Source organism: Euphorbia lathyris, chromosome 1 (assembly GCF_963576675.1).
Source record: "Euphorbia lathyris chromosome 1, ddEupLath1.1, whole genome shotgun sequence".
NCBI lineage: Eukaryota > Viridiplantae > Streptophyta > Magnoliopsida > Malpighiales > Euphorbiaceae > Euphorbia > Euphorbia lathyris.
This window is the reverse complement of record NC_088910.1, coordinates 82973497-83045585: the sequence shown is the minus strand read 5'-3', so window position 1 is coordinate 83045585 and position 72089 is coordinate 82973497. Positions and strand designations below refer to the sequence as shown.

General features: G+C 36.8%; 4 protein-coding genes and 1 non-coding gene across 7 annotated transcripts in view; 1 reads left to right on the top strand and 4 right to left on the bottom strand.

The window, feature by feature from the left end:
• Window positions 1-35167: 35167 nt before the first annotated feature.
• On the bottom strand, window positions 35168-36225 carry LOC136203831 (late embryogenesis abundant protein 19-like). Its single transcript, XM_065995067.1, has 2 exons — window positions 36070-36225; window positions 35168-35990 (listed from the first exon to the last, which is right to left on the bottom strand). Exons 1-2 carry the CDS (start codon window positions 36193-36195, stop codon window positions 35430-35432), a joined length of 687 nt encoding a protein of 228 aa, XP_065851139.1. The 5' UTR covers window positions 36196-36225; the 3' UTR covers window positions 35168-35429.
• Window positions 36226-37383: 1158 nt separating this feature from the next.
• LOC136216273 (small nucleolar RNA Z101) lies at window positions 37384-37468 on the bottom strand. Its single transcript, XR_010683267.1, has one exon. It is a non-coding gene; the product is annotated as a small nucleolar RNA Z101 (small nucleolar RNA).
• Window positions 37469-37489: 21 nt separating this feature from the next.
• LOC136203823 (double-stranded RNA-binding protein 1-like) lies at window positions 37490-41139 on the bottom strand. Its single transcript, XM_065995064.1, has 6 exons — window positions 40849-41139; window positions 40494-40703; window positions 40028-40263; window positions 39706-39922; window positions 38595-38816; window positions 37490-38139 (listed from the first exon to the last, which is right to left on the bottom strand). Exons 1-6 carry the CDS (start codon window positions 41069-41071, stop codon window positions 37808-37810), a joined length of 1440 nt encoding a protein of 479 aa, XP_065851136.1. The 5' UTR covers window positions 41072-41139; the 3' UTR covers window positions 37490-37807.
• A 9129-nt stretch (window positions 41140-50268) lies between these two features.
• LOC136203813 (uncharacterized) lies at window positions 50269-62826 on the top strand. Its single transcript, XM_065995056.1, has 10 exons — window positions 50269-50395; window positions 50484-50588; window positions 50985-51046; window positions 51137-51220; window positions 51323-51354; window positions 51488-51569; window positions 53393-53621; window positions 60373-60600; window positions 61031-61323; window positions 62260-62826. The coding sequence occupies exons 1-10, from the start codon at window positions 50369-50371 to the stop codon at window positions 62594-62596; spliced, it is 1479 nt and encodes a 492-aa protein (XP_065851128.1). The 5' UTR covers window positions 50269-50368; the 3' UTR covers window positions 62597-62826.
• A 6841-nt stretch (window positions 62827-69667) lies between these two features.
• Window positions 69668-72089, bottom strand: part of LOC136203796 (protein NPG1) — a 6839-nt gene continuing 4417 nt past the window's right edge. For 2 of the 3 annotated variants that reach the window (XM_065995034.1, XM_065995040.1), the window contains exons 4-6: window positions 71637-72089; window positions 71219-71366; window positions 69668-70290 (exon numbers count right to left, since the gene is read on the bottom strand). The exon at window positions 71637-72089 is cut by the window's right edge and continues 758 nt beyond it. In XM_065995034.1, the coding sequence (XP_065851106.1) occupies window positions 69968-70290; window positions 71219-71366; window positions 71637-72089 (924 nt within the window). In that variant the 3' untranslated portion in view covers window positions 69668-69967. The remainder of the gene's footprint in view (window positions 70291-71218; window positions 71367-71636) is intronic. The other variant, XR_010674988.1, reaches the window with a different exon arrangement.

Below are 72089 nucleotides of genomic sequence, written 5' to 3'. Positions count from 1 at the left end.
TAAGAGAGGGGCGCCTGTGATTTCACATTTGCTCTTTGCGGCTGATGCATTCTTATTTGTCAGGCTACCATATTTGAAAGTAGAGTCTTAAAAAATTACTTAGATCATATGAATTAGCTTCGGGGCAAGCTATAAATTTTCAAAAATCTGGAATCATGTTCAGTAGAAATGTGGAAAATGACCTAGCTATGGGAATTTCTAGCATTTTGGGTATTACTAGTCCGTTGAATACGAGAAGATATCTGGGTCTTCCATCGTTGGTGGGTAGAACGAAATGAGCAATCTTTGCACACTTCAGAGACAGGTTATGGCAGCGGCTACAACGCTGGAGAGGAAAAGGAATATCAAAAGCTGGTAAGGCTACACTTATTCGAGCAGCAGGGCAAGCCATCCCAATCTATTTCATGAGTGTATTCATGCTCCCTATATCGACGGCGGAGGAATTACAGAGAATGCTGAATTCGTTTTGGTGGGGTAATAAAAAGTCAGGTGAGAGAGGAATGAATTGGATGGCATGGGACAAATTGTGTGCTCCAAAATTGTTGGGAGGACTGAGTTTCCAAAATTTCACGGCCTTTAATCTTGCTATGTTGGGAAAATAGGGATGGCGGTTATTTACCAATCCATCTTCGCTTGTTAGTAGAGTTTTCAAAGCTAAATATTATCCAAGAGGGGATTTTATGTGGGCCTCATTGGGGCATTCACCAAGCTTTATATGGCGAAGTATCTGGAGTTCCCAACTAATCATTAAAGAAGAATCAGATGGAAAATTTGAAACGGTCAATCAATAAATGTATGGACTGAGAGATGGTTGAGGATGGCTATATACGAACCCCTATGGTGGAAGGGTTGGAGTATTTAAAAGTCAATGATTTGTTTATCCATAATTCCAGGGATTGGGATGAAGAGCTATTGGAGGAAATTTTCGAGCATAGAGATATTACAGAAATTCATAAACTGTCTGTTGGTACTTTGACTAGTGAGGATCAGTTAATATGGAAATCCCATTCTTTAGGACGTTACACAGTGAAAAGTGCTTACCAACTGGCTACAACGCTGGAAGTAGGAGAGAGATTTCATGTTCAGGGTGCTTGGAAAAAATTGTGGTATGCTGAAATTCCACACAAGGTCCGGCATTTTGGCTGGCAACTAGCACACAATTGTCTCCCAACACGTGTGAATCTCCAAATACGCGGGTTACAGGTATGTAGTACTTGTGAGTGTTGGAGTTTAGTGTCCTAAAGACAATTGTTTTAGGATATAAATACTAATGAATAAATTGTTTATTTAATCATTTGTTTAATCAGATATATAGCATTAAAATGTAACTATATATAAAGGCACAAATCTTTCATAAAGAAAGTAATCCTAAGTTTGTTTAAGCAGTTATAGAGTGTTCATAAAAGCATGAAGTGAGACTATACTTTATAACAAGATCAATAAACTTAAAGCTAACCCAAGTCAAGTAATATGTTATAGGGGTTGGCATATTACTGTTGAAACTTGCATGTAACAATGTTTTCTGTCGAGACAGAGAGCTGATCTCACAAGCTTTAGATATTTAGATATCTAGACAGTTACATGGATCCGGTGAAGGAGTTCATTAGGATTGGGACCCGACTTGAGATAACAGTATGGATTGATTTATCTAATGTGTCAATTGTTCACCTCATTGGTATTAGTAGGTATAACTAATCCTCAGACTCAAACATTCGTTAATTAGTGATTCTAGATTATGGAGTCTAATACTTTGATTTTGTGCGAGCACGATCCAACAGGTGAGAGCCTGGGGTGTGTGAGAGCAGGGTTGGGTATCACACAAAGTAGTTGCAGAATAGTTAATGTCAGATTGAGCATTCGTCACTCCCGATAAGTGGGAGATATATCCAAATGGCCGCTTGTGGTGAATTAACTGAAATCCTTGCAATGTGATAGAGTTAAGAGTAGAAATGAATATTTCACTTAACTTATCTTTCAGAGTGAATTCAACATGTACAAGTAAAACCGGACTCTTCGTTATATGTAACCTTGACACGTTCCATGGTTATAAGGAATTGACCGACAGGATATAGTTGATGAAGGATCGTATTATATTGTACCTAATGTAGAAAGGTTAACGTCAGTTATCAACCTGACTTCTTAATTGCTCTGGGGGAATATCATAAGTTCTGCTAGTAACAGCTCGCGACGGTATTCCGTTATATATATGTTGAAATAATCGTGATGAATTAATTTCAAAGGATATATACGGCTAGTGGCAATAAAGAACCTAATGGGTCGCATATGGGACTTGGAACCAAAGGACGAAAGAGTAATTAGTGAGACACTAACATAGGCGCCAAAATTAGTAATTAATATTAGGGATAATTAATTTGATTTAATAATTGTAATTAAATTATGATTATAAATTAAATTAAAGGATTATCTGATAATATTAATTAGATGTTTTATGTGATTGAAATTCTAATTAATTATCCCTAATAATAATTAAATTATTAATTTGATTAATAATAATTATCTAGATATAATTAGTTATTATTTAGATAATAATAAAGTGTTTATTTAATTATTTAATTAGCAATCCTATTCCGAATGAGATTCTAATTATTTAATTACCTAACACAACTGGGATTAGGGTTTGGAGAAGTCTATAAATAGACACCCTAACCCCTAAAATTTGACCAACACAAAATAAGAAAGGAGGGGGAACCGTTCCGTCTTCGTCCCGGCTAATTTACATTATTTCTTACTCTCTCTTTGATCTCGTATCGATTTCTGTTAGAGGCAATCATTGCGATTGTTATTATTAAGGTTGATTACTGATCAGTTATTCTTTTCTGTGTTGTTTCTTTTGTTGTTCGTGATACATGGTTTAAGAGTTGTGGGCACTTCGTTTGCAACTGTAGATAGTTCTTCAGAAAATGTATTTCATTCTATACCTCTTTATATGATATAAAAATTAACAGATCTTGGAAAAGGGAAATAGATAAAATAGATAAAATTTTATTATTCCGCTGCGTCTGGGCTTGTCTATTTTCCTTCATTGGTATCAGAGCCTATGTTATTCTGTTATTTCATATATGTAAATAAAAGGGTTTTTCAATCAGATTGAATAGATTTATTGTTAGGTTAATTAATAAATTTGATTTGGTTAATTAATCTAAAGATAAATGGAGTTTTCAATTATTTGATAATTAAAATTATGATTCTGGAATTAATTTTAATTTGATTGAAAATATTAAACGGTAAGATGAGATTAAGATGTTTTATGATTCGGTTAATTAACAAATGAGTTTGTAGAATTAAACGGTTGATTAAAACGATGTTTGTATATGTGATATAGGTGTTTTGTGGATTAAGAGTTTTAACTATTTGAATCGTTAAAATAATTAATTAGATTAATATTTGAAAATTTGATTCCGTTAAACGATTTAAACGAAACGGTTAAAATTGATTAATTATTGATATATGTTTTGAAAGAGTTGTATATAAATATAAATATAAATCAGTTTATATGTATGAATATATATATAAAAGTTAAAAGATTTTGATTCATATAAAATTAAAAGTTTTGATTTTATATACATGTTTTAATTTGATTTTAAAAAAAATTTATTAGAATTGTGTTATGCGAAAGTGGCAGCACTTTCGTATAACACAATTCTGCAAAAGGTTTGCGGCAGCATTGCTGTCTCCTTTTGGCAGCAATGCTGCCATCGTCGCGGATGAGATCTGTGACGGGGACGAGTCCAGTTTTCGTCCCCATCACGTGTAATTTCGATTTTCTGATTTTTTATCAAAATTCTTTTGTTTTTCAGAAAATTAAAATTTATATATAGAATTAATTAATCCACATAGTTTAATCGTTGTTTATTTTAAGTTGTATATATTGAATTGAGTTGTCTAATTAAAGATATTTTGATACGGTTAATTAGACGAACTATTTCATTGATACAAAATTAAAATTTAGGAACAACGAATCATCCCATATAAGTTTATTAATTTATAATTGATATAATTAATAAAAGGACATGTTAATTATGTGTATTTTAATTTGATTTTGCAAATCGTTTTGTGCTTAATGAATATACTTGATATATTAGTTAATCACGTTAAACAGTTTCGGTAAAATAGTTAAACACAATAATTTAATAATCTCTCGTCTTAAAAGTTTTGTGTTTTGGAATTGATTTTTTCAAAGTTATTTGATGTTTAATTATTTGTATGGGATACGGTTGAATTAAACATGCTAAATAATTTTGGCAAAATAATTGAACACAAATAATTAATGTTTTGTATAGTTATATTTTGAATGTCTAATTAAGTTTATATTTGATATATTTTAATTAGAATAAAATATAAATGATACAAAATTTAATTAAAGGTTAATTTGATAGTAAAGTCAATTAAAGGACTAAATTGAAAGTAAAATTAACTTAAAGGGTTAATTTGATTAAACTAAAATATTACATAAATAGTTTATGTAATCAACCAATTAAATTTATTTAATTGAGTCTTTGCATGTTTGGTGTTATGGACATATTTAGACCCCTCTATAATTGTTATTTACTCTTTTGGTATTTTGGAAAATAGGGCATGCGTGTCCTGCCTTATCTACTCTCTATTGTATTTCTCTTCTCACCTAAATCCCTTCAAATTAGTTGAAGTATTCTAAAGTAGTATAAAAATTAAATATTGTTGTAAATCAAGGCGCCAAGGAAAAGACGGAGGACCTGAAGGATAAATATGTAATAGTTAGTATTTATCCTAGAGACCTTTTATTCTGTTTCTGGCTCGACGGAATAATTTAGATAATATGTCCATAACTACCAATGTAAATTGTATGTGTCTGATGTATGCTAAAGCAAATCAAGACTAGGTTAGATTATGAGACTTTAAAATAAAATCTCTCACTAATTAAAAGTTAAGTCAATAAGCAAGTTATAAAATAGTTGCCTCCCTAATATTATAATTCAGCCGGCAGTATTGGGAGCCTTTGGGTTGTTGAGTCACTCAAGCTCGGGGTCTTATGGTAACACCTGAATTATCGAAAATCGTTTTCATGAATATAAGGTTACGACTTAAACTAGCCGAGAATAATTGGATGAGTCACTCATGTTGTTCAAAGCTAGTAGGCAATATGGTTGGGATTAATAATCAAAGATATATTAGTTACTAATGTGGTTAGTAACCCAATAACCTAAGAGTCATATTGTTGATATGATTGATTACACGAATCTACCTATCGAATGGGGCTAGCTTGTTGAGTCACTCAAGGTGAAACTCCGCTAGATAGGGTCCTAGCCCATTAAAGAATTTGAGTAATTCTTCGGATTAATATTGAGGGTTATTAATTTGGTAAAATAGTGGGAGCAATTTAAAAACATAAAAGACCAACGTATTTGTTAGACGAGGTGCCGCGGCCTAATCTCCCGGGCGGACCGGGGGGTGGACAACCTCATGGCGACATAAGCGGTGATTGGCGCCGAAAGCAACCAATCGCGGAATCAAGCTGCTCGGCAGGACCGGAGCTCGGAGATATGGAAGAGTCGCCACCCACGAATGGGAAAATGAACACCGATCCCTTGCGGGAGACCGGTGTGGGTTCAGGAAACTTAGGTACGAGCCGAGAAGGCTAGCTCCTTTCCGGAGAAAGGCTACTAGGCACCCCGACATCGCCCGGTTATGAACCACCGGCCTCCTACTCAGCATGTTAGGCGATAACGGACTAATCGTATACTTCTTTAAGTTTAAAATTCATTTGAAACCTTTTTCTTTCTCTTTTTGGAAACCATTTTGAGCATATGATATTGAAAAGCCACATCAGTAAAGAATCACCCATTTATGTTTATACATACACAGAGAGGGGGGAGAAAGAAGTGATTTATTTACAACCGTATTTAAATGTTATGTTGTGTGTCTATTCTACATTAACTTATTTCCCCAAAACGATGTTTATTACATGGTTCGCACCTTAATCGCCGTTGGAACGATTTAGGTGCGTTTTAAAACCCCGTTTGATGAAGCTTACCCGAATCGCCGTTGGAACGACTCGAGTAATTGAAAACGTTAAAGTAAAAGCCTTTTAATAAGAAAACGTGGTTAAACATACAAGTCAATTTTATTTTGTACAAATTCATTAAGAAAGCGATTCAAAATCTCCATTATTAACAAAGAAAACGATTTTGATTACAATGTTCGCTTAATCCGTCGTTGGAACGGACTAAGGTTTTAAAACGTGGTGTTTTGAAGACGATTTGAAATATCAACCAAAATGACTCTATTTATCTACGTTAGAGATCTAAGAAAGCTCATTAGCTTAAATAATTTAATTGAAAACTCTCTTTTTGTGACTTATTTTCCCCACTTATTTAATGAACTCTCTAACTATTATAATTACATCAATAAACACATTTAGGCCCAAAAATTAATTTTTCCAAGTGAAGCCCATTTGAAACATGGACTTATAAATGACCAAAAGAAATAAAGAAAATAATATAGATATATATTTACACATTTTAGCCCAAAAGACATAAAATAAGAGTAAAAGAAAATATACTATCTAATACATATATAAGAAAGAATAATGAAAATAATATATTTATACTTTAAATATAAGAAAATAGTGAATGAAATTCATAAATAAGAAAATAGCATTTATCACTCAAAATAATTTTATTTAACAATAATTAAGATAACCCAAATATACCCCAAAACTATATATATACATAATTAATATAATCCTAATGTCAAAAAGACTATATGTTCCTCCCCCAATATCTACTAATTATCTCCCAAAATGCCCAAATAAATAACATTTAAAATAGAATTTAATGTAATTTAAATGAATAATAATAAAAAAGAAAGTAATATGTACATATACAAAAAATTAGAATAAAAATGGAATACCAATCTCCTAAAATAATTATATATGTTAAAGTTTTAAAACAATTTGAAAAGAATATATTACATAATTATATATATATATACTAAGGATTAAAAGTCCAAAAGTTAAGAAAAAGGGACCGAAATGACATTTTTTACATTTTGGCAGATTTACCGACGGAAAATCCGTCGGTAAACAGCATTTAGTGACAGAATTGGTAAATTACAGCAGCACTCCAATATTTTCCAGATTTATTCAAAAGCTTTAAATTAAATCTAATTCAATCGTTTTGGACTTCCGAACTACCAAAAATGGATCATAGTCGAACACGGAAGTTCCTAAAACGATGTTTTTATTTTAAAACGTTATTTGGAAACCTCTTTTAAATAAAAAACTTATAATTACAATATTTTCGATACCCGAACTACCTTTTTATCGGATCACGGTTCGTATTGGGATATCCAAAACGAGGTTTTTATTTTCAAACAAAACCGAATTTTATTTAACACGAAACGAAAATTAAATAAATACGTTAATTAAATAAAACGTGACAAAATAAATAAATAACTAAAGGAATAAAAACTATAGCATAAAAAAAATAAATAGAAGGAGAGAATAAATTAAATAAAATAAAGAGTCTAGTCCTCGGATAATACCTTTAATTCGGTATCTGACAGTCGAAGCCGATTGATTCCACGAACCGCGAGCTCCCGTTTTTTATGAAAAATTTAGTAAAAATTGAACTTAGGAAATTTAGAGATTTTCAATTTTAGGAAAAAAAAATGTTTTTTTCCCAAAAAATCCACTTCCTCTCTCTAGAAAAATATCTAGTGTGAGAAAGCTCTCCCCTCCAAAAATCCTCTTTTTCACCTTGGGATCCGTGCCCTTATATAGGGAAACAGATCCCGGAACAATGGGCGACGCCCAAAAAAAATTGGGCGTCGCCCATTGTGGTTGGGCGGCCGCCCAACCTAGTGTTGGGCTACCGCCCAACTTTGTTGGGCGGCCGCCCAACTTTCATTGGGCGATCGCCCAACGGCGTTGGGCGAGCGCCCAACGCGAGGTTGGGCGCCCGCGCCCAACCCTCGTCGGGCGTCCGCCCGACGCATTGGGCGTTCGCCCGACGTGGTTGGGTGCCCGTCCGGCGACCCTCGGGGCGTGCCCCGCACCGTCGGACGTGTGCACTCCGTGGCCACCGAGTGCGCGTTCCGTGCAGCTAGACGCTCGCACGTCGCGGCCGCCGAACGCGCGCCTCTCGCTGCCAGGCACGTGTGCTCAACGGCCCACGAGGGCGCGCACCGCCAGCGGTACCAGGCATTGCTCGGGCGTCGAGAGCGTGCCACTCGCGGTGCGTCCGACGGACGCCGTGCTCACGTCTCGAGCCATCAAGCGGGCGTTCGACCATCGTCGTCCGCGTGCGGGATGCCGTTGTGTGCCCATGCCATGCCGTTAATTTTCCTCAGCTTATTATTCTCTATATATTTTTCAAAACTTCCGGAATCAATCGCTTCGACCGTCTTCTTTCAGGTTTTCGTCACAGGTCCTCCGACTCGGTGTCTACAGTTGCCCCTACTTTTCTATTTTGACAGTGATGTGTGTGGTTCGAAAACGTTTTTGCTAACGTAACACATGCAATGTAAAACATATAAAAGTAAAAGACACGTAACGAGTAGGAGGAAACATACCTGACCTTTGCGCTGCGCGCTCCGGCGTTGCTCTCTGACTGCATCAGACTCTGCTTCGGGCTGCACCCTAGTTCACGACCGCGGGGATAATGGCTAAACAGCTACCCTATTTCAAGATTGCGGGGATAATGGCTAAATAGCTACCCTGATTTACGACTGCGGGGATGATGGCTAAACAGCTACCCTGGTTTACGACTGCGGGGATAATGGCTAAACCGCTACCCCATTTCAAGATTGCGGGGATAATGGCTAAACAGCTACCCTATTTCAAGATTGCGGGGATAGTGGCTAAACAGCTACCCTATTTCAAGATTGCGGGGATAATGGCTAAACAGCTACCCTATTTCAAGATCACGGGGATAATGGCTAAACAGCTACCCTATTTCAAGATCGCGGGGATAATGGCTAAACAGCTACCCCATTTCAAGATTGCGGGGATAATGGCTAAACAGCTACCCTATTTCAAGATCACGGGGATAATGGCTAAACAGCTACCCTGATTTACGACTGTGGGGATAATGGCTAAACAGCTACCCTATTTCAAGATTGCGGGGATAATGGCTAAACAGCTACCCTATTTCAAGATCACGGGGATAATGGCTAAACAGCTACCCTATTTCAAGATCGCGGGGATAATGGCTAAACAGCTACCCTGATTTACGACTGTGGGGATAATGGCTAAACAGCTACCCTATTTCAAGATCACGGGGATAATGGCTAAACAGCTACCCTGATTTACGACTGTGGGGATAATGGCTAAACAGCTACCCTATTTCAAGATTGCGGGGATGATGGCTAAAAAGCAACTCCGGTCAACGACCGTGAGTCAGATGGCTCAAAAGCAACTTCGGTCCACGACCGAGAGTCAAATGGCTCAAAAGCAACTTCGGTCCGCGATCGAGAGTCAAATGGCTAAAAAGCAACTCCGGTCTGCGACTGTGAGTCAAATGGCTAAAAAGCAACTTCGGTCTGCGACTGAGAGTCAAATGGCTCAAAAGCAACTCCGGTCTGCGACCGTGAGTCAAATGGCTAAAAAGCAACTTCGGTCTGCGACCGAGAGTCAAATGGCTCAAAAGCAACTCCGGTCTGCGACCGTGAGTCAAATGGCTAAAAAGCGGGTTCTGTTTCTGGATTTTCTTACCACACCGTTGTCTGTATTTTCTCACTGGAGCTATCATCTCGACGATTCAATGGGCACACGTCTTAGTCCGAAATGACATAGACTACTGATTGTTTTTCAGTTGACTGTCGTCTGTATTTTGACTGGTGTCACTATTCTGTAAAAATTAGCTTTTGTCTAGAATTGATGTTTTGACAATGTTAGTCACTGTCTGGGAGAAATGCAGGCTGAAACGGACTGCAAATCGGAGGTCTGTGCACCTGGTAATTAATTATTTACTTTTTACCTTTATGTCAAATCGTACTTTTTTCACTATTTACGGGAATGTCATTCCCTTTTTCTATATAAGGTGGTGGGGTTTCATTTCAACCCCACACCTTCTCTCTCCTCTTTCTCTCACTAGACTTCAATTTGGATTATTCTCGGGATGGATTTAGACGAATGGGATGGCACCAGAGGCATGGACGAGGTTTACGTAAACCTGGATAGAGTGGATACCTTCCACGACCCTACGACACACTTGAGCAGGACACGCTGCAACGAGGTAAGTGGTTTCTCACTTTTATTTGATTTGAACTCTAGGCTTTAGCACTCCTATACGAACATGATTTGCATGCTAACTCTTAGACTGCCTTAGAGGACTTTAGCTAGAAAACGTGAATTCCTTTATTTACATGTAACACCTGTTTGTTTTTGTAAGAATGCGCGCTATATGCATGTGAATAGTACACTACGAATTTTATGCATGTTAACAGTAAAAACGATGTGAATAGTAAAAACGTGAATAGTAAAAACTTAGCTAATGCACGTGACTAGTAAAAAACATGAATAGTACACGTGAATAGTGACAACGTGAATAGTAAAAACTTAGCTAATCCACGTGAATAGTGTACGTGAATAGTGACAACATGAATAGTAAAACTTAGCTAATGCACGTGAATAGTAAAAACGTGAATAGTGCACGTGAATAGTAAAAACTTAGCTAATGCACATGAATAGTGCACGTGAATAGTAAAAACATGAATAGTAAAAACTTAGCTAATGCACGTGAATAGTGAAAACGACGTGAATAGTAAAAACTTACCTAATGCCCGTTAACGTATGTGAATAGTAAAACCTAATCTACGCTCCTCGTCGCCGCAGACGAGAGTGGATCAAAGAATTGACTCAACCTTACGTGAAGGACCCTACATGAGAGATTTTTGCAGAAAATTGGTCCTAATTGACCGGATGTCTCTAGGTTAGAAAATGAAAGAATACCTAGTCTTAACGCGTTCTTTTCAATTGCATGCTTTAGGAGCTGTATTTAAATTTTCTTATCTTGTTCCTTTTTAGTTCATTGAGATTTCGGGGACCACCGCCGGGGTTCTCTCATGGTATGATAGGCTAGGTACCGCGGCGAGAGCCCGCGTGTAGGAGTTGGGCTTCGGATCCTTTATTGCAGCGCTGCCCCGCACCAACGGGGTGTGTGATCCTTTTGGCCTACGGGCCCTGTGTGAGCGGTGGGTTGACTCGACCCACACCTTCCACCTTTCCTTTGGGGAGATGACCATCTCGCCTCGAGATTTTTCGCTATTGACCGGATTGCGAGGGAGCAACACTCCCGTCCCTTTTCATTTTGGTATGATACGACCGCGGGTCGACCCTGCTAGGCTTGCTGCCTTGATTGGACCGGGAGTTCCTCTATGCGCCAAGTCTACTCCGGTGAAATTTATTTCCACTGCTAGCCTTTTGAGTAGACGGGATTTCTGCGAGACTGACGCTACCGACTTGGCGGTTCGTAGCTTCTTGGTATACGCTCTGAGTGAGACGATTTTCCGCACGAAGGGCGGGAAGGTTCATGCGGGCCTCATTCAGGCGCTCAGTGATTTGGATGCAGCGGCTTCCTACGATTGGGCGGGGGCAGGCTTAGCCTTTCTTTACAAGTTTTTAGATCTGACTTGCCGGAAGCGCAAGGACTTCGGTGGTTATACCTTTGCTCTGCTGGTACGTGACGCCTTCTTGACTTATCCGTCTTATCTTTTTCGCATTTTTCACACTCCTAGTCCTTGTTTTTACCGCAGGTGTGGGCATACGAGAGACACATCCTTCCTAGCCGGTCTCGACCTCGACCGAGAGTGCCGAGGCCGCCATTTATGACTCGATGGAGGGACTTCGACTTGAGCACTGAGAGGAGTCGGACAGTGTCGCGGCTTCTGGATCGGATCGACTCGCTGACCCTGAGTCAGGTAGATTTTGCCCCATCGTGCCAGATTTTGGTTTGAGCCTTTCTGACTTTCTCTTTGTGTATTTTGCTTTAGATTCAGTTCAGGTGGGATGACCTCGACTTCGGCCCTGAGTATGCATACGTGTCGATGATCCAGGAGCAGCAGTGTGTGCTCACCGGCCCCTGCGTGCGGGCGTGGTATCTAGGGGATCGAGGCATTACCGGGGTTAGAGACGTTTATTGGACGCCGGGTGAGATCCCCATCTCTATGTTCGCGGTACGGACCCTGCCTTTATCGGTCATTCGTCGGGACTTGACCGGTAGGTATGTTGGTAGAGCGGTGTGGATTCACGCCAGGGGCCGCGAGCCTTACTTGTCTACTTTACTGAGCGCGAGGGATGCCCCGGCGACAGCGATGGAGGTAGATCCGGTGACGGACGTGTTTTCGAGAGAGGCTGTCGCGGCAGTCTTTGGTCAGGAGGAGGTTCCGGTAAGTGATTCCGTTCCCCCTTCATTTTATTCACGATATGCTCGGAGGTTTTATTGTGTGTTTTTTTTGCAGGAGGGATCTTGGAGGAGTGCCCACTTATCTGATATTTTTGATGGCACTCAGACTCAGACACCAGCGCGCGAGCAGCCCTACTTCATCGGCGAGTCCTCCAGCGCAGCCCGATCGGAGAGATCGTCCATAGGCGTGCCTATACCAGACTACGGGAGGGATTATGCTACGATCCGCTATGACGAGTCTGGGACACCTTATGCGGGATTTGAGGAGGCCCCTCCTATCTTCTCCTCAAGGGTCCCGTTTGATCCCTCGGACGCTTCACTGACCACTAGGGAGACCTGTACAGACTACGTTGATCTATCCGGCTTCCTACGAGATTGCCTCAGCTTGCGCTGCACCGACCACCTGGTATGTATCATTATCGTACTTTAGTGTAGTGAAATGTATGCATGTATGTATGATTTATGTTTTTGCCTATGCTGCCTCTTATCTGTTTTTTTTTCTTTTTTTTTGTAGAGTGATCTTCATGCCCATGAGCAGAGACAGAGTGAGCTAGTGCGGGAAGCTGATGCCCGAGTTGGTCATGTGTATCAAGAGAGGAACGACCACTGGTCGGGGGTGATGCGACGGGAGACTGAGGGTCGCCTTGCCGTCGAGGAGAGGGCGCGTGATGAGTCGATCAGACGCCTTGCTGCAGAGGAGAGAGCACGAGCTGCTGATGAGAAAGCACGGGTTTCTGATGAGAGAGCGCGAGTTTCTGATGAGAGAGCGCGTGCTGCCGAGGAGACACTATCTGCGGAGCGGGCATCTCACCTGAGAGATTTTGAGAACTATTGGGACTTCCCTCCGTATTAGGCTCGTTATGTATTGCTTTGTAGCTTTCATTGTTGCTTTGTAGCTTTTATTAGAGTTTCCCCGATGTATAGCTGATGTATAGGGAGTGGGGTGGATAGTAGGTAGGCTTTTGTGGAAAGTAGGATAGGAAATGTATAACCCGTGATTCATATTACCATGCATTCGGTAGATTATAATGATTCCAATCATTCTCGTCAAATATATTCATGCCTTTATTTATTTACAAACAACAGAAATACTTAGTCTCTTATATATTGTTTTTGTAATTGCTCAAGTTATAACTATTGTTACCAGGACCCGTCTTTCGGTTTTCGGATCCCGACGATTTTTCTCCTCTCCTTTTACTATCCCGGAATTTTTAAATGAGTGCCCTTTCGGGTTTTCACCCATTGGGATTTCCCTTATTGTTGCATAGGTCGCCCTTTGCGGGTTTTCAACCTATCGGGAATTTTCTTTATTTATTTTTTTTTTTTTTTTTACGAAAAGTATTTCTTAAGCCTATCCAGATTGGTAGGTGCGGAGAATTCCATGCCGTCCATTGTGGTTAACTTCATCGCTCCTTTGCTTAGTATCTTCTTTACGACGAATGGTCCTTCCCAGTTAGGCCTGAACTTCCCCCTCGGGTCGGTGTGCGTCACACGGATCTGTTTCAGCACCAAATCTCCTTCTTTGATGGGGCTGGTCTTGACTTTTTTATTGAAAGCCCGAGCCATCCTTCTTTGATATAACTGTACATGGTAAAGGGCTTCCATCCTTTTCTCATCAACTAAAGCCAACTGCTCACATCGCCTTTTTACCCATTCCGCCTCGGGAATTTCTGCTTCCACTGCGATTCTCAACGATCGCTTTTCAATCTCAATCGGCAAAACTGCTTCTGTGCCATACACCAAAGAGAATGGTGTTGCCCCAGTCGAGGTTCTGACTGTCGTGCGATAAGCCCACAACGCGAGTGGGAGGTGCTCATGCCAGTTCCGATGTGATTCCGCCGTCTTTACGAGGATTCTTTTAAGGTTCTTGTTAGCTGCTTCTACTGCCCCATTAGCCTGTGGACGGTACGGAGAAGACTTGTGATGTTCAATGCCATATTCTTGGAAAAGATTCCTTACTTCCCCCTGAAACTGGACTCCGTTATCCGTGATCATATGATGAGGTACTCCGAACCTGGTGATCAAGTGTTTTTCAATGAACTTTCTCATCTGCTTGGATCCCAGTTTGCTAAACGACTCTGCTTCTACCCATTTGGTGAAATAATCGATGGCGACTGCAATAAACTTATGTCCATTTGAAGCGTTAGGCCTTACTTCGCCGATGATGTCAATGCCCCAGGCAGTGAATGGCCAAATAGGTGCTAGCACATGTAGTTCCATGGCCGGAAGATGACTGCAATCGCCGTGGATTTGACAATCGTGACATTTCTTCGCATACTCGTTACAATCTCTTTCCATGGTGAGCCAATAGAAGCCTTGCCTAATAATTTTCTTAGCTAGTACTGCTCCTCCCATATGGGCTCCACAAATTCCCGAATGTACCGATTCCATCACCTCGCGGGCTTCTCCCGCATCCAAGAATCTTAGTTGTAATCCGTCAATGTGCCTTTTGTAAAGCAAGTCGTTGTGGATGACGAACTGACGAGCTAGCCTTCTAATCACAGCTTGATCCCTAGGTTCTGACTCTGCCGGATATGTTCCATTTTTCATGAAGTTCACGATATCGAAATACCACGGTTTTTCATCTGCCCCTAATAGCATTACGTCTTCGTAGCACGGTTTGTGAGATCTTCTCAATACCAATGGTTTCGAAGCAAGGTTCCGGGGGTTGTCCCAAACTGACACCAAAGTGGCCAAGGCATCCGCGGCCTGATTCTGAGCTCGAGGAATGTGATAGAAGCGACATTCTTGGAATCTCAATGCCAACCCTTCTAGCTGATCTAGATACGGACGTAGCCTTTCTTCTCTCACTTCCCAGTTTCCTTGTGCCTGTTCGATGATCAACTTGGAGTCACCCCAAATTTCGACATATGACGCTCCCAGTGCTGCTAATGACTCCAAACGATAGATGCATGCTTCGTATTCGGCCATATTGTTGGTAAGGGGGAAGGATAACTTCTTCGCCATCGGGATTCTTTCTCCTTCCGGGGAGATAAGTAGTACTCCTACTCCGGCTCCATTCGAATTAACTGCTCCGTCGGAGAACATTTCCACGGTATAACTTCGATTGCATTCAAATGTTCATCGGGGAAATCATAGCTTATCTCTTCTTCTTCTGTATTCAGGGGTTGATTAGCCAAAAATTCTGCCACGGCTCTTCCTTTGATAACCTTCTTCGTCACATATTCAATGTCAAACTCGGACAAAAGCAACAACCATCTGGCTAACTTCCCCGTCAAGGATGGAGTTCGGTATAGATACTTCACGGGGTCCATCCGAGAAATAATGATCACTTTATACGATTGGAAATAGTGCCGCAGTTTCTTCGTCAACCACACCACTGCCACATATGTCTTTTCGATCATGTTGTATTTGAGCTCATACTCTAGGAACTTCTTACTCAAATAATACACCACGTGTTCCACACCGGTGTCTCCCTCTTGAGCTAACATTGCTCCGATAGATCGCTCCTCAATTGCTACATAGAGGAGAAGTGGCTTTCCCAGTTTAGGCGGTCTCAACACTGGCGGATTAGACAAGTAACTTCGGACACTCTCCAACGCCTGTTGACACTTATCATTCCAAACGACGGGTTGGTCTTTCCTTAACAACTTAAAGATTGGCTCGCAGATTGTGGTGAGTCTTGCTATGAACCGACTGATATACTGAACTTGCCCCAGAAACCCCCTCACTTCCTTCTCATTTCTCGGCGCTGGCATTTCCTTTATAGCCTTCACTTTATCGGGATTCACCTCAATTCCCTTATTTCCGATTACATAGCCTAAGATTTTCCCCGATGAAACGCCGAAAAAACACTTCTTCGGGTTTAACCTTAGCTTGAATTCTGCAATTCGGGCCAAAAACTTCTCGAGTGCGGCAAAATGCCATTCTCTTGTCTCTGATTTGACCATCATATCGTCCACGTAGACTTCTACCTCCTTGTGTATCATATCATGGAACAGTGCTGTAGCCATTCGCTGGTAAGTTGCCCCGGCATTCTTCAAACCAAATGGCATTACCCTGTAGCAGTATGTTCCCCACTCAGTTGTGAACGAGGTTTTCGCTTTGTGCTTTTCGGCCATCTGAACTTGCATGTAGCCCATGAAACCATCCACATTTGTGTGTAAGACGCTTGATGCTGCACTGTCGATCAATACATCGATATGAGGCAAGGCGAACTCATCCTTGGGGCATGCCTTGTTAAGATCTCTGTAATCCACGCACATCCTCACTTTGCCATCCTTTTTCGCGATGGGCACTACATTTGCGACCCAAGGGGGATAGTCGATCACTTCGATGAATCCTGCTTCTAACTGCTTCTTCACCTCCTCTCTGATCTTATCTGCCCATTCGGGTCTCATACGTCAGAGCTTCTGCTTTACGGGCCTCGCCTCGGGATATGTTGGAATACGGTGAGTTACGATTGATTGATCGATTCCAGGCATGTCTTCGTATGTCCAAGCGAATACAATTTCATATTTTTTAATTATTCTCTCAAATTCTTTTCTCTCTTCAATAGTTAGTTCTTAAGCAATTTGTATAAGTTTAGGATTTTCATCCGTACCAAGATTGAAAGTTGACATTTCTATCGTATTGATTTCAAATGTAGGCATGTTATATGAATGAGAATGCATGGAATGATCATGATCAACATCAAGCAAGTAAGCAAAATCGGAATTCATTTCATTGATAGCGTGGGTGATTACATCATCAGACTCAAACAAAGCAGTAATACAATTTTCATCCTCAATATCTTCGGACTTCTCATATACTCTCGAGGTACTAGGCTCAATTTCAGCTCCTGTAGTCGCTTCAATGGTAATGACCTGCTCCTCGATATTTGAATCCAGCATCATGATCTCCTCGACAAAGCAGCTTGCCTTTCCTTTGCCCCAGTCGGCGACATCATTGAAGATTTCAAACCCTGGCAGAATCTTTCCTTCCGTGCTAGTCCACGACTCGGAGGTTCCCGAATATGGCTTTCCATGCCCCTCGCTTACAAAATTCTTCCTCAAGCCTATTTTCCCTTCCGCATTCATGTTGGATGGACTCCCCTGCTCATATCCCAAACCCCTCCGGGTTTTCTGACTTTTAAAATCCGAAAACTCCGACAACCCTTGATGGTGTGCTCCTAATCCCATTCCCGGGATGAAACCTCCTTTCATCATCTTCACCACATCGGTGGTCATGCTCGACTCGTAAATCCCAGAGACTTGGAATCCGGAGAAGAGTTGAGGCTCAATTCCCAATGCTGCCACCGAGCTCAGTTTCTCAGCTCTAATTGTTACTATCTCCTCCCCGAAAGGGAACTTGATCATTTGGTGGAGCGTGGAGGGTACACCTCCCAGCTTGTGGAACCAAGGGCGTCCCAACAACACCGCAAAAGTTACCGGGATGTCCAATACTGTGAACTCAGTCTCTTCCTCATGCGGCCCTACTTTCAATTTGGCCTTGAAGACTCCTTCAATATGCCTACGGCTGTCATCGTATGCTCTGATCACTGTTTCAGAAGCTGTCAAGTCTCCTCTCTCCACTCCCAACTTCGACAAGAGTTTCAACGGACAAACATTAATGGCCGATCCATCATCGACCATCACACAGCTAGTCTTCTTCCCGTTAATTTCCGCTCGGATATACAATGGCTTGTTGTGAGCCTTCCCCTCTTTTGGGAGATCCTCGTCGGTAAACGTGATCTCAGTCTTCTTTCGGGCCATTATTGCCCCTACTAGCGCTGCCGGCTCAGTGTCGGTGGAGATCACCAAATTCTGCAACTCCTTCATCAGGTTCTCACGATGGTACTTAGAGTGGCATAAAACTTCCCAGACCGTAGACTTAGCTTGCATCTTCTTTAACTGTTCAAGAACTTGGTCGTCGGGCTTAGGAGCCGAACCTTCTCCAATCTCAATCTCTACCATTAGTGCCTTTCCCTTGGCCACACGACCTGATCTCGTCATCACCGCAACTTCCGGCTCGTCCTCCGACTCGTCCCAAATGTTAATAGGAACCCTTCGATTGGCATCCTCCTCGTCCGAGGAACTCGCCCAAATGTCTACGACCATTAAATCCATGACGTGAGGAACACTCGAATTCAGGAAAAAGGGATCCGCTGATCCGTACAAAGCCCAACCTATCAACTCATCATAGTCACGGAGGGACACTCTACTCATTCTTCTTGCGGCCAACGGAATAGCGCCTCGTTGTATGCACATAAGCTGCACCTTATCGCTCATTGTCTCATTACACTGCTCATAACGGTGCCTCCACCTTCTAGCATAATCCACAAAATGTTCCTCGGGGAATTGCCTAATCCTGTCCAGATCATCCAGGGATCCCGTCCATGGAATGTACATTTCATATCTCGCCACAAAGGCATTTCGGAGCGGTATCCAATGGCACATCTCTTCCTCTGACAAACCCTGATGCCACAATAAGGCTTCTCCCATCAAGGTTTCCGGAAAATGTTCATGCAACTCACACTGTGGGAATCCAGCGTTATACATATGATCGCGGAATATCCTCGCATGCTCTACAGGATCCTGGTATCCACCATACCTAGGCATCGCTAACACCGCATCAGGTGTTTGGTAAGATGGGGAATCAGGAGTTTGCTCTGCTAGCATCCATACCGTATATTCCTTGATAAATCTCTTCGTCATAGCTGCCCAATCGGTCTTAACATACATCGGCAGCGACATGTACCACATCAGCGGTTCACCCATCAATGAATTACAAAACAAGCTAGTGATCTCTTCCTCTTTGAAACCCAAGGCTGTTATAGCCGACAAATAGAAGTGAAGGTGCTCCATAGGGTCCTTATTGCCGTTATACTTGCTCACCCTTGGCAATGGACGCTTGATGGGTCCCATCTGCATTGCAAAGTGCTCCGCGGTTCTATCCTCAGCTCTCTGATATTTTTCAAGAAACAAATCCGACAACCGATCCCAATCGTTCTTGCAAGAGTCGGGCAATGAATGGAACCATCGCAAAGGCTCGCCTACCAGTGAATGGTGGAACCACTGAGCAATTTCATCTACCCCGAAGGATTCAATAAACATGTCGTGGATATACTCACGCAAGTGCACTTCGGGATCCCTTCCTCCACTGAACAAACCCAAATTTGGCACGATAGTCCGAGACGCCCCTTCACCGGTCTCTTCGGCACTATCCTCGTCATATGGTGCTCCATCATCTGATCCCTCCTCCATTGGTTCTTCCTCTTGTTCCTCACCCAAGAAGGACACATACAAACCATTTCCCATATTGCTTCTTTCGACGGAGTCCAACAACTCCTCTACATCTTCCTCAAAAGATTCCATCACTACAGTTTTCGTCAAACCAACTCCGATCACGCTCACCCTATGATTAGGCAATGGATTGCGCCTAACGGAAGGGTTTGCTGACGAAGGATCAGCTATCTTCTTCTCCTCAATCAAGTTTTGGATTTCGTGTTTCAGCCTCTCGCAATTCTCAATCGTATGTCCATAACTGCTGTGGAATTCACAATACCCTCTAGCCTGAATCTGCGGAGTAGGTTGAGCTTTGTTATACGGGGTAAGGGCTTTCAACAACCCCTTCTTCTGCAGACGTTCAAAAACTTTCGCATAGGTCTGATCGAACTTGGCGAACCGCCTCTTTTCGATAGCATTAAGATCAACCACTTTCACTGTCGCAGATTTCGTACTCGCGCTAGGCCCTCCGGCACTATATCCAGACTTCATCCACTTGGTATAAGCTTTCTTCGGCTCCCCATCGCCTTCGACAGTCAAGGCACAACTATACATCTGATTGAAATCTGTGAACGACATATATCTCAAGTCATTCTTAATGTACGGCAACGTATTGCCAATCACCATTCGGATCTGATCTTGCTCAAGCGGCTTCTGTTTCATGACCGTGGCCTTAGCCCTCCATCTCTTCATGAAGTCTGAAAGGGATTCCCCAGTCTGCTGCTTAGTGCTCTCTAACTCTTTCAAAGTGACTTCCAACATGGTGTTAAAACTATACTGAGCGATGAATGACTTTGCTAACTCCTTCCAATCCTTCTTTGTCACCATTGGCAGCGCATGGAACCATGTGAGGGCAGCCCCCTCCAGGTAAGTGTTAAACAGCCCCAAGACTTGATCCTCGGTCAGGATCGTGTGCTTCATTACCGCAACGTACTGATTCATGTGAGCGGTGGGATCTCCAGTTCCATCGAACTTTTTCATGTCAGGGAGCCGGAATTTCAGAGGCAAAGCTATTGCTGTCAAACAATTCTTCAAGTTATAGAAATCTTGACTCCCGGAGCTTCCTCCGCGCAAGTCCTGCACTTCTTGTGTGATGTGTTGCCTCCACTCCTCTTCCTTAGCTTTCTCCTTCTCTAACTGTTTTCGGACATAATCCTGATAATCCTCCTCATTCCCAAAGCGAGGGCCATCGTTCACCTCATTCTCAGCACGTTTACTACCACTCTTGTTGTCCTTTAGTGCTAACTCAGCTAGCTGGGCCAAGATTGCGGCCAGCTGATCATTGATATTGTTCACAGAATTCTCCAATTCAGCCACTTTCTCGTCGGTTGCAGACATACTGACGGAAGACTGAGTATACTCGGATGAAGATGATTCAGAAGCCACAACTATTGATTCGGGACTGTCTATTCGCAACTGATCAAACTGTCTGACAAGTCGATTACTCTCGCGAAACCACAACCGCTTAATGATGACGTCTGCGCGAACGGTATCCATTAGTATGTATGTATGATTTCATATGCATGATTCGTGGTGTGTGCGTTTATTTATTTGCGATTATAAGATAAGAAGAAAAAACATTAGTTCTAATTACACGTATCACAACATCTCTCTTCCACCCTTATTCCTCCACACACTCGTTGGTCCAGGTCTCTTTCCTAGGATTTTGGTTTTTTTTGGCTCACATTGCGGTCCAGGGGACGCGTGACGCCGTCGATTATTGCGGAAAAATAAATCATTCATCAGACAATACAGTTCGTTTTGACGTATCAACGTTCAGTGACTAAGAAATCGACCAAGTTGGATTGTTCTTTCAGAATAACTCGTTTTTTGTCCTTTCGCGAGATGCGTTAATTCGGGTTTTGACTCCCTTTGAGCGCATCTCGGTTTTTAGACATGGTTCGAGTTATTCTTCTAGTCCAATCGTTCGTTATTGTCAATGACTCGTTCCCTTTTATTCGCGTGGGTTCATGTCTCGATTTTTGGGTTACAATGGGGATTTTATCGAGAACATAACCATGCGTTTGTTTAGTGATGGAATCACTTTTGGATTTATTTTAGGGAACGGATTCATTGCGTAACGTGTTTGTTTTTAGCGTTGAGATTCCGTTTGCTCATTTTGCTACATGAAAAGACGGCGAGTCTTATTTGAGCGCACGATAATCTTTCGGCTAATTACAACTCTTTGTTCCTCCCAATCCACGGGATATATCATCTCAGTGTGGTTATAGAAAATCAACGTTTCGTTGAATCGCATGTTTATTCGAAGCGAGGATATCACCGTTTTCCTTCCTTTAGGCGCGAATTTAAGCAAACACGTATATCGGGCCATATTTCTTGCAGTTTTGGTAACGGTCGAAATGATCGAGTCGTTAGTCAAAACCCGCAGTCTCGTCCATATGGCGCAATTATATGGTTTGGCTTAATTCGGCTTCGAGATTTTAAACGGGGTGTACTCTCGTCCGAGGCACGTATTCAACGATATTGGTTTATTTTCTTTAACTACTCGCGGGATTAACATATATCGTAGATTCGGAATGATTTTGGTCGTTTAGTTCATTTTTTTCTTCTTTATTTTCTTAGTCATCTGTATGGACACATCCATTTCTCTTAAGAACGACACGAGGCATAACGTAAAAGCTCGTCTTTCATTCGGAAGGGACGGGCTACTTGTGCGAAACTTTTCACGTTACAACAAGGTCGTTCGAAACAGAAATGTTCTTCGTTTTCGTTTCGTCATGATCTCGTTTTATCCTAATTTATTTAAAGAATGTGAATAACGGCCACCGTTAATATAGTCTTTTGTATCGAAATGTAATTATCCTTAACACCGAACCGATTCATACTAATACGTGCTTACGTCATAACGTATTTCCTGAACACGTGCCTTCGTCGGGACACCGAAAGGGACAAGGCGGGTCGCACATGTTCATTCATATGAGATGACTAAGTCGTCTTTAGTTCAAATCGTTTCGATGTTTTAGGGTAATTAGTATGTCGATTCATCAGTATATATTAACGCATCGTCTCATTTCCTTTACATAGTTTAGGATTAGACACGTATCATGGCGGTTTGAAAACACGAACTGATTCATTTATCACATCAAAAATAGTAACGGGTAATCCTATGGAAACTTCTAAGGCTACTATATGCTGACACGGCTGACCGCGGGACCTCACAGGACCGCACAGATTCGCCCCTAACGAATGGATGGGGACCCTCTGGCGCCTTACTGTAAGGGGGAACTTACGCTATCCTCTTTCGAGCGACGAATGGACTCTCGCTAGAGGTTTCGCGGAAATTACCCAAAGGGTTTGCAATAATGCTCGTGAATGCATACGAAAAGAAGTAAAACGATCCGTCCCCGTTAAGGGCTTAGTGCATGCCTTCCGGAATCAAATTTCTCGCTTCCCCAGCAGAGTCGCCACTTGTTAGACGAGGTGCCGCGGCCTAATCTCCCGGGCGGACTGGGGGGTGGACAACCTCATGGCGACATAAGCGGTGATTGGCGCCGAAAGCAACCAATCGCGGAATCAAGCTGCTCGGCAGGACCGGAGCTCGGAGATATGGAAGAGTCGCCACCCACGAATGGGAAAATGAACACCGATCCCTTGCGGGAGACCGGTGTGGGTTCGGGAAACTTAGGTACGAGCCGAGAAGGCTAGCTCCTTTCCGGAGAAAGGCTACTAGGCACCCCGACATCGCCCGGTTATGAACCACCGGCCTCCTACTCAGCATGTTAGGCGATAACGGACTAATCGTATACTTCTTTAAGTTTAAAATTCATTTGAAACCCTTTTCTTTCTCTTTTTGGAAACCATTTTGAGCATATGATATTGAAAAGCCACATCAGTAAAGAATCACCCATTTATGTTTATACATACACAGAGAGGGGGAAGAAAGAAGTGATTTATTTACAACCGTATTTAAATGTTATGTTGTGTGTCTATTCTACATTAACTTATTTCCCCAAAACGATGTTTATTACATGGTTCGCACCTTAATCGCCGTTGGAACGATTTAGGTGCGTTTTAAAACCCCGTTTGATGAAGCTTACCCGAATCGCCGTTGGAACGACTCGAGTAATTGAAAACGTTAAAGTAAAAGCCTTTTAATAAGAAAACGTGGTTAAACATACAAGTCAATTTTATTTTGTACAAATTCATTAAGAAAGCGATTCAAAATCTCCATTATTAACAAAGAAAACGATTTTGATTACAATGTTCGCTTAATCCGTCGTTGGAACGGACTAAGGTTTTAAAACGTGGTGTTTTGAAGACGATTTGAAATATCAACCAAAATGACTCTATTTATCTACGTTAGAGATCTAAGAAAGCTCATTAGCTTAAATAATTTAATTGAAAACTCTCTTTTTGTGACTTATTTTCCCCACTTATTTAATGAACTCTCTAACTATTATAATTACATCAATAAACACATTAAGGCCCAAAAATTAATTTTTCCAAGTGAAGCCCATTTGAAACATGGACTTATAAATGACCAAAAGAAATAAAGAAAATAATATAGATATATATTTACACATTTTAGCCCAAAAGACATAAAATAAGAGTAAAAGAAAATATACCATCTAATACATATATAAGAAAGAATAATGAAAATAATATATTTATACTTTAAACATAAAAAAATAGTGAATGAAATTCATAAATAAGAAAATAGCATTTATCACTCAAAATAATTTTATTTAACAATAATTAAGATAACCCAAATATACCCCAAAACTCTATATATACATAATTAATATAATCCTAATGTCAAAAAGACTATATGTTCCTCCCCCAATATCTACTAATTATCTCCCAAAATGCCCAAGTAAATAATATTTAAAATAGAATTTAATGTAATTTAAATGAATAATAATAAAAAAGAAAGTAATATGTACATATACAAAAAATTAGAATAAAAATGGAATACCAATCTCCTAAAATAATTATATATGTTAAAGTTTTAAAACAATTTGAAAAGAATATATTACATAATTATATATATATATATACTAAGGATTAAAAGTCCAAAAGTTAAGAAAAAGGGACCGAAATGGCATTTTTTACATTTTGGCAGATTTACCGACGGAAAATCCGTCGGTAAACAGCATTTAGTGACAAAATTGGTAAATTACAGCAGCACTCCAATATTTTCCAGATTTATTCAAAAGCTTTAAATTAAATCTAATTCAATCGTTTTGGACTTCCGAACTACCAAAAATGGATCATAGTCGAACACGGAAGTTCCTAAAACGATGTTTTTATTTTAAAACGTTATTTGAAAACCTCTTTTAAATAAAAAACTTATAATTACAACATTTTCGATACCCGAACTACCTTTTTATCGGATCACGGTTCGTATTGGGATATCCAAAACGAGGTTTTTATTTTAAAACAAAACCGAATTTTATTTAACACGAAACGAAAATTAAATAAATACGTTAATTAAATAAAACGTGACAAAATAAATAAATAACTAAAGGAATAAAAACTATAGCATAAAAAAAATAGGAGAGAATAAATTAAATAAAATAAAGAGTCTAGTCCTCGGATAATACCTTTAATTCGGTATCTGACAGTCGAAGCCGATTGATTCCACGAAACGCGAGCTCCCGTTTTTTATGAAAAATTTAGTAAAAATTGAACTTAGGAAATTTAGAGATTTTCAATTTTAGGAAAAAAAAAATGTTTTTCCCAAAAAATCCACTTCCTCTCTCTAGAAAAATATATAGTGTAAGAAAGCTCTCCCCTCCAAAAATCCTCTTTTTCACCTTGGGATCCGTGCCCTTATATAGGGAAACGGATCCCGGAACAATGGGCGACGCCCAAAAAAAATTGAGCGTCGCCCATTGTGGTTGGGCGGCCGCCCAACAATGTTGGGCGCCCGCGCCCAACCCTCGTCGGAAGTCCGCCCGACGCGTTGGGCGTTCGCCCGACGTGGTTGGGTGCCCGCCCGGCGACCCTCGGGGCGTGCCCCGCACCGTCGGACGCGTGCACTCCGTGGCCATCGAGCGCGCGTGCCGCGCAGCTAGACGCTCGCACGTCGCGGCCGCCGAACGCGCGCCTCGCGCTGCCAGGCACGTGTGCTCAACGGCCCACGAGGGCGCGCACCGCCAGCGGTACCAGGCATTGCTCGGGCGTCGAGAGCGTGCCACTCGCGGTGCGTCCGACGGACGCCGCGCGCACGTCTCGAGCCGTCAAGCGGGCGTTTGACCATCGTCGTCCGCGTGCGGGATGCCGTTGTGTGCCCGCGCCGTGCCGTTAATTTTTCTCAGCTTATTATTCTTTATATATTTTTCAAAACTTCCGGAATCAATCGCTTCGACCGTCTTGTTTCAGGTTTTCGTCACAGGTCCTCCGACTCGGTGTCTACAGTATTTAAATTGTAAATGAATTAAACAAATGAATAACATCCGTCACTCTATCTCACTCTCAAGTTAAAATAAATACTCTGAGTCATCATATCTAAAATGGATCTATATAATATTTTAACCGATAACAAATTGAATAGTTCAAAATTCACTTACTGTTTTGGAAAACTCAAAATTGTTTTGAAGTTTCGAAATGATTGGGTATGTATTAAGATACATTGATACCCATCGTCAAAATTGTTTTAAAGTTCAAAAAGATTGGGTATGTTTTAAGATACGTCGATACCCAATGTCCTTGTTAATGATGCTCCTGTCAAGAAGATTGATGTTTACCGGAAGCACCAATCAGATGACGAACGTACATGATGTATCATACTTGCAGTTATGGCACTAGAGTTACAAAGGCAATATAAGAACGTGGATGCGTATTCCATGGTTATGCACTTGGAGGAGGTGTTTTGAGAAACAGACTCAAATGCGAAAGCTATGAGATAGCGATGATTGTTTCGGCCCAAGATGCAAAAAGGTTCTTTTGTTGTGACACTTTATGTCAAGATAATTGACTACATCACCAAAGCTTTCTAGTATTGGATTTGTGATGGATAATGAATTAAGTGTCGACTTAGTTCTACAATCCCTCCCAGAGATTTATTCATAAGTTCATCTCGAACTGTCAGATGAATAAACTCAGAGACCTCTCTAGAAGAGCTCTTGAATATGCTCAAGTCAGTTGAGCCCAAATCTTAAGAAAGTGATGTCAGCACTTGTTATTGAGGGATCTCATGAGAGAAAGGGAAGTTTTCCAATTCTAAAGATTCCAAGAAGAATAAATGCATTAAACCCAAGTCAATAAAAGCAAGAAGGGAATGCCACCAATACGGTAAAGAAGGGAATTGGAAGAGGAACTGTAAAAAGTACTTAGACTATCTCTAGAAGAAGGGTCATGATGGTGCTTTTACTTTTAGAACTAAAGGATAGATAATTCAACTTACTTGTGATAGTCACCTAGGCCATGTAAGCAAGAAACACATGTCTAAGCTGCATCAAGATGGGCTTATAGACTCGGTTGATTTTAAATCAATGGGCACATGTAAGTCTTGTTTAAAGAAAAGATGACAAAGACACCCTTTAGCAATAAAGGAGAACGTGTATCAGACACTCTAAGACTAGTGCATTCAGATGTATGTAGTCATACGTCAACACAAGCAAGAGAAAGGTTCGGTCACTTCATTAGCTTCATAAGATGATCATACCAGATATTGATTCGTCTGCTTGATGAAGCATAAGTTAGAATCTTTTGAGAAAGTTCAAATGATTCAAGAATGAAGTAGTAGATTAAACAAGAAAGAATATCATAGTGCTTCGATTAGATCGTCGTGGAGAATATCTTTCTGATGATTTTCTGAATTATCTAAATTGATTATAGGATTCGCTCATAATGGACTCCTCTGTATACACCGCGATGTATCTGAAAGGAGAAATTGTACTCTATTAGATATAGTACGATCCATGATGAGCACAACCTCTCTTCCAAAGATGTTCTAAGGCCACGCCCTAGTAACTACCCTATTTACCTTGAACCGAGTATCCACAAAACCGCCAAGTTCTCTTCCATTTGAATTGTTCATTGGAAAAGAAACCCAGTTTCTCTTTCATGAGAATTTAGGGGTGTTCAGTACATGTTAAATACATAGCATCAGATTAAGTTAGACCCTAAATCTGATAAATATTTCTTCATTGGAATTCTGGAAGGAACAGTAGGATATTACTTCTATCATTCGAATGATCGAAAGTAATAGTATCCAAACTCTCTGTATTTCTAGAGAAAGAGTTTCTTCTAGAAACACAAGTAGAAAGCGTGATTGAACTTGAAGAAGTTCAAGAAGAAGGATTGGCTGAAATAGCGGAAGCGATATGTGGAACCTGAATCTGTCTCACAGGATGAGACGCTGGTGACATTACTAACTCATATGTCTGGTCGAGTTTATCAAATCCCAAAGAGATTTGGATTTCTAGTGGGAGACGACTAAGAGGTTCACGTGTTAGACGATGAACCTATGACTTATGGGAAGGCTCTTGTAAACTTATACATGTAAGCTAGTGGGAGCTCGTATGAGCCCTTACATGTAAACTAGTGGGAGCTTGGTCGTTTACTTAGTATTATATGTCGACGATATTCTACTAATGGAAACGACGTAGCTATACTGCAATCAGTGAAAATTTTGGTTATCGGATAAAATTCTCCATAATAGACTTAGGAGAAGCAGCTTACATCTTAAGGATTAAGATCTATGGAGATAGATTGAGAAGACTGCTTGACCCCTCCCAGTCTAAATACGTTGACAAAGTGCTCAAAGCATTTTGCACTAAGATCTAACATCACTTTTGCTTCAAGCATGACAAAGTCGATTATAGGTCAATCCGAGTGATAGTCACTGGATTGTTGTCAAGAACATTCTTAAGTATTTAAAATGACTTAAGATATGTTCCGGCTATATGGAGATGAAATTTGAAAGTTGGACACTTTCATATACAAGTCATCAAACAGATAAAGATGATATTACATAATACAAGTTTATTCTGAAAGAGGTACGATTAGCTGGAATAGTTCCGAGCAAGAAATCGTGACCGAGCTAGTAAATTAAATCAGTATATATATATATATGTGTGTGTGTGTGTGTGTGTGTGTGGCAGCTTCGGAAGCAGCTAAAAAAAAGTTTGGAATGCAAGTTCATTAATGAACTAAGCGTGGTAGGTGTCATTGTTAATGAGATTAACAATAGGGCTTTTGCTCTTGCTAAGGGCTCGCAGTCTCATAATACGTCCAAACACTACCTCAGTCGTAACTATCTCTTCTGAGAGATAACAAAAGAAGTAGATGTGAGAATTAAAAGAGTGCCCACTAAGGCACAATCTTATAGATCCATTTAAAGAATGACTTACCCCAAAAGTTTCATGATCGTCATGCAAACGCTTATGGGAATGTTTTCAGAAACAATTGGCTTTAGTCCAAGTGGGAGAATGTTGGAGTTTAGTGTCCTAAAGACAATTACTTTAGGATATAAATATTAATGAATAAATTGTTTATTTAATCATTTGTTTAATCAGATATATAGCATTAAGATGTAACTATATATAAAGGCACAAATCTTTCATAAAGAAAGTAATCCTAAGTTTGTTTTAGCAGTTATAGAGTGTTCATACAAGCATGAAGTGAGACTATACTTTATAACAAGATCAATAAACTTAAAGTTAACCCAAGTCAAGTAATATGTTATAGGGGTTGGCATATTACTGTTGAGACTTGCATGTAACAATGTTTTCTGTCGAGACAGAGAGCTGATCTCACAAGCTTTAGATATTTAGATATCTAGACAGTTACATGGATCCGGTGAAGGAGTTCATTAGGATTGGGACCCGACTTGAGATAACAGTATGGATTGATTTATCTAATATGTCAACTGTTCATCTCATTGGTATTAGTAGGTATAACTAATCCTCAGACTCAAACATTCGTTAATTAGTGATTCTGGATTATGGAGTCTGATGCTTTGATTCTGTGCGAGCATGATCCAACATGTGAGAGTCTGGGGTGTGTGAGAGCAGGGTTGGGTATCACAAAAAGTAGTTGCAGAATAGTTAATGTCAGATTGAGCATTCGTCACTCCCGATAAGTGGGAGATATATCCAAATGGCCGCTTATGGTGAATTAACTGAAATCCTTGCAAGGTGATAGAGTTAAGAGTAGAAATGAACATTTCACTTAACTTATCTTTTAGAGTGAATTCAACCTGTACAAGTAAAACCGGACTCTTCGTTATATGTAACCTTGACACGTTCCATGGTTATAAGGAATTGACCGACAGTTTATAGTTGATGAAGGATCGTATTATACTGTACCTAATGCAGAAAGGTTAACGTTAGTTATCAACCTGACTTCTTAATTGCTTAGGGGAATATCATAGGTTCGACTAGTAACAGCTCGCGACGGTATTCCGTTATATATATGTTGAAATAATCGTGATGAATTAATTTCAAAGGATATATACGGCTAGTGGCAGTAAAGAACCTAATGGATCGCATATGGGACTTGGAACCAGAGGACGAAAGAGTAATTAGTGAGACACTAACATAGGGGGCCGAAATTAGTAATTAATATTAGGGATAATTAATTTGATTTAATAATTGTAATTAGATTATGATTATAAATTAAATTAAAGGATTATCTGATAATATTAATTAGATGTTTTTATGTGATTGAAACTCTAATTAATTATCCCTAATAATAATTAAATTATTAATTTGATTAATAATAAATATCTAGATATAATTAGTTATTATTTAGATAATAATAAAGTGTTTATTTAATTATTTAAATAATTATTTAATTATTTCGATTGATTCGCGAGCCCTTTGTCTTTTCTAAAGGTTTTTGCTCTTCGCGGAGAGATGCTGCTATCTTATCCAATCTTCTAGCTTCTCCTAGGCCGCCTCCTGCTCCCAACATTATTCCGGTCCACTGGCTTAAACCTCCTCCGGGTTGGGTTAAAGTCAATGTAGACGGCTCTGCTTTTGGCACTCCTGGCGAGGCTGGAGCGGGTGGTATTTTTCGCAACTATCGAGGTTTTCCCAAAGGTTGTTTTACATTTTCTACCCCTCCTTCTTTTGCTTACATGGCTGAACTAAGAGCCGCTATTTTCGCAATCGAACTCGCTTGGGAGAAAAATTGGCATCAGCTTTGGGTTGAGTCAGACTCAATGTACGTTATTAATCTGCTTAGACATCGTTCCTTGGATGTTCCTTGGGGTATTCGACAAGAATGGTTGCACTGTCTCAGTATTTGCTCTAGGATGAACATTCTCTTTTCTCACATCTTCAGGGAAGGAAATAGAGTTGCTGACGCTTTAACAAAATTTGGAGTCTCTTCTTCAATGATCAATTGGTGGCCTTCCGCTCCTGATTTTTGCCACAGGTTTATCGATGATGACATTTGTAGTATTTCACATTTGCGTTTCTCTTAATTTTTTCTAAATTTTCTCCTTCCCTCTTCTTGTTGTTTGTTCTCCTTCTCTCCTTTTGTTCAAACATTCACTTTTTCCTTTTTTAATATATTGCGGGTTTGACAGTTCTTGGACCATGGGTGCTCACCCCGCCCTAGTTCTGTCTCGTCCCAATTTCTATCAAAAAAAAAAAGCAATCCTATTCCGAATGAGATTCTAATTATTTAATTATCTAACACAACTGGGATTAGGGTTTTGAGAAGTCTATAAATAGACACCCTAACCCCTAAAATTCGACTAACACAAAATAAGAAAGGAGGGGGAACCGTTCCGTCTTCGTCTCGGCTAATTTACATTATTTCTTACTCTCTCTTTGATCTCGTATCGATTTCTCTCTCTCTTTGATCTCGTATCGATTTCTGTTAGAGGCAATCATTGCGATTGCTATTATTAAGGTTGATTACTGATTAGTTATTTTTTTTTCTGTGTTGTCTCTTTTGTTGTTCGTGATACACGGTTTAAGAGTTGTGGGCACTTCATTTGCAACTGTAGATAGTTCTTCAGAAAAGGTATTTCATTCTATCTCTCTTTATATGAAATAACAATTAACAGAACTTGAAAAAGGGAAATAGATAAAATAGATAAAATTTTATTATTCCGCTGCGTTTGGGCTTGTCTATTTTCCTTCACTGTGATATGTAACAAACCTTGGGAGGATGAATGGCATCTTTTTATTGAATGTACAGGAGCAATAAGAGTGTGGCAGAAGGCGGGACTTCTGGATCGAATTAATGCGGAGGCGGCAGTGGCTGAAAACTTGATAGCATGGTTTCATAATATGATTAGAGCAGCACCGGAACAAATTGTGAAAACATTTTTGATGCACCTCTGGAGTTTATAGCAGGCTAGAAATACCCGTCTTTGGCATTATGAGATTCGTACAACAGATCAAATAGTGGCTCAAGCTTGCATAGTACTTAATGATTGGTCAGAAGCAAATGCCTTGAGAAATGAGAAATCGGACTGGTACGAGAGAACAGCAGATCGGAAGTACAGTAGCAGGAAATATTTCATCTGTTGGTTGCACGGCTTGGCACCCACCATCAGAAGGATTTCTCTCGTGTTGTGTTGATGCTGCATGTTTTAACACTGATGGTCCTGCAGGGATGGGAGCAACAGTACGAGATGAACATGGACAGTTTGTAATAGGGAGATGTGCGGGTCTGTTATGTTGTCCGACAACACGAGAATGTGAGGCCGAAGCTTTATTACAAGCTATGCAATGGCTACAAGTTGATGGAATAAGAAATGTGGTTTTCGAATCTGATGCTAAACAAGTAATTGATGCAATAAATTCTACTTCTGTTGATGATTCTGAATTTGAGGATAGAATTATTCAAATACGATCGATTCTAATATCAAATGACTCTTACTCAGTCAAATGGATACGGCGACAAGCGAATGAGATATCACATGTGTTAGCACAATCTTCTCGTTTATCCATTTGCCCTTCTGTTTTTAATTTATTACCGAGTTCTGTTTCTGTTTCATTATTACAATTTTATTATGATCTGACTCATTAATGCATTGTTTTTTTGTTTAGAAAAAAAGAACTTTATAAAATCTAACTTTGTATTTAAAAATAATTTTTAATACGTTTCAACTATCTTAATATATTCTTAATATATTGTAAGAATGACTATAACTACACCAATATAAATTAAAATTAACTACACCAATATAAATTAAAATTAATAAAAGACTGTCAACTACCGAATACTGTGTGAATCCTATCTGTTGATAGGATTGTATTTTTAAGGTGACTCGCATTTTGAGATGCTTGTAGGGGTAAATAAAATAACCAGTAACCAATTACCAAACCAATAACGAAACTGAAATCTTAATTTGATTCGGTTTTAATATTTTAGTTTGGTTCGATTTTAATTTTAACAGTTTGATTCAATTTTAATTTTAACTTAATTTGATTCAGTTATTTATTTAATTGATAACTGAACCAAATTTATTATATAAATATAAAAAATATAATTTTATTTTTATATATATATATAAATATAACATCCAACCTCTAAAAAATATACTTTATATATATATATATATATATATATATATATATATATATATATATATATATATTGGTAGAAACAGGAAAAGAAAACAACAACGAAACAAAAACTAGCCAGGGATCAGCCTAGGGAAGCTAACCCCAACACAGTCCTCTAAAAGGAGAGAAGAAAGATAGATAGGAGGATCAGAAAGGATGGTAACACCTAACATCCTCTCGTGCCCAGCCGCCGCCAAGCGATCCGCTATTCGATTTTGTTCTGTGTAGATGTGGCAGAACTCTAAGGACTCAAAGGAGGAGCCCAGCCTTCTAATAGCTTTGATGAGGTTCTGGCTACTAAGACAAATAACATGATTATTAGAGATCATACTAATAGCCTCCTTATTGTCAGACTCCACCGTAAGCCTCTTAATACCCAGATTTCTGGCAAGCATGACTCCCGAAAGAATGCCCCAAAGCTCCGCTGAAAAGGAAGAGCCTAAACCCAGGTTATGAGTGAACCCAGACAACCAGGCACCTCCCGCGTCTCTGAGCACGTCACCAGCCGCGATTCTTCCATTGCTGAGGCAGGAACCATCCGTGTTCAACTTTACCAACCCATTCTTCGGCCTACTCCAACCAACGAGGTGAACCTCTTTAATCTGGGTAGAAATGGCAGGGGAATCCCCTTTGAAGCTCCCCGAAATGGTAAGGAGCTTTTTGGAGAAGAACTCGGGTAAGTTCTGAGTAAAAACAGTCTTCTCACCAAAGATCTCCTCATTCCTCCATTTCCACAGGTGATGGCAGATAATAGCAAATAAAATGTCTCCCTGCTCGATGCTAGCCAGTAACCTACCTTTAACCCCATTAGAGAACCAGTCATTCTCCGAATGGGCAAAGAAGGAGGGGAGAATATGGCGCGGAAGAACTTTCTGCCAAACCTCCTTACTCTTAGGACAGTCTCTAAGGGCGTGGCACAAAGATTCAACATGGCCTCTGCATCTACTGCAAGCATCAGACTCCGCCAAGTGCCGTCTATGCCTATCTGAATTAGTCAGCAATCTGTCCTTGACTCCAAGCCAAAGAAAGCTCCTCATTCGATAAGGGATTTTTAGAGCCCAAATGGACTTCCAAATATCCGAGAGAGGATCGGATCTGTCAAGAGTAAAGACTTCAAATGCAGACTTACAAGAGTAGGCTCCATTATTCGTCAGGGCCCAACAATGCCTATCCTTGTCCTCCTCAAGGTTACTAATCTTAATTCCCCTGATTCTGAGGAGAGTCTCAATGCTCAAGAAAGAATCAAACAAAAACCAAATACAGTCCCCTTCAGAGTCCACCACATCAGCAATCCTCCAGTTGCGGACATTGCTAGGCGGGAGAGAGCAACAAACCTCAATAAGAGGTTTATCTCTGATCCAGGTGTCATACCAGAAACTTATGGACTTACCATTATCCACCTCCAAGTCAACCCCTGTGCAGAATTCAGCAAACACAGCACTGAGCTCTTTCCAGAGAAAAGAACAATTTGCCAATTCTCTCTTTAAGACCTATATATATATATATATTGCCAATTCTCTCTTTAAGACCCATATATATATATATATTGCCAATTCTCTCTTTAAGGATATATATATATATAAATTTTGATTTTATATATATATATATATAAATTTTGATTTTTTATTTATATATATAAAAAATTCTCTTTAGGACCCATATATATATATATATATATATATATATATATATATATATAAATTTTGATTTTTTATTTATATATATAAAAAATTTGATTAATTAGTTTTTAATTTCTCCGAAGGTTATTTATCTAAATTGGTTCATTAAAATGAAATATGATGTTACTGAAATTTTTTAAATTCAGTTATGAAAATAACTGAAACTTCGGTTCGGTTTGCTCACACCCCCGAAGTCTTTTGTTCCAAAATGAGAGAATGGAACAGCTGATGTTGGTTACTAGAAGTTTCCTGCTTTCTGTTTTCCTTAACAAAGTTGCTCTTTGCTAAAAAAGAGAAGACTGCGAAAAAAGTTGCTTTCTTGCTTAAAAAAAAAAAAAAAAAAAAAGACTATGAGAAAGTGCATAATAAGATGACTAGTATGCAGTAGTATTTATATTGTAGCTTAATGAAAAGACATTTGAATCGTCGCTTCAAAAAAAAAAAAAAAAAGAAGACATTTGAATCGCCAATTATTTGTTAAATTGAAAGTTGCAACTTTGAAGTGCATTGCTTCAAGAAGTTACAGGACTGCACAAAACCAAAGATTTAAGTATATAATTTAAATAAGCAACATTTATTTAACTATTTTGTGGCTTCCTCTCAAAACTATAACAAAAGAAATCAATGCTGCCCTTTCCTCTTTTTGGTAATATCATCATCCCGATCATCATCGTCATCTTTACCTACAACCGTCTCCTTAATCTTCTGAGTAGTTCCTTTAGCCGCATCCCAAGCACCCTTGACAGTCTGCTTGGCCTTCTCACCTACACTTCCCACCGTCTCCACAACCTTAATCGTCCCATCTATAGCCTTATCGCCGACCACCTCCGTGTATTCCTTGGTCTTCTCCTTGACCTCGTGTGTAGTCTCCGCCACTCTATCCGTCCCTTCTTTGGTCTTCTCTTTTGCTTTCTCTTTGGTTCTCTCTGCCGTCTCTGATGCTTTATGAGAGGCTTCCTTGGCTTTATCCGCCATGTCTTTTGCACTCTCCTTGGTCTCCTCCGCATATCCTTTGGCCTTGTCTTTCATTTCCTCTGCACTTTCCTTCGCCTTCCCTTTCATTCTTTCAGAGCCTTCTCTTGCTTGCTTGGCCCGTTCTCTGGCTCTCTCCACTCCTTCCTTTGTTGTTTCTTTGGCCATATCGGTGAAATCTGATCTCTTATCCTCTTCTGCATTTTGTCCCTGAAATCCAAGAACTTGAATCAAGAAATCCACAAAAATAAATAAAGAAAGAAAAGTGTTTAATGGTATATATAAGTACCTGATTGTGTTTGGAGGCTGAAGTAAAACACACCCGAGAGATTTTAGTAGAGAAAAGAGAAGGGGAGGGAGGGGAAGCTTTGGAGAGGTTGAAGACGAGGCTTTTGGTAATGGAAATGGAAGCCATCTTTGTTGAATGAAATGAAATAAAATGGTGTAAGGGTTATTTCATATTTGTAAGATTAAGAGCAAAATGTGGCAGCTTGTTTTGAGTAGCACGTAGGGTGGGTGCTGCCACGCGTAGCTTAAGCCTCGTCGGTTTGGCGGTGTGGTGACTCCTGTCTTAAATAAAACTTGCTCCCTTTGAATTTGAATCTCTATTATATTTTAAATGAATTAAGAAGAATTCAACAATTCAATGCCAAAACTCACCAAAAACAATTCAATGCCAAATGGACTGAAGCATGCATGCTATGTTTTGTTTGTGCTGTAAGAGTAAGGCTGCAATTTCATTTGGGCTTTTTCATTGGACCAACACTTCAAAACTGATGCTACTCTCTGATACCTAAAGCCTCAGATATTGGATTGGTGACAATGCATATTCCTTTTAGGAAACCAAAAAAAAAAAAAAATCTACTACATTTATAAGATATTATAGTAGTAGCTGCTCTTAAAAATAATTATATAATGCTAAAAGTTTGTTTTCTTAGAATTTTTTTATAGGAACTCTCTCGAGTTGAATTTCAATTTTACAGATCATGTTATAATTTCAACTATTAATTAAGAAATTAATGATTGGGATTTTTTTTCATAGAAACGATTGAGATTGAATTAATATTAAATATAAATTGAGAAGATATAAATCTGTTTGACATGCATAATCCTAATCTCACCAATTTGTTGAAAAAATCTAGATTTGTATGCACTCTGTTTTGAGCAGCTCAAGGAGTTTCTTCATCCTACTTGTTTTAGTGTGGACTTGCAATCCACATTCTATCTGAATTCACCGTTCAGCCCTTCTATCCACCATATTTGGAATGAACGCCCAGCCCAGCCCACCCCTTGCTACGCCACACACAAGAAAATAAAATGCTCAACTATTTTGCCCTTTTTTTTAGAATTTTAGAGGGTATAAAAAACTTTCTTCATTTATAACTTTTATTATTTGTCAAAATCAAGCTTTTAAACCTGAATATTATTTCTTTCAAAATAAAACTGAATATTGTTACTTTTTTTTTTTTTTTTTTTTTGCGGGGGGGCATGGAAGCTTGCGAAGCAAGCTTTGAATCCTTTAGTGATTTCTTGATTTGTTTAGATTAAAACCTCCCAATTCTACTTTCAGCGCCTCTTTTTATCATTTAAACATTAACTTGAATATGGGCATCATGTCTCCAAGGTGATATATAGCATTAATGAAAATTATGACACACAAATTACCCAGATTCATCCAACTGCTCTATAAAATACGATGCACAGCTCAATTTGAGAAAATTAACCTTATTTCACAGAATATCTTATTCTTAGCAATACAGTGCCAAAAACAGAATCCGCAGTCTCAAGGTTGTAATGAGCATAACAAAATATATCTTCTTTTTTTACAGATTTCTTTACCAAACCCTGTCATTTGCTCATCTTAGCTGCAGTCATGGTGCTTTGAACTCGAGACAACAGAGCATACTTTCAGTCCCCTACCAATCTATTGAACACCTTGCTTGGACACCAGATCAGTCAATGATTTGGCTTGTTAGACGTCCAAAAGTGCATAAAATGATAACATAGACAACAGATATAAAATCATCTCATAAAGCTTTATCTCCTGACCCACTAGAGATACCTACGGCAACCCAGTTGTCGTCACTCATGGACAATACAGTGCTTCCCGGAGGATACGACATGTTTATAGACCGTGGGTGAACAATTACCTTATTCTGGGACGAAACATTTGTTACCTTTTCATGTTCACCACTCAAAATTACAACTGAGTTGGTGGAAGAATCAGAAGGTGAGGAAGATGAAAGCAGACCAACTTTGGGCAACGAAAGCATTCCTGAACCAGATGATGGGCAGCTAGCTTGTTGTGGGGTCACAACGGGAGGAACAACTCTGACAACTTCTGCAATTTCTACAATGCCTGCTAACTCCCAAAGAGATTGATTGTTATGAATATATGTTAACTTAAAATTACAAGATCAATGGATTGTTCATCCCCAATAAACTACTGAAAGAACGGTTGTGCATATGCTGAAAGAATGGATCAAAAGATAAATACTCAATACACTAGCACTTCAGTGTCTGAAATATCATAGAGCATATCTGCCTTTCGGCATGTTAGCAAAATCATAAAATTAAGGAACAGGTTCTGAGCAGTACTTTCATCTAAGAATTTCAACACTAGATGGTAGATCTCAACCTTTTCCAATTTTTTCAAGGCCTTTCTCAAACAATTGAACCGTAATAAGACAGTATGCATTAGAATGTCATAGAAAACTCACATCAAATATAAGTTTTGTTACCAATATAAATGTACAGTTATTAATAGAACTATCAGAGAAATGCATAGTTCCACTAGCTTTTAGAAAGATTCACCTTTCTCCTCCAGAGGTTCCTCATCACACCCAGACAGTTCAGGTTGGATAGGGGCATTCTTGTGAAGATAAGCAGTGAGATCACGTGAACTTGAAGTGCACTGAGCAATCTGATTTGAGTTGTCCAAGCTCATGCTCTGTCTCAAGTTGGATGAAGAGGAATCAATTGGATGTGCACTTGAAATACCAGAATTAGAAGGCAGAGGGTTCTGCTTTGAGTTGCCTGAAATAGAAGCCATGACAATATGACATGTTATCAAGCACTACAGCATATATTCCCTAATAACCTACCTGAGTTTTAGCAAATCTCTTCATGTAACATATTGTGAGTGTTCTGTTTAATCTTTTCAGTAAATAACCATGAATGCATCTGGAAGGTAGTATTTTTTATTATTATTATTTAAAAAAAAAGAAATCCTATGCAATATATCTTACTAGGTGCTCCTCCTTAAGACCAAAACCTCCACAGTGATTTATAATTGCATTTCTCACAACAGTTTCTCCTATGTCCCTCTTTTTTGTGAATTTTTTGTAATCTGCTTAAACGGAGGATAGATAGTTGGGAGGTATTGAAACCCTCATCCATTGGATGAGGGATAAAAAAGGACAAAAGTTGATTGCAAATCTTTCTTGTAAAACTTTTTAGGTAAGGAAAAACAAAGATAAATCCCATTAATTTCAATATTGCAAATGACAAATATGAAAGACAAAAAGAATTGTCTCTAATGAAATTGTTGGTACAAGAGATGTAACAAGTACCCCTACTTTTGATTTCTTCCACCATCTTTCCTATCATTTTGCCTCCACTACTATATGACTCCAGACAGGAATAATAAAAAAAAAAGTTTGCTTTCTATGTTCTCGAAGAGGAATCGAATCACAAAGGGTTTCAGCGTGAAGCAAAAGCATACAACTAATACTTTGTTTTAAGCATTGAATGGAATTAGAGTATGAATCCTGGCAGCTAATTGATTATAATAAAGAAAGGATCCCTGCAGATGCCTTAAATGGAGTCAGTCCTATACAAATAACTAGGTATGTCGTGTAAAAGAATTTAAATTGATCAATATGTATATAACTAAAAGTATATATTTATACACGTAGTTACATACATCGTTTTAACGCTGTGCAAGCAACCTTTGCCGCAGTGAACTCTGCCTGCTTCTTGGTTTTAGCTTCTAGTCCACTAAACATTTGTCCTCCTACTTCCACAGTTGAAATAAAAGTCCGTTTATGAGATTCACCAGAACTACTTGTGCTATAAGTAGGCAACTGATAACATTCCTTTTGAGCTAGCTCTTGAAGAAGGCTCTTATAAGCAGATGCATCCTGAAAAAAGAAGACAGAAAAATCATAATTGTTTCATCTTCACAAAGAAGTTGACAGAAGACAACAACAAAAATATCAAGGGCAATGAGCTCAAAGAGAACGAGCCTCTTCAATTCCTTCTGGTTGTACTGACATCAATGCAACTCTAGCAGCAGCCTGTTCAGCCTTGCTTAATGTCGTAAACAACTCCTGACACTCATATGTTTGTCCACCAACTGTTACCTTGCACTTGAAATGCATTGCATGAGGAGGACCAATGCGCTCACAAGAATAAAATGGAAGGGCGAGACTTTTCTTCTGCGCATAGCTTTGCAACCGATTTTTGCATAAATTTTCTGCAACTGTAGTCCATTGAAACTAATAATATCATACGAAAAATATATATATATATATATATATATACAACATTTATATTTTGAATCTAAATTCCATTAGTTAGTTCTGATGAATTTGTTCAAAGGAAGAGATTATCCCTGAGTACTAGGGCTGTATGGGTTGCTTATTTAAGCTGCAAAAACAAAAAGCTGATTTTTGTCATCAATTGTATTCGTTGAGATCATAGGGTTCTCACCTGGAAAATTATGGTCGATTTTGGCCACTGTAGTTGGCCCATTCACTTGAGGCATTCCGTTTGTATCTTGTGCTTGTGTTGCACTTGTTCCTCCAGAATTAGATTTAGCATTCACTTGAGGCATTCCATTCTTGTCTTGTGCTTGTGTTGTTCCTCCCGTAGTGACTTTATCATCCAAATCAATGTTGGTATTGCTTGCAGAAATTGCAACTATCATGATCAAACAAGTAGAAGGCACAAAAGTAATAAGTGGTTTTACAAATATCAATTTTTTCTAGGGTTTATTTCTCGGCAACCAAACAGACATGATAAAATAGAAATTTAGATTGGAGGGTTAGTAGACAAGTAAAATTACCAGGCACGGAAGAAGAAGAGAAGTAATCAAAGGCAGCCTTAGCTGCGTCATTTTGGGCCTTCTTAGAAGATGTGGCAGGAGATGGAGCATTAAAGGAGCGGCCATTGACAGCGACAGTGGCATGAAAGCGAGTACAATGATCAGGGCCATCCCTGATTATGGAATATTCAGGCAAATTCCACACTTTCTGATGGCACAACTCTTGCAGCCTTGTTTTGTACATTTTCGACCTCTATCCTATTTGGAGAACAGTTGAAAAGAAATCGAGTCTTAGGCCTGGGTAATTAAAGCAAGTATACTGAAGGGTATGAAATAATTTGGTAAAGTAATGATTTAATAATATAATTGTATTTAGTTTGATGGTAAAGTAAAATAAGATAAAGTTATATGTATAATTATTTTTATAATTTCTATTTATAAGTAATTCTTGTATTGTATTTGTTGGTGATTTTTTTAAAATATTTCAATTTTTAATTTTGATACGCGTTTGCGGGGATTAAAAATGGTAAAATTAATGCAGGCGTGTCAGAGAAGCTATTTCTCAAATGATAAAATGGTAATTGAATAAAATAAATAAATATAGTGCGCCTAAATTACTTACATTCTAAACGAAAAGCGATTGACGACCGTCACAAGGACTGAAAATAAAACCAACGGTCTTGGGTCCCGACGTTACTTGACAGGTCAGTCGGAAAAACAATTTTTAAGATAAGTACCAAAAATAAAAACAATAAAACAACACAAAGATATAAAATTTTTAATTTTCTTTTATATTTTTATTGATTTTGTAAATATTTTTCAATGTTTTTTTTGTATTACAAATAATAATAAAGCAAGAAAATTACAACTTAAAAAAACATACACTTTAAAGCTAGAAATGTAAATAAGTCATAAAAACAAATATGTACGGGATGAAATAAAATTAATCCGATCTCTTTGATGTCGTTGGGATGTGCGAAATTAAGGGCTGGAACTCCGAAAAATCGGCTCGGGGGCTGTTGCGTTGTCCGGGTAATTCTGGGTGAATTTGGAGCAGTTCGGAGAGTTCAGGGACTTAGACAGAAATTTACCATCAAGCTAATAAATCAGTAACAATTTGTGGAACAAAAACAGTGATTTCTTAGAACTTTCTGGTTCAATTTCGGGAGCTGTAAAGGTTGGATTATAGCGAAACGAAGGCTAGTATTTAAAGTTAGTTTGCGAATGAAGGGTTTAGAACTGGAATTTCAGAAAAAGGTCGAGTAAACGAGTCGGAATAAATTATTGAAAATGGGGTGACAGAATAATTGTTTGATGGTTGAAAAACCAAAAGCTTGATTCTGTTTCGTGGAGGGTACTCTAAGGACGATTAAGAAGGCTTATAGGGGTCGGTTTTTACGAAATAAAAATTGAGAATTCGAGAATTGATGCCAATAAAGAGATTAAAATTAATTTTGGCTAAAATGATCAGCTAACGAACTCAAAATAAAATTTGGAAAATGGCTCACCAGAAAAGTAGTTTGATGAATTCTTCAATCATGAAAAACTCAAAAGCTTGTTTCTGAGTCTTTTTAATTGATTGAGATCAATAAAAAGTTTCTAAACATGATTTAGAATAGGTGTGTAAACTGAGAATTGCTCGAACATGTGGTTTCAGTGATATCGGTTTCACGAAAAAATGCTTAAAGCTCGGAGGAAAATGACAATGGTGAAATTTGATTTAGGCTAAGAGAGCTTGAATCGAGATTTGGATAATGATCTAAATGACTTAACTAAGAGTTTGCAAAAAACGATTTGAGAATTGATTGAGTAAATTAAGAGAATTTTGGATTTGAAGTTTCTGAAATTTGAAAGCTTTTTTTGAAGAAATGGAGATTGAAGAACTAATTCCGGAAATTGAAAGTTTGTTTAAACTAATTAGATGCTAAAGAACGATTTCTACGAACCTAAGGATTGATAAAATGACCGATTTTGGCAAGGAATTTGAGAGACAAATTGAATTGTTCCGTGTTTGATTGATTTTTGAGTGGGGATTGGAATGAAAGCGTTGAGCTCTATTTATAGGATTTTGAGTAACAAATTCCATGTTAGTGGCCCTTAAACTTCTCACTCATGATCCGATTACCTTCCCATAAGTTGAAGAAAGAAAATGGCTAAGTTGGGAGTTGAAAAAATGGAGGTAATGCCGTGAAATACGTTCCTCAAATAGGTAGACATATTCAAACCCGTTTTTCAGCATGGCTTCTCTTTGAAAAATTCTACCGGCTTTGTTTTAGCTCCGTTTTGCTCCGTTTTTGACATTCCGGAAAGCTAACATCCCGAACTTTCTGAAAATAATAATAACTGTATGATATCTTGCTGTTTTGGGGTCCGTTTTCATTGTCGAAGTTACTGGACGGGTTACTGAAAAATTGTGCAAATTTACCCCTGATTTTTATTATTTCTTTTTCTTTTTTTCTGATTATAATCTTTAATATTATTTTCTATTTTTTTTATTACATTTTTATTTTGTTGAGAGATGAATTTAATTAAAAAAACTATAGAGTAAAATTATAACCTATATTAAGAATATAAAAATTAAATTATCCCCAACAGTACCAAATATTTTTTTGGCCATCATAGTGTATCGGTTGAATTTTAACATTCAATTTTTCATTGTTGTACATCATACTATCATTAAAAAATACATAAAATAAGATCCACAAATAATATTTACTTGTGTCACAATAAAAATTCAATGATATCAAGATCTAAATAATCTATTTTATTTTATAGATCAATGCAACTTTGATTGACTCATCACATTCGTCAATGTAACTATCCAACTACAAACTCAAGTTTATCTATTATCTCAAGCTAGTGCCAATGATTCTAAAGCATTAGTTGTTTGTGGAGAATGGATTTACTTAGCATTCTTTATTATTACAAAACCATGTGAGCTTAAACTTATGTTATCTGTTTATTAACACTTCTATTATTTCTTTATGTTCCATATATTATATATATAATCCATTGCTCAAACTTTTCTACATTCTCAATTTCCTCCCATTACTCTACAAACCACTAAATCAATTTCAATCGATCAATTTCAAAGTTCATCTCTTTTATAATCTTGTTTTTGGAATAAGGTACCAAAATAGGACTATGGCTTTTAGAGAAGTATCAATGTAGGGTCAACATACATAGCACTAATAAAAAAATGGTACCAATTTAGGCCTCGATAACGGAACAAGACACGTCATTGATCGAGACCTAAATTGATACCATTTTTTAAACGTCAAACCTATATTTGTACTATTTTGTATGTTGAGCCTAAATTGATACTTCTCCAAAAACAATAAGCCCATTTTGGTACCTTATTCCTTTGTCTTTTTCCCTCATTATTTTTGCAGGTGTAGTGTTGAATGTAATTAAATTTATGAAATGAGTTTAACAAGGAATTCAACATCTGTTAAAAGTGGATATTTTTGTTTCCGAAGGAATATTGAATGAATATGTAGGAGGAAGGACGAAATTGAAAGCAAATAAAAGTTTAACACTATTATCTATCCCTTCCAACCAATATCAAATAGTGAATCTAATCTATCCTTCACTAATATATTATTGGTTTGTTTGTTCCATGCACTTCACTAATATATCCCTTCTCTACGATACATGTAAAAAAAAGGGCTTATTCACTAATTTAATTGCAGCAGAATAATTTCATGTCCAGGTGGTGCTTTTTCCACTCTTCATAGCCACATTCACATTTCTACGAGAGAGAAATACTTGGTAAACAATGAGAAATATTTTCAAACAGATAGACATGTTTTCAATCAGGAAAAATTAAAATCATTGTGCACAAATAATCACAGATCTTATATTCATGTATTTCTTCACATAAAGTCAAGTACAATCACAACAAAAGAACAAGAAAGAAAGAGAGAAAATACAGTAAAATCACAACAAAAGAAGAAGAAAGGGAGAAAAATCAGAGTAAAAACGAAGAAAATGAATGACAAATGTTACCTGGATTGAAGACGATAAAGAGAAAGTTGATGTGTGGCTTTCACGATATCTTCTTTCCTTTGAAATCAGGCAAAATCAACCCTGAAAATAAAATAAAACATAGAGGCTAATTTTGGAAAAAGAAATGTCTATTCTCTAATTTGAGGTGTAAAGAAATCGGCCAAATTTCACCTCTCCTACCCTAACTTACTGTTACACTTAATTACACCTCAAAACAAACAAGATTACTTACCTTCACTTACTTTAAGATATCACCATCCAAACAACGCCTACGGCAGAAAGAATCACAGCGAGTAATCTAAAAGAAAAGAGGAGGAAGAAGAGCGTTTTCGGTCAAGCACAACATGTTCTGACTTTTTAAGAACAAAACCACTCAATCAGGATTGACGGGTTACGATATACATATTCGTTTGTTTGGAGGGTTTTTTTAAAGTAAGGTAAATATAAGTGTATGACATGTGTTGTTTGCTTTTTCTTTTTTCTTTTATACCGTTTTTCATTTCTCGGTTCGAAGGTGTCGGAATTTTTTTTAAATGTTCCTTTTGTAATTAAAGTTTTTTTATATATTATAATTAAGCAATTTTGTATTGTTTGTTTGAATGATTAGGAATCTTTTTTATAGTACCTTAAATTTTTTATTTTATTTACTTATATATAAAATATAAAAGTAATTTATATATAATTTTATTTTACTTTACTTTAAAACTAAATAAAATTAATATAAGTAAATTATTATTTATTTTATTTTATTTCCAAACACAACAAAATATTTCATAAACAATTATCATATTTTATTTAAGTTACTCTTTTTTATTATATTTTAATGAGCCTAAAATCTTTTATAATTAGACATGTCACCTCACCATATAAAAAAACATTTTACAGCTAAAAAGTACTTTTCAACAACACAAATGTAGGGAGGTCTCAGGATCGATCCCCCACAACGGCGATTGGGAGGGGTTTAAATACCGTAATCCTTGGACCCGCCCCGAATCTGGATTAGTCGGCCCAATGTGGTTCGGAGTACCGGATGGTTTAACCAAAAAAAAAAAAAAAACAACACAAATGTATAAAATTTTTCTCTAACAATTATAAAATATATACATAAAACAAAATTCTAGAATATTACCAATAAAAATTATATATATCAAATATATATCATTTCAAGACGGACATGAATGTTTCGATTAACCGTTAAACACAATAAATCACATTTATAAATTAATGGTATTAATATTTATTTTAACGATTCATAAACCTTTTAGATCAAAACATCAAAAAAAAAACATTTCTCAGTTAATGAATTGTAACATGGCTCTAATACCACTATAAGGATATATGATCATGCAAAAGCAAGACGGATAATAAAAAAAATTATATATTCTTTAACCCGAACCAATTACATTCATTAAAAGATAACACAAAGAAGAGATTAATCATGTTTACCTCATTGATGATGATCTACTGTTGGTGTATCGATCTCATTAGCTTGATACAATTTTCAACCTCATAGATACTCAAGTGTAGAGTATCCTCTAATGCTAGTCCACACGAACAAAATGAAGAACGAATTGCGGAGAGAAGCAATGAAACTCGGATAGGGCTTAAGGAGCTTGGAGACAACTTTTTCTCAATTGTTTCAAGAATATAAAACCCTAAAAACTACTAGTGTTGGTCTAACCCCCTATATGAGATTATGGGGTTTTATATTCTTTTTCTCTTTACCAAATCACATCCTAATCTAATTAGGAATGGTGTATTTTTAATTAGGTAGATTTTAATTTTATTCTTTAATTACTAATATTATATATTAGGTAATTGAATAAATATTTTAAGGAAATATAACTAGTTTATTATTTATATAAAATCTAATTTAGAACCTTCCTAATTAATTGATTCAAATAAATATAATTATCTTTATAATTACATTAATTCAAATTAATCAATATACATAAATTCATCTCAATTCTCCATATGCAAAAAAACCAATCCATCTAATGTGCCACATGTAACTGATTCTAATTTACCATTTCATCCTTTCGATATTATTCTTTGCGCGTGATTCATTGGGTTCTTATCCAACTAGCTGTATACATTTATTGTAATTCATTTAACGCTGAATTGGATAGCAAATTAACTCATTAATTTTTATCTATTAATTCTGTTCGAATTAATCCAACTAAATTAACAACAGAGTGTGTCCCGATTTAAGAAAGAAGTGTCTCACTCCTCTAGAACCATAAGAAGCCAAAGTTGGTTATGACCGTTTACCTTTTAGTGAATAGCTACAATACAATATTTTATTAGATATATCCAAACGAATCCTGACTATGGAAAATGTCAAGTCACATATATAGAGAGGTATGTTTACTTGCTTTGGTTGAATTAACTTAAAATAGATGGGTTAAGTGAAATCTTCATTTCACTCTTTAACCTATCACTTTGCAAGGTTTTAGAGTAATTCTACTGCAAGAGGCCTAGGATATATCTCTCGCCTATCGAGCGTGATGAATGTCAATCTATCAATTACTCCATATGATACACAATCTCTATCCAAGGCACATCCAAAATTATTCGAGAATATAGTCCAGTCTCAAAGTTCAGACCCAGTAGCATAAAACAAGCCCAACAATAGGCCCATAAGTAAAAAAAATTGCATAAATCAACATGCCTGGGCATCAAGAAGCCTATATAAAGCTTCTCCACCAACACACAAGAGAACAGAGAGCCAAGACAACATCAACAAACAGTAAGAAGGTTGAAATTGAGTCTTAATTATATAGATTATGGCATTATAAGTAGAGGTGGATCCCACCTAGTAAAAAGATGGAGAGGGGCAAGCAGACAAAAAGTGAAAAGGAAGGAAAAAATTACATTTGTAAAAACATAGAAGTTGAAGTAGATAGAGACAACAAATCTTTTGTAATCAATTCCAGCTCTAGCAAAGGTAGCATTTATCATGAAAACATTTTATGTTTATCAATCTCCGTATAAATGATTTAATTTCTTGTTCTTTAATTATTTATTTGGGCTCAGACTAACATTTATCTCCCTAATTTGTGCTTAACATCCAAGAGACATAAATCACAACCTTTTACTCAAAAACACATTCCCAAGCTTTAAAAAACTAGTTCTGTTACTGAATAAGGATGGATCAACATGTCTTTAAACATTAAGAATAAATTGATAAGAAATAAATTCCGGTCACTTTCATTATTGCCTATAAACTTAATTTTTCTTAATGTAAATAATAGTCAGATTCATCATAGCCAAACAAATCATATACTTTATTTTATAGGATTCTTAAAGCTAAATATTTTCCATGTGGAGATTTTCTTATTTATCATTAGGCTCTAATCCGAGTATGGTTTGGTAAAGTATTTAGAGTTTAAAGGATCTACTTACACGAGGTCTACGCTGGCGGGTTGGGAATGACTTGCAAGTTAATGTTTGACATGATCCTTGGCTAAACGATAGTCCTAACCTTTTGGTGAGGTCGACTATGGCAGCTGGGTTGGAGAATTCGATGGTCTCGGATAAGGGGGATTCTTGCAATTGGAATATTCCTTTGCTTGGATCCTTGTTTTCTAATGATAATGTTAGATCCATTCATTCCCTTCAAGCAAGGGATATAAAGTTAAATGATAAACCGATTTTGCACCATGATCGGAAGGGCATGTATTCAATTCGGTCAGGCTATAGAGTGGCTTGGGAGAGTCTCAACGATGATATGATTGGTTCGCCTAGTCTTGTTTGGTTGAAGATGTGGTCCTTCAACATTCCTCCATGGGTAAAATTGTTTATTTAGAGGTTGTGCAGAAAATTCATCTCGCTTAAGGATACTCTTGCTAATAAAGGTATTCTTAGTGATAACACTTGTTTGCTTTCCAAGGGGTTTGGTGAGCATGTTGTTCATTAATTTATGGATTGTGTGCTCGCTTCTAATCTCTGGCTCAAAATGAGTATTGATCATTATGTGCTTGGTACTGATTTTTTTTCATTGACTAGCTTGAAGGTTTCCTTGCGAATATAGACAATATAGAGTGTAACATTTATGCACAGGTCTTTGGAGAATTTGGTGCCAGCAGAATAATTGCTATTAGGATGGATCATGTGCTCTACATATTATTGTGGCTAAAGTTGTCAACATGTTTTTCACAATTACAGCAAAGGCGACATTCCTGCCTTCGTCTGGGGATGTTGTATGTCGTCTGCGAAGGTGGAAGGCTCGTGAGGTTGGTGCATTAAATCTCAATATTGACGTCTCATGTCGACTGAATTTCAATGTTGTTGGTTTGAAGGGACATGCTTCAGGATCCATTGAGGTATTTTTATCGACACCTATGCTATTCCTCATGCGTGCTTTTCCCTAGGATGACCGGGCTTCAACGTGTTCTTCACTTCATTCGAGACATAAATTGGATGCGTGTGGTAATTGAAATAGATGCTACAGTGGTAATAGTCTTTTATTTTCACATAAAGATTCTTGATTTTTCATATACACAAAAACTAAACACGTTCAATGCTTCTTAACTTGTTGAAAAGGAAAAATTCGAGAATAAATTATATTATAATTTTGATTTTATTTGATTTTATCAATTTTTTTTTTTGATAGAACTGGATTTTATCAATGACAATAATTATATCATTTTTTTCATTACATCAATTATTTTCTAATGAAATAATATGCATGAATTATTGGTAGTATCTATTTAACCAATTTAAAACTTGTGTTGAGTGTTTAAAAAAAAAACTTTGCTGAGTGGTTGTTTTTACTTCACACATGTTGATTTATTACTGAGATGATTCTCAATTCTAATAGTGTCTCTACGGGGTGTTTGTTAGGAGGGATATAGGAGGTGAGATAGGGATAAAAAACACGAGATAAGTTATCCCGCGTTTGTTTGTAAGATAGAAGAGTGAGACAGATAAAGGATAAGTCTCTTATCCTTCAAATCCTATACCCAGGAGGGGGCGGTATAAAGAGGTGGGATAAGCTCCTGCGATTTTAATAGGATGAGAAATTCCATTTTATCTCTCAAATTAATGTTATGTAGTTTAAATAAAGTTAAAAATAGTAAAATGTATTATTTTATCTCTATACTTATCCTACGTACCAAACATTGAATAATAATTCTCGAATTATATTTTTATCTTTATCCCAACTATTTATCCTTGTCCATATTACAACCTTTATCCTTATCGCTATCCAAAGCCCCGCTAATGTGGTATCTTGCTGAAATTGCTTTTCCCTTCCTCCATGATCATTTGGATTCTGTTAAAATTAAATTATTATGTTTCATTCGATGCAAAAGTTAAAAATACATGTAAAAATAAAATACCTGTTTACCCAAAAAAAAAAAAAATAAATAAATAAAAAAATAAATAAAATACCTGCTGGTCCATGAAACATACCTAACAGCCCCCATAATATATATATATGGGAGAAAGTCCTAAACAGCTCGATAACCCATTTCAATTTCAACAAGATAAAGACAATTTTGATTCCAAATTCTTGTGTTGATCTCTTATTATGATGGCTTCTAATGGTTCTTCTGCGGTCAGTCAATCAGTCTTCATATTTTTCTCTCATTGATTACAGTCATTTTGATTACACTAATTGCGATTTCTGATGATCGCATCAACAGATAGCAGCCAACGCAGAGAACAGTTTGGAAAAGATTAAGCGCCAGTTAGCTTCCGGTTCCGGTCGGAATTTGTTGCAGGGTCCACTTCTCAAGCGATCTGAAACTGTATTCTTCCCTTCTCTTCACCTTTATTTTATTTACTTTTTTGGCACTTGCACTGTTTAGTTTCTCCATTAAATTTCAATTTCTCCCCTTCCCGAAATTCTGTTTCATTTATAGACTGGTGCGTGTCAACTTATTTCAATTGATTGTTGATTTGCATTATTAGTCTAAGAACTCTGTGATGCAATGAAATGAGCTAGAAACTGAGAAGAAAAAATAAACATGAAACCCTAGATTGAGCTGAATGTTAAGTACAATCCAATATCTGATGTCCTATGGTTGGTAAATAAATAAATATTGGTTTCAAGGTATTATGTTTTCGTCTGTAAGCATCAATCTTCTCTGGGTTTTACTTGGAAATATTGATGTTGATAACAATTTGTTACTCTCCATCGGCAGCTTAGGAAATGGAACGAGCGATGGGTGATCTTAGACCCAACCACTGGAAAAATGGAATACAAGTGCGCATATTTTTCTTTCTCCTGGCTTCATTTTTATTTCTTCAGAGTGCATTAATTGTGGACTCTCTTTTATCTGCCTGACTGATTTAGGACTAGGAGAAATGAGCCGGCTGTAAAGGGGACTATAGTCTTTGATGCAAACAGCACGATAACACTTTCACCAGTGAACTTCCAGTAAGATTGTCGCCTTTTTTAAGAAGCTCGGTTTTAAGATTCTTGTTTACTATTTATACCTATTTTGGATGATTAGTTACATTTTTCTTTCACTTTCTTCAGCGGACTTCCAAAGTATGATGGCTGTTGTATCTGTATCCATATTATTCTATTTAATTTCTGTCAACAATATAAAAAATATTTGAGTTTCCTCCCTTTTGGAAGTTCGAGCTGTTATTATGTAGGTGAAGTGGACTAGCTTCAGTTGCATGCTTAACTTTAATGTAGATATTGGCACTCCACAGAAGAAAGACTACTTCCTTTGTGCAGAGACACCCGGTGCTGCTAGAGCATGGGTAGCAACTTTAAAGTAAGCCTTTTCTTCTGTCATTGCTTTTATGCTAGCATTAGTTTTTTGTTACCCAAATATATACTATATTAGAATGTATGTCGTATTGAATAACCAAATTAAACTAAATTAAACTATGGGAAAAGAATTAGGTAAAATGTAATGAAACCAACTGCTGTTTTGATAAAGTAATTGTCTCTGTCCTTCCTACATGATTGGGCATATTCTTTGACCACAAGAATCCTATTTAGTTACTTGGCTAAAGATTCCAGACATTTATGCATGAATTGATGGACTTCATAAATTAATATGATGACATAATTATGCTTTTCTTATCATGTCCATGGTTTCTTCAAATGAAAGAGGATATTTGGTTGGTGTCAGTCAGATGTAGTAACAAAGAAAACTTTTCTTGGGCCTTACTTATCAGCTTAAGCTTTTGGGTCACATGGTTCCTGGACATGGGCCTATGTTGTACACGCTTCAAGCCCATGGGGAATTTTCTTGCGGAGGTGTGTCAGATATAATAATAAAAGCTAATCTTAGGCCTTACCTACTGGTTTAAGCTTTTGGGGTCAAATGGTTCCTTGATAGTTGGCATTAGGAAAGAGTCGCCGGAGGCTGTAGAGGGAATTATGTAATCAGTGAGAGAAAGGAGAAGAGATCACTGGGGCCATAGGGTAGGGTTTCTTTCTCTAGGGATGCTAACATAGACAATTCAAGATCTGTTTATCAAGATTTCGTATTTTCTCATTTCTTAAATGCTCAACATTGAATTGGAAACTTCAAAAATCAAATTTGATACTATCAATCTGAACTGAAGTAATTAGCCATGCTGAAATTTGAAACAAGCTTGATGTTTCTAAAATGAAATGTCCAAGGTTCAACAAAATGCAATTTAGATATAAGGACTCAATGGAAAAACATAAATTTAAGGGCTTATGAATCACATTCTCTTTCTTTTATCATTCTTTTGTGACAGCATTACTTCCTGAACCTTCCAGCATTTTGTTCTGTCAACTACACTTCGGCTAATAGTTTTTTGTCCCTTTTTTTCCAAAAATTGCATCAATTATTCCCTTCATGCACCCTGTCGATTTGATATTCAAAGCTAATAAAAGCACACTGCAAATAAGTCACATTTGCCTTGTGCAGCTGGGTTGTTCATCATTCGAGGCTTAAGAGCGCTTGATGCGCCGGTTAGGAGAACCGAAGAGTGGCAAAGGGATATAGTGGTGAGGGTTAGGGGAAGACCTAAGCAAACTTGGAGGAGGGTGATCGAGAGTGATATGAGTTTACTGGGAATTGAGGAAAATATGGTAGTGGATAGGACGGAGTGGAGGGAGCGAATTTGTGTCGCTGACACGACTTGATTTCACGGTTTTATATGATGGTTCATGTTAGCTGACCCCGAATCATTTCGGGACTAAGGCTTTGTTGTTGTTGTTGTTGTTACTACTATTTATTTGAAGATGGATTTCTCTTCGGCTTCATCGGTATCCTTTCTCCAATAAATTTCTTGACATTGTGAAACATCCTGCGCTTTGATGAAGCTTTGATTATTTTCACTTGTGAATAATAATATGGTAAAGTACAATTGAAATCACATTTAAATTTTACTTTTTTAGTTGGTCTGTGTTTTCACAATGTTAGCTTTTGTTGGATCTTGTTCTCTGTGAAAAGTTCATTCCGCTGTTGCTTGGATTATGTGATTTACCTTTTCTTTCTTCGTATATGTATATTCTTGTTCATATATATGTTATAATATTTCTTTTTGTATTGATGTTGTAATTGTACTATCTTTAATTTTTATTGCATTTGGTGTTATGGCGTTTGACAATCAGTGCGACTCAGTTAGTTCTAAAGGCTCATAAAGAGGCTGTGAATTCCTTAAGTGGGAATGGTTCTGCAAAACTGGGGACAGTTGCCACTGTAGTTGCTGCTGCCAATTCAACAGCCCTTGAATGCTCTAAAGAAATCGAAGCTGCAATGCAGATCTCTTTGAGAAATGCTTTGGGAATGATGAATACTAGGATAACTGATGGTCCCATGGATGATCTGGCAATCATGAAGGTATAGTTTCTGCAACTCCTCATTCTATGCTATATCCATAGTGAATTTCGAAAGCATATCTAATATGTTATTGGTACAATTTTAATGAAGTTACATGTGTCATGAAGATTGAGTTGAGATTGCATCATGCTTTATTTAGAAAGAATTTGATGTAGTTTTACAAACATGTTTGGTCTCTGGTTAGTTTTGATCTGCAGCATATTTATTTTATATTTCGTTGGACATATTAAAAATTCTGAAGCTTATATTACATGTTTTCATTATTTTGATTTAGTACAAATTTATGTAACCATTAGGGATTCCTGGTAGTAGTAATTAGGGCAGAATTGAAATAGGGAAGAGAAGGATAGAAGAAAAGAGATTAGAAGAAGGAATCGCAGAGTTTAGAGAAGAGAGGAATAAGGAAAGAGAAAGTAAAATTTCATTAATTTTCATCTGATAATTGACACGTTCCTAAGGAAGAGACTAAGTAGGGAAAAGCTATGCTGATGTGGCAGCAGTTACCATAGCACACACATGTGCTATTTTACAGCTATTGTGTAATAAACTCCTAATAGGAAATAACCACTAAATCAGCAATAACAAGCAAATAATTAGACAATTAACTCCTAATTAATAGCTAAATAATTGCCTATGATTTCCCTTAATAGTCGTGACAATTTATACCATTGGCCACTTAATGCTTGAACTAATTTGATGTTAACTTCGAAAAGGAAGGTACATATGGTCATGATTTCTAGTATTTATTTTTATTCCTGTCAAAAGATCTCTACCATAACCTGTCCACTTGCACCTTAATCCTTATGCTTGCCATTGTACTGTTTGAGAGCTGCCATTTCATTGTTGGCCACCTCTACCTCCATCTGCTGCTCCTACAACTCTCAATGCACTAGCACCACCATCAGAAATAAATTGCTATACCAGCAAATTCTTGTTTAAAAATAGGAATAAAATGACAACCAAATAGATTTCTGAAAGCATAATGCCATGTGGTTAAGGGGTTGACGCTGGACAGCTTAGGTGTGTGCTGTATTTAGATTGGCATTTGGATAGAGAAAACAAATTATAGTTCATATGAATATGTGGCTCAGTAAATTTTATCATGCCTCTGCCTCCCCTTCTTGTCTTGATATAAGTATTTGGAATGCAAAGTTTGATTTATATCCTCTTATTTATTAATCACCCCCTTTTTCTTTTCTTTTACCTCTTGAAATACATATACGTTTGGATATTTTGTTTAAGAGGTTGTGCTTCCACAGCATTGTTGCTGTCAGAGATTATATAAAAAGCTATTTTTGGGCCTTAACTATCAGATTAAGCTTTTAGTTCGAACGGTTCCATGACATGGTATCAGAGCTGATAGTTAAGGTCCAAGAATAGCTTTTATATTTATCTCTGACAGTTACATATCTTGCATTAGCTAGATTGGGTGTCATTTCTTGCAAGCATTTCAAGGGAAAACTGAACCTGGTTCTGATTCAGGAGATTTGAACTTCCAAAAATCAGTTCGGGTTGCAGTTTGGAAATGGGAAGCATGGTTTTAAAGCATATAAATTACTTAACATATCATGTCCTACATGACGGGATGTCGCATCAGTAAATTTTATCATACCTCCCCTAATGTAAAATTATTTCCAAATATACATAATAATCGCTTATAGCCTTGGCGCAACGGTAAAAACGTTGTTGTCGTGTGACCAGAGGTCACGGGTTCGAGTCTTAGGAGCGGCCTCTTGCCAATTAAATTGGCAAGGGAAGGCTTGCCCCCAATACACCCTTGTGGTGGGACCCCTCCCCGGACCCTCGCTCAGCGGGGACGCGTAATGCGACTGGGCCGCCCTTTTTTATACATAATAATCGCTTATGGAATAGTTTAGTAATGGCTTAATACCTTTACAACCCCCTCAATTTGTCTTTTTCCCCCCCCCACTTTGCCCCTCAACTTAGGGGACAACCTATTAGCCCCTTAACTCCACAAATATAACACTTCATGTCCCTTATGTGCTTACATGGCATTGAGTAAACCTTCCAAGATACCTTCTGCATCCATTCCAACTTCTGCATCTTGACGTGAACCCTTCCTTCATTGCTTTGAAACAGACATAAATCTAAGGGACACAAAGTGTTACATTTGGTGAATTGAGGGGGCTAATAGGATGCATAAGGTGAGTTGAGGGGGCTAATCAATGCCATGTAGTCATATAAAGGGGCACGAAGTGTTACATTTGTTGACTTGAGGGGGCTAATAGGTTGTCCCCTAAGTTGAAGGGGAAAAATGAAAAAAACGGACAAGTTGAGGGGGCTGCGAATTTATTAAGCCTTTAGTAATTATGCCAGACTGTTATTCTACTTATATGAACGTGATATATATCACACTGATGCTTTTTTGTTTCTTTCTAAGGTAGCTATTTTAATAATGAATCATTAGCAAAGTTAAAACAACAGCTATCAGTTTGATCCTATTTTATTCCTTTTTCAGTTTATTATTATTATTATTATTATTATTATTTTGAAGCACTTCTTCGAAGTGATGAAATAGTAAATGCCATATGATAACGCTGGAAAAGCAAAATAGACTGGAGACCATAAGTTATTTGGAACCCTAGGTTCTCACACCCAAAATACTTCTATTCAACCAAAAACCAAATTTCTTAGAAGCCACAAATTTATATAGAAATCACAACCCTAAAATTTCTAATAGTTCTACCAATTATTCAACCTCTTAGTAGTAATAAAATATCATAACCAACATGAATTATTCATGCAGTTTTCTGCTACTAAAAGAACAATAGTATTAGTAATTCTTAGGTTCTTTAATTAAGACATGTGAGGATTAGCATAAGGATTGGGGACTATATTTTATTGAGTGGAACATAAACTACATCATTCTCCTTCTCATTGGAAAAGTTTGACCTTGAGTGATTATAGGCAATTTATATATGATTCCTCAGCATAATTAGCATTGTTTTTTTTTTCCTTGTTTCAATTTTTTTTTAATTACTATTATTTGGTTCATAGTTCAATTCTTATGTGTAAATCCTACCTCCCTATATCATAACCCTAGATCACTCTTGAACATCTTAGGCTGCAAAGGCAACAGTGGATTAAAATGCCATAATTGAACATGTCAATATACATATTAATGCATTGTGTATCTCCTCAAATTAAATAGACCAAGCAATTTGTTGGACTCCATAGAATAGGCATCCATCACCTTGGGCAAGAGAATGCATTTTGAAAGTACAATTCTTCTCATAATCATAGTTGTGAAAGGTGCAAGGGGTCCTGGAGCTTAGGCGTGAGGCGCACGCCTGAGCGACACAAGGCACACCAAAACAAAATAACATATAAAGTTATAAAAAACAACACTTAACATTTCTAAAATGACACAAATAGTCAAATAACAACAATTATAATCATAAAATGCATGAGATAAATTCTAATTAACTACTAAAACATAATTATAATTCATAATAAAATTTAAATCTAAAGACAAAGTTCAACTTCAGCTAAACACTAAGTTAATAACTAATACTCGAATAGTAACTACTTTTCCTCAAGCAAGACTAAACTCTTTAGTCTTTATAGTCCCTATCCATCATCAATGGAGGAGAAGCAGCTAGATGGTTTGCACTTTCTGTCCTTTAGAATCGCAGCTCATCTCGTTCCTTTCCTTCCTTTTTTTTTTTTTCCTTTTTCTAACTTAATCTGAGCCCTTAATCATAAAGACTTTCTATGGCTGTGATTAGAAGCTTAAAAATCACTAAAAAACCATACAATTGCGCCTAGGCACGCCCCATTCAAGGCGTGAGGCTAGACAAGGCACACAAAGGAGTGCGCCTGGCTGACATTTCCCGCCACACACACAGAGAGGTGCTGACCCCTGAGCCTTGCCTCAGGCGCGCTCGAGGCGCGTCTTTAACAACTATGCCCATAAGGAATTGTAATAAATGATTTCTTTATTATGTCTCAACAATGCAGACAAGGAAACTGTTGATATGTCTTGTTGAGAAAGCTATGCTATGTTGACGATCATAGCCTCCGAAGTTCGAACAATTAAGAGAAACACCATTTCCTCTTCATTCTTATTGCGATTCTCAAAATTTCTTTATTTTATCTCCTTATCAAGGTTCAAGCAAATTAGTTCTACTACCAAAAGTTTTGCTTAGGAGCATATAATTGAGCCTCTGTATTAATAAGAGGAAACATATGCCCATGGGCTTTCTCTGTAGGTGCAATCTGAACAATTTGGCTTGGAAAATAACTTGAAGAACTGTCTGTAATATTCTTTGGTGTCAATGATATTAATTAACGTTTCCTTAATACAAAGAATCAAATTGTTTCTACAAGGTATCAAGCCCTGGTTCAACTATTTGAAGTTTTTTAACTACTATCTTTTTCCAATGATGTTGGTTCACAACTTCTTGGAGTAAACATTCTAAATGAAACCATTATCCTTACCCTTTTTTGTTTGAAACTCTATTTTTCTTTTCGTTTCTTTTTTTCCTAATGCATTAGTGGGTGATTGTTTGAACTGTCTGTTTCAATTGATAGCAGTTTCTACATCAAATATCTACTTCAAAATGTTTGTAAATTGCAAAAGGAAAAATTAACAATTGTTGTGGCGCCTAATGACTATCAATTTATTTGTTTTGAAATTGTTTTTCCCCCTAATCAACTAGTAGTGGATTTGATTTTATATTTTATATTTTTTTCTGTATAATTCATTAATAAATTATTACAAAATGCTTCCTCTGCCCCCAAAATATTATCATTTTTCCTTTTGAGAGTTTAGTGATAAAGAATGGGAGAACAGAGGCCAGCTGTTTGTCATGATTATTAGAGTAATTAAGGGGAATTGTTACGTACAAATGTAGAAAGGCCAGTAATTAATGTGGTTGACTGATTTAAGGCCAGTAATTAATGTAGTTGACTGAGTTAATATCAATAATTAATGTGTTTGACTGAGTTAAGGCCAGTAATTTCTGTGGTTGACTCATGTAATACTAGAATTGTCCTTTTTTGTAACCATTGCCACCTCATAGCTGGTAGCCTGGTACAATTATTTATATGAGGTCTATCCGACCATTGTAATCATCATTATGAAGTCAATGGATATTTTATTTCTTCCTTTCCCTCTCTTCTCTCTATTTTCTCTCTGATTTTATTCTTTCTCTTTCTCAACAATGCAGACAAGGAAACTGTTGATATGTTTTAATTAGAAAGAGAGAATCAAGTCAGAAAGAGAAAGAATAAAATCAAAGAGAAAGAGAGAGAAGAGATTTAATAATGATGATTACAATGGTCGGATAGATCTCAATAGCTGTACCAAGAAAAGGACAATTCTAGTAATACATGAGTCAACCACAGAAATTACTGGCCTTAACTCAGTCAACCACATTAAAAGCTGGTATTAACTCAGTCAACCACATTAATCACTGGTGTTTCTACGTTTGTACGTAACAATTCCCCTTCATTACTCTAATAATTGTGACACTGTTTTACTTGCTGCCTAGAGCCTAAGATAAGGAAACTTATAGAAGGAGAGCCACATGTATGTAAGGATCGGTAAAGTTGGTTATGCTTAGAGAGTGATGATGAGCGAGATTTATATGGTGCAAGAGATAGAGAGCCATAGGTAGCTTTTGATAAATCAATTTTTAGGGTCTTCTGTTCATCTTTATATTTCTTCTGAATTGTTTTTGTTACCTATTCTTGATTGCAGTAATCAGGAAATTCTTCAGTAAAACAGTGGTTTCCCTATGTCTGTTTGGCTGTGTGAATCTATCATCAATTCCTTTAGTACTCTTGTATGCTTTATAATGTGCTCTGTTAGCAACGAAATAAAACATAATTATTCAATTGTAGATGGAAAAAAGCATTAATGTAGAGGTATTTCGGCAAGATTATAAGTAATTTTTTTTTCTTTCAGCCATACTAATGACTTCTATTGTTTCCATTTGTGTGAAAAAGAGAAGTCGGGCAATACTTTGGGATAAATGAAATATCTCTTTTGTTTCAAATTAACTTTCTACATAAACAAATTATGTATAACAATAACATTAATAATCAAATAGTAAATATTATAATAATAGTAGTAGCTATCATATCATATCTAAATAAAAATACTGTGTAGGAAATAAATACATTTTTCTAAAAAAAAATAACACATAAAAATATCTAAAAATGAATTACATCCTAACTTAAGTGGCATATTTTTCTACTTTTCAGCTATGAGCTATTAGATACAAATTCAAGTAATCAGCTACTACCTGTACCAAATTGCTAAATGGAATAGATTCAGTCTTTTATTTATTTTTTATTATGTTTCCTCAATGGTTTCAACCTTCTCTATTTCCAGTGGCTAGTTTTTTAAACTTAATTTTTTGAAAACAGCAAAATATAGCTATATGGTGAAATTTGGCTCACTTGGGACCAAAATGGCTGAAGAGTCTTACCAAATATAAAAATACTCTGAAGATAGTGTTCTTTAAGGTTTCCTACTAGCATAATTATTACCATAAATCAGGGCCTTTTGGAGATAGGATTAAGATGAAGGGTTCCTTGTATTTGGTGGTAAACAAAATCCCATGCGAAGTTTCAAAATTTTTTTGTGGTCATTTCGAGTCATGTAACGTCAAGCTAAGCTTATATCCTCACTCAGCGTCGCTTGGCATGTTGCCATTCTCTGTCTCCTGTTTCATTCCAATAGGCTTTTTGTTTCTGACTTCTGAGTAATGATATCTTGCAGGAGACACTAAAAGTAAAGGATGAGGAGCTACAGAATTTGGCCCGGGATATTCGTGCTCGTGATTCAACAATCAAAGAGATCGCAGACAAACTTTCAGAGACTGCTGAAGCTGCTGAGGCTGCAGCATCTGCAGCACATACAATGGATGAACAGAGGAGAATTGCCTGTGCTGAAATTGAGCGTATATCTAAATCTTCAGATAAGCAGCTGGAGTCATTGATGTTGAAGGTACAAGTAATCTGTTGTCTTCTTTCCCTGATTTTTTTCCTATTAATAAAAAGGGCGGCTCGGTGCACTACGCGTCCCCGCTAAGCGAGGATCCGGGGAGGGGTCCCGCCGCAAGGGTGTATTGGGGGCAATCTTTTCCCTGCCAAATTTTTTTGGCAAGAGGCCGCTCCTAAGACTTGAACCCGTGACCTCTCGGTCACACGACAACAACGTTTACGGTTGCACCAAGAACAACGTTTTCCGATTAATATTTGGACAACTTTGGAATATATGATACGTTGATAACTAGTAGAATGAGAAGTGGATAGGAAAGTAATATTTGATTGACAATCCGGGCTGTTGTCTTTCTAGATAAAAATGATATTTAATTTTGTTTGTAACGTCTGCTACTTTAATTATTAGTTAGTTAGGTTTTTGTTTGTACATGCAGCTGAAAGAGTTTGAAGGAAAGGTTATCACTCTAAGCAAAGAAAGAGATGATTTGATCAAGCAGAGGGATTCTGCCCTTCAGGAAGCACATCTATGGCGTTGTGAGCTTGGAAAAGCTAGAGAGCGTGTTGTGATATTGGAAGGAGCTGTTGTGAGAGCAGAGGAGAAGGTCAGGGTTGTAGAGGCAGATGCTCAGTCCAGAATACAGGAAGCTTCACAGAAAGAGGCAGCTGCTGTGAATGAGAAGCAAGAGCTTTTAGCATATGTGAATATATTGAAGGAAAAACTTCAAAGGTTCAATATCTAACTCCTCTTAAATATCATGATGCCTATTCTCTTTTATTCCCTTCTCCATGTATGTCACTCTTATCGATTGAAGTCTACTTCAATGGACAAAACTCTCTAATTATGGATCCTATATGCTAAAGAAGCATTCTTGCTGGTGAATGTTAGAGCTGATGTATAAAATCTATTATTGGGCATTGCCTATCAGCTTAAGCTTTTAGGTCAACTAGTTCTTTGACATGGTATCATAATCCCCTAGACCAAGTTGGGATTTACCTAACAGCATAAGCTTTTAGGTCAATTGGTTCTATGACAGTAGAAATTTTATTCAACGTGCTTCTAATTTTTTAAATGGTTCTTCCATCTTTATAAGGATAAAGGCTATTCTCATTTTCAGGATAAAAAAACAGGCCTCTCCTAGGCTAGGAACTTGTCTCACCTTTTAACTATAGTTGTTGAAAAATTGTTTTCACAAAATGTTGGCTATAGAGACTAAAAGGTCTTCCAGAAGGCTTTTCCTATTCTTATTTTTGAAGACTTGTTTTTAAACAAATGTTTAAAAAATTACAAACATGCTAATTGCGGGAGAAACGAAAGTGCAGATGAAATCCAGTTTTAAGTTTTACCAGATTATCCTATTCATTGTGGAAAAATCTTTATGTAACAGATACATTTGAAAACCTTCTTGGCCTTTTATTATGACTGTAAATTTACCTCAAACATGAAAGTAAGAGTCTAAAAGATCTTAATACAGTTCACCTGCATTCTTTTGTAATAATTTATACTGGAGTGCTGAAAATACATCATAATGCTGTTAGACTTTTACCCAAGTTTTAGTTATAAAACTTTATGTTTGTCCTAGTAATATTTTTTTTTGCCGCAGACAAAATAGTTTCTTCTTACATAGAGGGTTGAAATTGATGTGTATGCATTTTCTGCAAACAGACAGCACATAGATACGAAACAAGTGTTTGAGAAGGCAGAGACAGATATTGGACCGCTGATGAAGCATGTGGACTTATCTGAAGAGGATGTGGATAAAGCTTGTCTTAGTGTTTCTGGAGATAGTGTAGTGCAGAAGGGAGTCGATGAAGGTAACCCGCAGGCGATGGGAGAGGCGGAATGGAGCGATATTCAGGCAACAGAGTCGAGAATAGCTGATGTTAGAGAGGTTGGGCCTGAGACAGAAGTTAGCAGCAGCTTGGATATTCCTGTTGTTAGCTCAGTAGTGAATAATCATAACGAGCCGGGAGCTGGAGGTGACAATTTTCATCAGCCTTGATCTTTGAGCATCTACAATTTATTCAAAACATTATGGTATGGTACAATTTTTTTAAGGGAAGAAGAAAAAGTTCCTATAGTATTTGTGTTATTGGGTTGGATAGGTCTATTATATTGATAGAGGGAGAACAATACTTTCGAACCGAGACCCCAAAGTGATGTTTTGAATTTGTATAGATATTGAAGTTGAAGTATACGATACAAAGAGTGAATGTAGATTTCATCTTGTCTTCTTGATGTGTTCATCTTTTTTATCATGTTCTGACTTTCGCCTGAAATGAATTCCTTAAATAAGTTGACGATTAGACCACACTACAACTTCAAATGTTCTTGTCTAGAAATTTTAAAATGGTCCTAATCTAAATGGACCAAACTTTTTTTTTTGTTTGTTTTTTGGATTTCACCTAAATATATAATAAAAATAGTCTATTTATATGATCTTTTCATTTCAACTTCGGTTGGTTGCTGTATTCCGACAACAATTTATCTTTTTAAAACTTGTTTCGATTTTGAATACAGAGATTCAACACAATTTTTCAGTCCAAAAAAATTCAAAACAATGGGGAAATTGCAATTCTGATCTATCACTCTCACTGAAGAAAATCAATTACAACATCATCAAAATTATAATTCCAAGGAATTGCACACTCAAAAACTTGGATTAAATCTCTATTTGGGACTGAACTTGTAAATTATTATAAGGTTGGGTTGGGTTGAAATTTATTTTCAAGGAAGAGGCTGTTTCTCAACTATGGTTGATTCATATAAACTTCTTCTTCAATGGTACCATTTAAGAATGCTGATTTGATATTCATTTGGTGAATTTTCCATCCTTATTGAGTTGCTAAGGAAATAACTAATCGAATTCTCTATTCGAGCCACCGGAGCAAAAACTTCTTCGTAATCAATTTTGGCATTTGGAGAAAAACCTTTTGCAACAAGGGCGAGCTTTATACTTCTCCTTTGGCATTTTTCTTCACTTTGAAAATCCACTTCACGCTATTGCTTTTCTCCCTTTGGAAGTGTTGTCAATTCCCAAATGTCATTCTTTTTTATGGAATTCATCTCTTCATCCATGGCTTGTCTCCATTCCTTTTCCTGAACAACATCTTCAAATTGTACATGTTCTACATCAGCAAATAAAGTAGTGTTATCTACTTCTTCAGTTTCTCCATAAATCTCGCTCAAGCTTCTCAAGGTTGTCTTCCTGATGAGCTTTCTGGGGATGAGTTTGTTACATTTGTTTGAGATGTGGAAGGTGAATTTGATGGTGTGATAACTACATCTTCATTCTAAATTGCAAAATCATCATCAAATACAAGAAGAAAATCATAATTTTCATCTTGTGGAACCTGCAAATTCCAGGAGATTTCTTCTTGAAATTTCGCATCTCTACTTATCACAACTTTTCCATTCCAAGGATCATAAAATGTATAACCTTTGGATTTTTTTTTTTTTTTTTTTTTTTTTTTTTTGCATAGCCAATAAACACCATCTTCTCACTTTTATCATCCAATTTGCTTCTCAACTCATTAGCTACATGAACATAACCAAGACAATCAAATACTTTTAAATGGGAAATATTTGGTTTCTTTCCACACCATGCTTCATTCGGGGTTTTTCACGAAAGATTCTCTGAAGGACTTATATTATTCAAATAAACTGCATATGTTACAGCTTCTGCCCAAAACTCTTTTGGCATACCTGTCCACTTCATCATGCTTCGAGTCATGTTAAGAGTAGTTATATTTTTACGTTCCACGACACCACTTTGTTGAGGGGATCTTGGAACAGTAAAAAATCGACGAACACCATTATAATCACAAAACTGATTGAACTTCTCGGATGTGAATCCTCCTCCTCGACCAATTTGCAACAATTGAATCTTCAAGTCGCTTTCATTCTCTACTAGTGCTTTGAACTTCTTAAACACTTCCAATGCTTCCGATTTTGGCTTCAAGAAGTAAACCCATGTTTTACGAGTATAATCATCAATAAATAACAAGAAATACCAGCTCCCTCCATGCGAACTCAGGTTAATAGGATCACAAATATCTGCATACACCAATTCAAATGGCTTTCATGTGCTTGAGAAAGAGTCATTTGGAAAACTTCTTCTAGATTGCTTCCCGTACATACACCCTTCACATATCTGATTAGGATGATTTATAGAAGGTAATTAGTGTATCATTTGTTGCTTGAACATTTTCTCTAATCCACAAAAATTTAAGTGACCCATTCTGAGATGCCATAACCATACAGAATCTGACGAAGCTTTCAAGCACATAGGACAAACATTGCTGCTTTTTAATTTGAACATTTTGTTTAAAGACATACAAAATTTGCAATCATTTTTCTATTTCCATCTCTCGTAACCAGCCCATTCTTGTTCATCTCCACCTCATAACCTTTCTCCAAAAGCTGCCCAATACTCAAAATATTGGATTTCAAAGCTGAAACATAATAAACATGAGAAATAAATTGACGATCTCCATTCTTCAGTTTGATAAGAAGGTCACCACTACCCATAATTGGAACTTTTATTTTGTCACCGAAAAAAATACTTTCGTTCTTAGATTTATCAAGCTTATAAAAAAGTTCTTTATTTCTAGTCATGTGATTGCTTGCTCATGAGTTGAGATACCAAGACTCTTTGCTCCTTTCTTCATTTTCACTACATGTCAGCAATAAAGTTGATTCTTCATCTTTAACCTCAACAAAGTTTGCATGTTCATCTTTACAAGAATCAGATTTACACTATCCAGCATAATTCCCAAATCCTTGACAATCATAACATTGCACATGTTACTTATCATGACCATGCCAATTATTTCCACGAACCTTGCAAATTGTTGCCTCTGCCACGTCCTCTTGTATAATATTGCTGATAATTCCTTGCGTCATTATTGCGAAAATTTCTTCCACCTCTACCTCTTCCATTATATCCACGATTCTAGTGACCTCTACCTCTTGATCTTCCTCTTCCTCTTCCATATCCATCTACAAATTTCTTTTTTTCTTCTTTATCATTCAAATCAAGTTTCATCTGTAACACTTGAGCGACAAGTTCTTCTCTGTTCTTTAATCTCTCCTCATGGGCTTGTAACGAACCCAAGAGTTTATCTATAAACATAGTCTCCAGATCCTTTGATTCTTCAATAGCAGTCACCACGTAATCAAATTTCCGAGTCAAAGAATGAAGGGTTTTTTCTATCACAAGAACATCCTCCATCATTTCTCCATATCTTTTCAACTGATTCACAATTGCTAAGGTTCTATTAAATAACTCATCAATTATCTCTGATTCCTTCATATTGAGTTTCTCATACTCACTTCTCAAGGTTTGCAAATGCACATTGATTACTTTATCTTTCCCCTTAAAGGAATTTTCAAGAATCTCCCATGCTTCCTTCATTGTTGCTGTAGTAGAAATTTTCATGAACATATTCTCATCGAGACACATGGATTATAGAGAGTGCTTGTTGGTCCTTCTTCTTTAACTTCTTCGAATTTCCTATTTGAACAATAGTTGGTTCCCCCTCATTCTCTAGTTTATGGTATCTGGTTTCTACCATCTCCCATACTTCTTGGGAACCCAACAATCTCTTCATTCTAATGCACCAATCATCACAGTTCTCTTTTGAGTGTTGTGGATATTTGTATGGGATCATTCCATTCATAATTGTAAGAGAATTTTTGTCTGGCTTTGATACCAATTTGTTGGATCAAAAAACAAAATTTCAGAGGTACAGATGAAGAGTATAGTTGCTGGAAGAAAATTCTCTTAGTTTACTGTTTGTATTGATATGTATTTATAGATTACAGACATGACTATTGGTAAACAACATACTTTCTGAAAATACAGATGACTCTTTGTGAAACAATACAACTCTTAATAAATACAGATGAATCTTGGATGAAACAACATTACGCTGGGACAATACAATGAACTAAAATAAAGACCCTAATTATTATAAGTTTATTATTTCAACATCATTTGGATAAAAGGGTTAATTGGTAAGACAATTTAGCTTTTATAATCAGTGTGATTCAAAAAAATAAAAATATATTTTTAAGGTATTAACTTAGTCCTTCAACTTAATATGTAAAGATTAAATTGATCTAAAAATACACGTATCAATTTATAACCGATAGTTGATAATCTTTTGGTTGGGTTAGTTTTCTTATACCGTCGCGCCAAAATTTATTTTGCATCACACTAATGGGTGAAACCAAAATGAAGGGGCAATTAACCATTTATTATGTACTATTGGAGTAGTTTTACTTTATAAAAGCCATAGCTTTTGGGAAGACAATAAAGATATAAAGTGGGCATTCATAATGGATACGACTGTTGGAGTTTTTAAGAAAAAATGATGCTAACCATTTTATTGAATCTGTCAATATTTTGCATACTAGAAAAAGTACAGATTAATGACATTTTTAAAAGCTTATAATACAACAAGAAAATAGATTTTAGAGAAAACAGTAAAATCTTATTTGTTATGCACTACTATCCCACTAACAAAATAAAATACTTATTTTAAGGATCTAGTAAACTAGACTTAGTTAAAAAAAACAAAAACAATTTTAAATCACAAATCAAATCGCATCGTTCCCTCTTGATTCAAAGTTATTTTTCTTTAACATATGATGTACTTTTCATCATCCACTTGTAATCGGAGTACTTTTTCCTGCAAATGGCTTCTCAGTACACTTTTTACACACCTTCAATTATTGGAGCACTTCTATCCAACATTAAAATGATAATTCTTCATCAACAACATATGTCAAATTGAAATTTTCTTCTGTTTTATTATTTCTGCAATTTCTTAATGTGCCCAAACTTCTCGTATTTGAAACACGGAGACTTCCCCTTGTGCCAATAGTCTTTTTCTTCATGACTATGCTTTTCATAATGACCATATTGAGGAATTTTCATTTTTCTTTTTGAAATTTTGGCAAAGAAAGTTTCCCTCAATCACTTGTTCATTTACTGGAATCCATGGTCGAGTTTTCTTTTAAATACTCATAGATCCCTTAAAGATTAATGAGACTCCTATACAAATTATTAAGTTTTTTTTATGAAAAATATAAAAGAAAAAATGGTGCTAAGGACTTTGTTGAATCTGTTAATACACAATAGAAAAGGTGCAGATTAATGGCCTTTTTAAAGGTTTAGAATACAACAACAAAGAAAATTTTAAAGGAAACAATAAAATTCTATTTGTTATCCACTACACTATTATTCCACTAACAAAAATGAAATACTTATTTCAGGAACCAATAAACTAAACTTGGTAAAAAAGCCAACTTTGAATCAAAAATCAAATCTCAATAACGACCAATATTCTTTACCTAAAATCGTTAAGATAAGCTAATTTCTTCTTTGGGTTCCAAAAAGTACATGCATTCTAGTTTATTATTTGCGAAAATGATTCTATATATTAGGGAGCCTAAAAAATCTACATATGAGGCCTGCATAATTAGTGTAATAAATAATGTGATTTAAATTGATTGAAACGAGTACCTTTAATGGTGTTTACAATTTTGGGTGCCATCTAGGCAACATTAGAGATTTTTATTATTTCAGTATTTAACAGGGTAAAAAAAACAATTAAATAAAATAGATTAAAAATGTAATTTGCCAATTAATTCTACTAGAAAAGTGAAATGGGACCACCAATGGAAAGACGCACCTCATCTTGCGCGTGACGTACACGTGCCAGATGCAGCGTATCTGGCACCATCAGTGACCTCTACTTCCTCTTTTTACAATGGTTTCTCTATTTTGTATGTAACAATTAATGTTTGTCACTAATTTTGGTAACAAACTAAAATTAAACGCATCCATCCTAATGTTCTTACACTCTTATTCGACTCTTAGAGTTCTGGGTTTTCAGATATTACACTCTTATTCCACGGAATCCAAGCGGTTGTTATATGGGAAGTCATCAATTGCACGTGAATCTTATCTTGTTGTGCAATAAGGACCCAATGTCTATAAAAGATAAAAAAAAAAAAAAATACGTAAGAAGTAAACTACAATCACTGAACTTTACTCATTTTCACGGTATGATTATTAAATTTCAAAACGTAACATAAAAGTCATTCAACTTTACACTTTTTAACGTTATGATCACTAAACTTCAATCAACGTCTTGAAATAACATTGACAGTCTCAAAATAAAAAATTCTAAGAATTGATAATATTCTAAGTAACTTTAATTTTTCAAAATTTCGTTTTAAGTGTTGTTTGGTTAGGAGATAAAGATCGAATTTTTTGAGCTCCATAAATGGTGATTTTGGAAAATAAAAAAATGTAATTTCATGGTAAATATTATTCTAAACAACTTTAACCGCCATTTTGTGGCATTAGTTAAAATTTAGCCGTTATAATGTTAGAAAGTGTAAAATTGAGTGACTTTTATATTACATTTTTGAAATTTAGTGATCATACCGTAAAAATGAGTAAAATTCAATGGCCACAAGTATAATTTACCCAAACATAAAACATCCCAAGAACTCATCATTATGATTTTCAATAATCTTTTATTTTAATACATTAAATTCTTGATTTTTTTTTATATTTGTCGCATTAAACTCCTAATGATTAGAAAATTCAATTTTGAACATAAAACCGTAGACAGAGCGTTATTCATTTCATATACGTTCAAATTTTATATTTTTAACCATCCGAAAGCATTTTTTTATGTCATTTTAAAAAACTGTACAAACTTTATTTTGAATAGCAAAAAATACAATTAGATGCAGATGAATTAAGTAACGCTCTATTGACGAATTAGATATTTGACAAGCAGATGCTTATTATAACAAAAAAAAATAGTATGATACCTTAAAATAAAATATCAGCAGATCAGAATTATCATAGGCATCAGTATGCTATTTGCCAAGATGTCAATGCCAAAAACATAAGCTAAAATAAAAGGGCTTTTGCCCCAGCAAAATAAGAACATGGTGAAGTTGATAAATCTATTACAAGCTTCAAGATGTTGCAATGCTAACTCACATTCTTGACCCAACATTTTACAAATGGAAAAAAAGGTGTTAATTCAAATGAAAAGACTATTGCTCAGTTGAACATACAATTAAAGAATAAAAAGAACAAATGTTAAATTAGTTTCCTAAATACATGTATGTATGGTTGGTTGGTTATCTTTCTATAGACTATTGCTCAGTTGAACATACAAATACAATTAAACCAATATATTATTAAATATGTTTGATTCCTTTCCTCATCTTTTTCATTTACTCCTCCCAACCCAACTATCAGCCATTAAGAAGCAATGTACATATTGGTGAAACTAATAGATAATCATTTAGTGAATGTGCTGTACCTGCATGGAGTCAGTCAACAACAGACAGAGCTAAAATTCTCTACCGGATCAGATTCTTCAAGCATGGAGGCTGCCAGAAAGCAGTCTGCCGCATCAGCCATCCGTCCATCCTCTTTATGAACCATCCCTAGGTAATACCATGCCATGCGGTTCGTAGGTTCTATCCTCAATGCATCTGATAGTATGCTTCTTGCAACCGGCAACGAATTTGACCCCATCTTCGGTAACAGGGAACCGATCACTATCTTGCAAGGCACATGGGATGGATCAAGTAAAAGTGCATTCACATAATGGCACATGGCCTCTTGGAGTTGCTCACGCCCTTCACTCATTACTCCTGACAAAATGCAGGGGGAAACAAATTAGTAATTACAGGAAGCATATGTAAAAGATACTATTAGGATAACCAAGTTTATAATCTAATAAGTAACAAAATTAGGACAACCAAGTTTATAATTTTAAGCCTATGTAAAAGACACTATTAGGATAATCACAATGTATTCTCCCTCCCGAAACATATAATTCTTACAAAAAACACATGAGGTATTATTTTGTTAAATATTATTAATTGTTATGTTTTCCTCATTCCCAAATACGAAAATCACTTCCCTATGAAAGTATACCATTCCTAAAGAAATCCTTAAGAAAATATTGCATTATTACGTATATACATGCACAAATGGAACGAAACAAAATAATGGTTTAAAAATATTGCTTCAACTAATCTAACTGGTAAATACATAATGTTTACAAAACCAGACAAGATTTTACACAAGAATATACATTCCAAAGTGGCATGATATATAGTAATTGTGTCAGATACCACAGAAAGAATTACAGGAAAGATTCTACTTCAAGTTAGTTAAATTCAGTTATTTTAGTTATTGCTAGTGATTCTGTTTGTTGCTTATTTTGGCACTATGCCTTGATTGTATTCCATTAGCCTATTTTGGCATTTAGTGAATTCGTAGGAATTCCAGTTGTTGTCACAGCTGTTACTGTACCACCAGGACACCTCAGCAGTACAGCCTGCTATACGAGGACGTGCCCTGTACCTAAGCATCTATATAAATTTTAACTCCACCCTTTTTCCTGGTTGAGAAGGTAAGAAAATCATACAGCTGGTCTAGAAAGGTACAAGCTAGTTAATAAGCAGGCAACCACATTCATAATAAAACCAATTAAACAGTTTTAATAAGAAGAAAAAAATTGTAAATATAAGTTAATAAACCTGGAAAAATTCATAGTCATAAAGTTTCATTTACCTTCTGTGTAAAGCAATTCAGCAGAGAACTGTTTCAACTCTTTGGCTTTTCCTAAGCATACTTCAACATCCTTCCAATGCGAAAGCCTGGAGTATAAATCAGCTAAACCATGCCAAATGTCAAATTCATTGATTTTTTCATCCTCCGCCTATCACAAAATTGTAAAATAATTAAGGTGAGGTTTGAACAACAATAGCTAGTTGAGCTTCCTAATATAGCCCAAAGGATAATATCAGGCCAACTTGAACAAGACAAACAACTTCTTGGGGCAACTAACCTTTAAATTTAATAAAACAAGGAAATGCGGAACTTATGAAAGAACAAATATAAATAATGATGCTTATGGATAATAATAAAAGAAAAGTATGGAAAGAACAACCTTCTTTCAGAAGAGAGAGAAAAAAAATACAATCCTCACCTGAGAAGTGCTTTTGAGAGGACCAAAAGATTTCCTCCGAGCTTGAACCAACGCAAGAAGGTAACGATAAGTTTCAACAGCATCCATAGGTAGCGACTGAGATACCTTGAGCCTTGCTTTTAGCCTGAGCAGCGGTCCTTGTTCCCATTTTGCAGTCTCATCCAAAGCGGCATCAGTAACTACCTCAGCCTCTGGAAATCGCTGTTGAGCAGACAAAACCAGCACAAGCAATCTCCAACCTTTTAATATGGAGCCACCAGTTGCATCAATGAACTGCTTTGCACAATGCAAGGCTGCATTTAAATTTCGTTGTTCTGCATATTGAACTCCCAACTCAAAAATTAGATCTGGATTGCTTGGCTCAAAGGAAAATGCACTATCTAAAGATTTCAGTGCTTCAGATTGAAGACGAGATCTTTCAAAATCAGAGGAAGAAACTTTAGCTTGCCTTCC

Excerpts from the sequence above, each read along its gene's own strand:
- LOC136203831 (XM_065995067.1), bottom strand. The coding sequence starts at position 36,195 with ATGGCTTCCATTTCCATTACCAAAAGCCTCGTCTTCAACCTCTCCAAA. Across the intron at positions 35,991-36,069 it reads CAGCCTCCAAACACAATCAG|GGACAAAATGCAGAAGAGGA; the intron begins GTACTTATATAT and ends CTTGGATTTCAG.
- LOC136203823 (XM_065995064.1), bottom strand. The coding sequence starts at position 41,071 with ATGTACAAAACAAGGCTGCAAGAGTTGTGCCATCAGAAAGTGTGGAAT. Across the intron at positions 38,817-39,705 it reads TTGCACAGCGTTAAAACGAT|GCAACTCAAAGCAGAACCCT; the intron begins GTATGTAACTAC and ends CTTCTATTTCAG. Across the intron at positions 38,140-38,594 it reads GGAACCTCTGGAGGAGAAAG|GCATTGTAGAAATTGCAGAA; the intron begins GTGAATCTTTCT and ends GGGAGTTAGCAG.
- LOC136203813 (XM_065995056.1), top strand. The coding sequence starts at position 50,369 with ATGATGGCTTCTAATGGTTCTTCTGCG. Across the intron at positions 50,396-50,483 it reads CTTCTAATGGTTCTTCTGCG|ATAGCAGCCAACGCAGAGAA; the intron begins GTCAGTCAATCA and ends TCGCATCAACAG. Across the intron at positions 61,324-62,259 it reads TTGAAGGAAAAACTTCAAAG|ACAGCACATAGATACGAAAC; the intron begins GTTCAATATCTA and ends TTCTGCAAACAG.